Source organism: Lethenteron reissneri, chromosome 26, assembly GCF_015708825.2.
Source record: "Lethenteron reissneri isolate LAM-NWPU_2019-01 chromosome 26, ASM1570882v1, whole genome shotgun sequence".
NCBI lineage: Eukaryota > Metazoa > Chordata > Hyperoartia > Petromyzontiformes > Petromyzontidae > Lethenteron > Lethenteron reissneri.
The window spans coordinates 11959165-12024732 of record NC_083804.1 but is presented as its reverse complement, the minus strand read 5'-3'; the positions used below and the strand labels follow the sequence as shown (position 1 = coordinate 12024732).

General features: G+C 42.9%; 1 protein-coding gene across 3 annotated transcripts; it reads left to right on the top strand.

Moving 5' to 3' along the window:
- Window positions 1–20087: 20087 nt before the first annotated feature.
- On the top strand, window positions 20088–61513 carry LOC133347688 (protein FAM110B-like). Of its 3 annotated transcripts, none has more exons than XM_061560182.1 (3): window positions 20088–20433; window positions 35362–35479; window positions 58274–61513. In XM_061560182.1, exon 3 carries the CDS (start codon window positions 58783–58785, stop codon window positions 60127–60129), a length of 1347 nt encoding a protein of 448 aa, XP_061416166.1. In that variant the 5' UTR covers window positions 20088–20433; window positions 35362–35479; window positions 58274–58782; the 3' UTR covers window positions 60130–61513. The 3 variants fall into 3 exon arrangements, with proteins under 3 accessions (XP_061416166.1, XP_061416168.1, XP_061416167.1); XM_061560183.1 differs by lacking the exon at window positions 20088–20433 and adding an exon at window positions 26610–26628; XM_061560184.1 differs by lacking the exon at window positions 35362–35479.
- The last annotated feature ends 4055 nt before the right edge of the window (window positions 61514–65568 follow it).

The following is a 65568-nucleotide window of genomic DNA, read 5'->3' as shown; positions in this document are numbered from 1 at the left end:
CTGTTTTTGCTCTCTTCGTGGAGCAGATATGATCCAGTGTTAGTGTGTGTGTTCCTGGGTCTGTTTACAACTCCATTGGGATTAGACAGATTGGCTGCTAATCATCTAGTTATGGTCCATTCCTCCCCCCAGCTTGAAAATAGGCTCATAGTGTTGTATACTAACCCTTCTTCCATAATTGAGATTAATAATATTTGATGATTTTTATATATTATCTTTTTACTTGTTTTTTTAATGAGTGAAACACACCAAGCGCAGCAAACTGCAAAACACCAGGTGTTGTTAAGTAATGAACCGGAGGAGGGCTAGGATGGCAGAATTTACAACGTTGCTTCAAGGGAAGATAAGGCCTGATGAACGGGCACATGTCACCCGTGCAGGCGGCAGAGACAGTGGGAGTGTCAGCCAGACATAGTTAAGGCAAAAGCCAATCATCCTGCATGGTTTTAAAGTAACGTCAAAATTCGAAATTCAACAACAGAGTAGGCTAAATTATCGATCCTCGCGCTCGCTCAAACTGGAGACCAGGCTGCGAGCTACATCAATGAACCATTGCCCATTTGCTAATCCAATACTGAATGTTAATATTACTGAAGTCAAAACGAATTCTATGACCTCAGCACATGGGCAAATAATAGGGCAGTGTCGACTCAAAGGCAATGGAAGAAAACAGAGGCGCCTTTGTCTAAATCACAACCACAGAAAGCCAGGAATCATCACTGATTGTGTGTTCAGGAATTCCGAGCTAGTTAGAACACGTGCACAGGGGGGGAGCTGATGTAAACAACCCTGCGCGTCTGGATGTGAGGGGGCCTTTGACCTGAAAGTAAGAATAACACTCCCAGAGCAGAAGGTTGGATGACCACAGTGAGACGAGAATAAGAGTGGTGTATATCTCTCAAGGAGGCAGACCCAGCTGAACAACAAGGCTGCGGGGTCACCAGAAGTTCGCATTCGCCTAGTTAAGACAAAAAGCTCAATTATTCTGTATTGCTATTAAAGTAACGTTAAAGTCGGAATTTAACAACAGGGTAGGCTAAAGTTATCGATATTCACACCCACTTCAATTAAACCAGGCCACAAGTTACGCCTACTGAACCATCACCATTATTAAGTCAATATGAAATGTTATTTCCATACTTCAATACTTTCTATACAATTCGACCCGAAGCATATGACAATCAGAACCTTCCTAAGTCAAAATTGAATCGCACCCAGACAGGAGCGAATAGTCAATATAAGGTTGAAGAGGGAAGGAAATCAAGAGCACGGCGAACTGCAAACGTAAGCAAAAAGCCGGGAACAACACCAGCCCAGCAACAGCGAGTGGGGCTTCGACAGGCCATAAAGTAGAATAATAACTCCCGGGGTCAGGGGACACAAGAAGAAGCAGGCAGACAAAAACCAGAACTGACTCCAAGGTTCAACCGCCCTCACCTACTCAGGGGTGACGGAAATTAATGAGGCCTTGAATTAACGGCAGGCAACAACAACGGCGAGCAGAGATAGGGTGGGGCAAAGACTGCGGGCTATGGAATGCAACTTCGTGTCAGTAAAGCCCTGACAAACAAGTTAAGTTAAAGACATCACAATACATAATATCGCACATAACATCAATGTTAACGCTATTCACCGTAAACTATATTCCGCTTATATAACCATCCAGGCACCGAGGAATACGAATTCCTAGGATCAAGAAACTTACCCCTTAACCTAAGATATCGGGAATAAATTAATAGTAATAAGTATATGCATGAAAAGACAAAAGTAAAACTTATGGAAAAGCCAGGATAACGGGATGAATCACCACCAGGTCGAATATAAATACATAATAAAAAAAAACAATGTTAAACCCAGGGTCGGAGAGAAAGGGAGATCCCGGCCGTCTTTGTATCCCCGCAGCGCGGGATAGGAGTGTGTGTACGCTCGGGGAAACACCTACACTTGGGTCGGGAACCACGATGGGAAACGACAGACCTTAGGTTACATACAGAATCATAACTGTGAAATAGTAAGGGACAAATGTTAACTTAAAACTTTTAACCATTTCTTTGTGCGCCGGGTCGGAGAGAGTGTTGCCCCCCCTCCAGGTTGTGCAACACGAACAAAGACGCCTATGAGACGATTTGTAACGTCTGTGTTTTGGGTTCATGAAGAAGGCCAGACAAGAGATAAATTGCACCCAGACAGAGAGACGACTTCGAGACAATTTGTAACATCTGGTTGTTTGCTCGTGGGTTTTATGGAGGGAGTTGACAACGGAATATACCGTCAGTGATGCACACAAGGACATACGGACACACACATGGACACACCTGCCTACGGACAGATCCTGACACAGCAAAAATCGGAAGCCCCGCCTTGTGGGCGGGATCCAGGGGGATTTTTCAGCATAAAGGAACGGATCCTGAACATTGGAAACCAGTGCGACGGGAGGGTCCACTCAGAAGCTCGACCGGGAGGGTCGACTCAGCAGGAGTGCGACGGGAGGGTCCACTCAGAAGCTCGACCGGGAGGGTCGACTCAGGAACGAGTGCGACCAGAGCGGGTCCACTCAGGAGTGCGACCAGAGAGTCGACTCAGGAGCGAGGGCGACCAGCGGGCCGACCCAGGAGCGAGCTCGACCGGGAGGGTCGACTCAGGAGCGAGCTGCGACCAGCGGGTCGGCTCGACTCATCTTCAGCTCGTCAATCTCTGCTGCCGCCGGAGATCTCCGCTGCCGCCGGTGGTGAGCGTCGCGACTTGGCGACGATCCAGCGCTGCACGCTACGAGCGAGTTGTGGGCGCCACCTACCGACCGGGTTCCGAACTGCGACAGCGTATCAACAGCCATCCGAGCCAATTCACCACGGTGACAGGGGAGCGCCTGATACGTATGACGCGCACCGCCCCCTCACCACACGACCACCAGGCGTCTGTTTGACATAAAGAATCGACTCCGAACACTGACTATTCAAGACAACTCTTACCACTCAAACACCCTCGAACCCATAAGTCATCCGTGGCTGGGAAGGCATCACAACGAGACCGAGTGGTGGCCTCCGTCGTATAAGAGTATTCTTAATTTTTATCTTTAATATTTAGTGGGCTGTACTCTTAATCGCATAAATTCCCAACAGATCCATCAATACGAACTGATTCTTGGCACCTCCTTCCGCCGAGCCACGCTCACGTGGGGAGTGGTGGCCCACCGGATCCTTATCAGGTGATCTGGTCCCCAATTAGTAAACTTGGTATAAGATAACGATCTTCGGAAAAGGAGCACCGTCGCAGGCCCTTACTCCGAGCCGTTCTGCTGTCAGATAACCTGCCGATGTATCTGTTGAGATTGGTGCCTTTAAGAATAGTAACTGTTTTGATTGTGTTTTTTTTTTATCGCCGTATAATCTTTCAAGTATCCTTCAGTCATAATCGCCGCACGTACTCGCATCCTCTACAGAATATTCAACTGTCCCGTGACCCAAGGTGTTAACAACGTGATAAGGGTTGCGTATGATCAATAAGGAGTGCGGTACTGCGTGAACAATATTGAGTATAATCATTCATTAACGTTAAGGTTTTCTTAGCATAGTATTTGCATGTTTTAACGACTCTCTCTCTCACTAACAACCATCGCGTTATGCGGGATCCATGTGCAGTTGTCAAAGTGAAATCAGACAATCGTTGATGATACTGTATTGATGCCGTATTGACGTTCCGGGATTGAGAGTTCGCATACTATATCATAGTTAAGGTTGAATTAGTAATAAATTGATCAATACAGAAGTGGTTGTGTGATTCTTTCCTGAAATCTATGCATAAGATCTGCTTCTGCGTTGAGATTTGAACTTGGTGACCTTAATAAACACACTAATACATACTCAGTAAACGTTAAAGCGATAACGGGGTGAACCGGGGTCTGGTTATCATAACGACTTGCATTATCATAATTACACCCACTCGCATAATTAATACGATTACCTCTCGAATTGGCATAATTAAAATGTGCATAATTACATAAATCAACATATCTCCGGGTAATTACACATTTGGCCAAATTTCATTTAATTATTATTATTTCCACTGAATATTCATAACCCACATATACAACATAATAATTTCACCCACGCACGCAGACAACATAACAAATTTTCATACCCAACATATACAACAATAGAAGTACGTGTAAGGCAACGTGATTACGCTTGGCACAATTTGAACTTTGGGATGTCCATGTAAACATGTAATTCCAGTATTTCACACTTTCGGTTACATAATTCTACGATTGAAAGCCTTGTTTATACGATTATCCAGTAAATTGCAATGTAGTTATGGACATTGTGTATAAGTGCAACTTTATTGTGGGTTTGACCATGGTAGCTGTTCGCATGTGGGTAATTCGGGCTTTCTGGGCCATGTATTACTAGCCAGTTTCAATGTGGATTTATTAAGCTCAAACGTTTGCAAATCTGGCCTCTCAATTCTCTGAAATAGCCAAATTACCACAGACTGAAGTATAATTTTCACCTACAGCAATAATCAAAAGTAAGTTTTATATATTTTAAAATATCTAATTCCTACTATATTTGAAATGTACTGCTGCCTTATGATCTATATACTTAATAATGGAATGGCAGTACATAATCTATAGGAATGTGATACATTAAATACATCTAAAATACAAATTCTGATTGGGTTTTAACATTTGCAAATTTGATTATCTGTAATGCCCTGCTACTTCAGTGTAGATAAGTGGATGAGTAATTTCTACTCCTAAATTTGTGTATTGTAATGTATATGGTAAATTACAAACGTGTGCATTGTTCTATTGTGCTACATTTAATATCATTTGCCTGAAGACCCTTACAGCTTTTTTGAAAGCTCCACGCAGGGTATATGGGTGATCTCAGCCTTAATATTAACAGATGGATCAATTCAAAATCCTCAGCAACGGTTATCTGAAGATGCAAGATGACGATTGATGTCCAAGCACTGGCCAGTGACTGCCAAATGAAAGCACTGTCAGTGATTCCTAAATAACCTGTCTGATATATCCAAGATTCGAATTCATTGTTTGGTGATTGGCTAATGAAACAAGGGCAATGTACTACTGACCTTGCTTTACAAAGTTAAATGTTCATGGCTGCTGATAAATGTAACAGCCACCAATTTATTACCCATCAACTTTTGAGATATCCCCCACAGGATATAAATGTTCTCAATCTTGCGATCTAGGCCATAATGCCAATGATAATGCAATTCCAATGCAACTTGGTTTAAACACCAAAATATATAAATGTGTAGTGATGGAAACAAGCCAGCTAAATAGTGTTTTGTGTATCGTGCTGCATAGTGAGGCCGGTTTTTTTCAGACAGCAGTGGCTGGTGCTCACGAAGAGTAATGAAGTGTTACTGTTTACATGCACTGTGTGAATACTGTCTGTATCAATGGTGTTTCCAGAAAGTAGTGTAACTACCAATTTGTAGCACATCACTGGCAGTAAATCTATACTTTTTGTAGCCCCGCGGCTACAGTTGTAATAGCATGCTGAGAACAGGTCAGACTGATATTCAGTGCCTTATAATTACAGTCGTTTCCCGAGGTAGGCAGAGCAAGCACATTCTTTTATTGTATTTTATTGGGTCTGCAGCACTTGCAATTTTAAATTACTCTCAATTGTAAACTGGCAAGCGGGATTCAAGATGTATTATAGCTGGCACAATACGAATATAATTGTATTCTAAACCACACTCTAGCTTTTCATTTTCCATTCCCATAGCAACTAACCCGGACATTATGTGCAACCATTTAATTGAGAGCCACATGAAGAAAAGCTTGCACATGCATTATGGCCAGTCTGCATGCATTGCCATTCTATATGGCATGCGTGCTTTTCGGTTTGGAATACACACAAACAAATCCTTCAAAAAGTATGGCAGTGTCAAATCGTACAGCGCTTACATGTGCTTTGCCGTAGAGTTCTGTTTTCTATGAGCAATAGAATTGCAAATTGTGACAAGTGTAGCAATGCACGAACCCAGATTTTGGTGACTAATCTCTCTTTTATCTATGACACAAGCAAGGTGTCAAATGCAATGGACACTAACGGTGAAGGAAATATTTGATGATTTTTGTTTTTTATCTGAAATGAATAAAACATGCAGCAGACTGTAGCGTGTCCAAAAAACTGGACTAAAGCCTCACCCTGTAGCTTAAATTAAATGCCGTGTTGTGCAAGCCTCATGACACTCCATTCTGCTACGAGGTGGAGAGAATACGAGGTGGTTGGGGTGAGGGGTGTTTTGCTATTTGGTGCCAACGTGGCTAAATTGGTTGGTCACAAAATGGTAATGTATCCTCCATCATGATAGGGAGGGGGCAATTAAATGAGACCACTATTGTGCTGCTAGGCATTCATGTCAGGTTTAGGAAAGAAAGTTTAACCCAAAAAAACCTGATTGTAAAAAAATTGTTTTGATGCTTCTGAATTGTATGGGTCACGAAGAAATCTGGTGATGGACATAACGGAAGAGCTCTTTTTTTCGTCATCTAACGAGCAGGAGATAAAAAAAGGACAAAGTCCCAGAGGTTAGGAAAGGTCAGTGGATATTTTAGTTGTCACAAGAGGGTGGACATGCAAAATTACCTACGTTCATGATGATGCCTTTCCCTTGTTCAGTGATGCCACTGTAATAAAAGCTGTCACTTCAGAGGACATGGGTGTAATTACTGTGGGAAACAGGACAGTAGCATTAAAGCCCTGACTTCAAAGTTAGCAATTCCATTTTGGACAGACACTTCTCAGAAGATATTTTGCACTTACAAGACTTCTCCTTTCACCTGCAGAATGGAATGTCTTCCATTACAACCAGATATATCTCATCCTATCCATTCAACCTGCCATTCCTATCCCCCACTTCCACTGCTTCCACCATCTTAGTGAACAAGTCCTCTAATAGCTTTCAATTATGTTAACTGTTTTGAGCAAAAGCATATTTGCATGTTTTTTTTACTTTTTTGTAACTCAACCATTGCAGCTGGAATTAGAGCAGCTGTATTTATTGTAGTATGGAAAAAAAGACTAAATATTTGCTACAAACACATTAGCTTGCATTTCTCCGCAGCTCTAACTAAAAAGCCTTTACATTTTCCTCCCTTTATTGTCTGTATTTTCTAAAATTCTAATAATATTTGCAGCACACTCTTAAAAAATATACCCAACAAAAGCTACTATATTTTATACTCTTCAGTACCAGTTACTTCAGAGATATTGTTTGCAAATTGGTCCATTGCAAATGTCTTCCCAACATCAGGACTTCTTGAATGGACTCGACAATTTCCAGGCAACATTTTCAGCTCTACGGGCTCCAAAGTGGTTCACAGTAGGAGGAAAACACAGCACACTGTTTATGGAAGATTATTATACTTGCCATGAATTAATTATCACAGGACAAATTTTCGTTAAAATGTAGACGTATGGCCCTTTGTCAATTCACTGCGGAATGAAGGCCTCCCCACAATAGTTTGGTTGTGGGGGGTTTGACCTTCACCGTACTGGTCAGCGTGGGTTGGTGAAGGTGGTGGACCAGGATCGTTCAGATATCACTCGCTACTAATGTTCGCCATAGCCAGAAATGTCACTCAAGTAGTCGGATTCATCGTGCGGTGCGCTCACCACTTGGACTTAAAAATGCCCAATGCGATATTTGTCAATTTAAGCACCTTCTGAAATACCAAAAGCGAATACTATGTCGTTTATGTAATACACATGAGATGGTGCCATGGTGTAACTGTAATGGTTAGCACATTGGACTTGCAATCCAGATGTCTTTTATTTTATCTCCTAATGCGGCAGTTGAACAATGACGAACTTTATAAACCTCTCTGCCTCCATCAATCCAGCAGTATAAATGGTACCCCATAGTTGATTGGCGGGTCGTGTGACATGGATAAAATGTGGATACTCCAATCTCTTCCAAGATGTCTGTCCAGTGTGGAAGAGTAGGCCAAATATTCTATAGAGGAGCTCTAAAGCTCCCTCTAGTGGAGATCCCAGCAGTGGCATGAGCAAGCACCTTTGAAGGAATTTGATTCCCCCCCCCCCAAGCAACAAAACAATCACCATAAATCCATGATAGAGGCATTGACAATGGGGTTAAAGCTCTTGACAATGCTCACAACATACTCAGCATACTCACGTTCTCAGTGTAACAGTTAGCGAATCAAGGTTTAGGAGACTTGTCCCAGAGGGTATTGGTTAAGTGCTGCAAGTGTCCATAGTCATACATCAAACTCTGAAGTTGGTGACTTTCAAAGTAGACGTGGATAAAGTTCCATAATGATCTATGAAGGATGACTGGAGTGCTAGCACTCTTTGTTGGCAGCTCTAAAATTATTGTAAAAGGTACTGAGATTTAAGGAGTGAGTTGCTGTGACAGTCGGAGCCCAGAGACTGCATGTGTAAATATATACACTGCTGGTCTAGTTTATTGATCCATGGTTGTCGAATGGCCATGATTAACTTAACGAAGGAGCTCTTTAAAATATATATTTGTCAATATCCATACCAACAAAATGTAAAGGTGCCGCCCTGCATTTGCTTGCTCACGCCACTTCTGGTAAAGTCACGTAGGTAATAAAAAGAAAGAAGAAAATAATATTATTTTATTATTTATTTTTATTACCTACGTGACTTTACCGAAAAAACCTAAGAGTATAGTATGTGGTCACAGCCTGCAGCGTCCCCGAACAACCACAGCGTGCGGCGGCCCCCAACAGACTGGTCAAGTAAATGCTTACGATCCACTCTCACAGTGTGCGGTGGGCCTTCATCCAGCAGCGGATTTAAGCACCAAAAAACTCGAGTACTAATGTAATGGACAGAGCACGGCTCTCCCTCAGGGCAGCAGTGGACAGAGCACGGCTCTCACTCAAGCCAGCAGTGGAGAGCACGGGGATCCCTCAGGGCAGCAGTGGACGGAGCACGGCTCTGCCTCAGGGCAGCAGCGGAGAGAGCACGGCTTTCCCCCAGGCAAGCGGTGGAGAGAGCGCGGCTCTCAGGGCAGCAGTGGATGGAGCACGGCTCTCCCTCAGGGCAGCAGCGGAGAGAGCGCGGCTCTCCCTCAGGGCAGCAGTGGAGACAGCGCGGCTCTCCCTCAGGCCAGCAGTGGGGAGCACGGGGGTCCCTCAGGGCAGCAGTGGATGGAGCACGGCTCTTCCTCACTCTGACTCACCCGTCTCCTCTCGTGGTCACGTGACGCACTTCAACCAATCCGTGCCGCGTTAATCACAGTCACAGAAGGACAAATCTGGGCTATTATATATGTGTATGGCCAAGATGTCTTTGAAGAGGGAGTACTCACCCTTTATCCCACCGCACATGGCCTGCTGATTGACATAACTATGGTATACCCATGCATACTGATGTATCGATAGGGGGATAATTTAAGAAACTTGCCCATCGTTTCAACTGACACCCCGAAAATTTGAATCAGTGGCAAGTCCAGTGTGGTAACCATTACAACACCGCAGCATCCTACCATTGTAAGTAAATATGTCTGAGCATTTCTTATCGAGCACTATTATGACTCCAGTCCATCACGAATGCGCACAAGAGAGAACAATACATGTGTAGTGACGTGGAATGAGTCATTGGAGCACGTGCCGCTGGAAGATTGGTAGACAATAGAATTAGGGGTAACAGCCCGTTCTACCAGTTGCACCTGTGGGCAAAGCACGGAACCATCTGGGGGATCCAGAGGGGTGCGGGGCCGAGGGCGGAGCCTGGCCTCGCTGGGCAGGATAAAAGGCGAGCTCCGACTCACAGTCGGGGTGGATGTGATCTGGAGTGGAACTCGTTGTGCCGCCGTCGTTGTGATTGTCACCCTCTTCAAGCTGTGGGTCTGGCAGCATTTTGGCTGTCCCGACCCGGTGTGTGGTTATCCCCTAAGGCTGTGAAGGCCGGAATCAAAGAGAGAGTACCTCCTACTAGTGTCTGTGAATTGGCACACTACACATGGATAAGGGATGATCCTGTGTATTGACTCCAAAGTTTCATTATTTAGTATATCCCACTTACATTAACAGAGCTTGTTAATGTATCCAACACTCCACAAGATGTGTTTCGCGATAAATAATTGTCTTTGTTCGAATAGCAATAAAAACGTGTGGTTTCATTGTGTTACAGATAGTCTTGCACAAAAGTGGATGATCATTTCTGGTGTTGTATCAGATTTTTTTTCGTGTTCTTATTGGAGTAAGTTTAATGTAGTCGGTAAGTTGAGATTCATGCGGTAATTATAAGTCCTATTAAAGGAAGGACATGCATTTAATTGAAATCAACAAACCTACTAAGTTTAGTTAGTGTTGTGTATTACAAGAGAATGCATTGATTTATTTTCTACGTCAGTATGATCAATACGGTTTTCTTGAACGATTGCTATTAATGTCCTTGTAGAATAATGCTTTCATCTCAAACGGATTCGATTGTCCGATATAGATCCTTGTGTGCGCGCACACAAACCTGTGCACATGCTGGTTACCTCGAAGCCAGTACTGTCACGTCGTTGGCTGGCGATGGCTCCTCCATGCCTGAGTGTCCAGGCCTAAACACTGTGGAGGTCTGTTCCTCGTGTGGAGTGACTGGCTTAATCCCAGGCACTAATAGTTAATTAGGGCTGTGGGGCAGCCGTCTCTAACCCCATCACCACCTGTGCCTCGGCACCCCTGGGAGTTACATTGTCTTAGGATCTTCTATAGCAACCTGACGAGGCCAACACAGCTCTGGATGCGATGGAGCACCTTCCGTATCGCACAAAGATACCAAACCCAAACATAGGCTAGATACACTGTTGGGGCACTTGCTGTTAGAAAGCACTTTTTTAGTCCGAAAAGACGCACAAGGTTGCTGAGCGGTGGAGCGAACAGCTCGCATTAGGACGATTGCAAGTTCAAATCCTGGGATTTACTCAGTTCCGTCATCCTTTGGGGATCGATAAAATAGGTACCAAGGGGAATTATATATCCTGTGTATTAACATGTCCTGGTTATTGGAATGTGGAGTTTCACCACTTGCTCAGGGCTGCAAGCAGGAGCTAAACATCGCTTCAACGATCATTATAGCAGGAAATCACCTTAGCTATTTATTTTACGCACAAGGAGGTGGTGTAGCGCCATGACTGTCCACCTTTGTCTTCCCGATGCTGATGTTTACACACTGCATCAAGGTGCTCATTTAGCCTACGTAGATTTTTCGATAAATATCCTGTTGTTGAACACCCATTAAATCTGGCACAGCACACACGTTGATGGTGGGGTCGGCACGGCACATGGTCACATTGTGGACATCTACACACTGCTGTGCATCGGCTTAGGCCACCAGTTACGGAAGCTCAGGTCACCAGTTGCCATTGATGTACATGGCCAAAATTTGAACCCAGGTTGCTGGGATTGTAGAACACACATACTCAAGTACACATGATGTAACACACACAGTGCACATCCACAGTTTGTTTACCTAATGCAGTATTTATATTTGCTTTGGTCCAAAGTCTATGCTCCCTTCCTTGACTTAATAACTTGCTTTACAGTTGAATGAATTGCATAAACGGAGGACTTTGCCTGTGCGCATTACTTATTCTGTCTGAAACGTGTTTTTTTTGTCCCCCACATCTGCTGCCCTTGAATAGATTCATCGCGCACAGAGTATGCAATTGGAAAAACGTATTGTATTGTTCCATTGCTTGGTATCTGCTCAAAATATAGGGCTGCCATCTTCAAGCAATTCAACAACCTTGGCCTTTGTTTGGCCACAGACGCATTGTGAGCCACTGCCTCTGTCTCACAAATACGTACTGGTGTTTCACAGCGTGAAGGTGCTGATGTCAACTTGCTGCATGAAGTCAATTTAGCAAAGCTCAACTTCCGCAAACCACATGTTTGTTGTAAACAAAAAAATACCCCACATTAATACGTTTGGCTGACACTTTAAGTCTCGTGCATTTGGTCGGGAAATTAACCGCGCAGACAATTTTAGGTGTGAAAATGTCTTCCGCATGTAAAATTCAAGATATTTTGAACACAATAACTAATAATTGCTCGTCCACTTTGTCAATCCACTTCTGGTTGAAGACCTTCCCACGCTGTGCAAGTCGTTTGGGGTTATTTAACTATTTAACTATACTTCATCATGCTTGTCAGCGCAGGTTGTTGAAGGCGGGCATCAGAAAATGGAGCATAGCATAGGGCAACAATAGCATTTGCTGCACTTTCTGACAAGGTAGCCACACCGGTTGAATGTGTAGTGACATCGGGGATGTCACTGTATGGTGCCGGCCCGGGAGGATATAAGGTGGGTCCTTGAGAGGGATCGGGGTTCTTCACCCGACAGCTGGAAGCTCTACATCTACAAGCTGGAAGCTCGACATCTACAAGCTGGAAGCTTTACGTCCTGCGAGGCATCAACACGTGGTCGGGGACCCGAGTGAGAGTCTGACCATTCGTAGCGATAACTCCTACGTATAGTGTAGTTAGCTGGGTGGTCACCACCCTAGGCTGTATCTGGTGAAGGGGCATTTACCCCTTTGTGTTAACGTGTTGATGTTACAATAAATGTGTTGCCTCTAAAGAGAAACGTCTGCGACTCAGTTTGACTCATGACAAATGCATAGTGGTGATGACCCATCCAAGCAATAACCAAGCTCAACTCTGCTTCACTTCTGACAAGTGATGAGGCCGGCCACATTGCGGATGATTTTGCCCATAGGAAATGTAACACAGAAGCAGTGTATATGTCACAGTCATTTACTGTGATGCATTATGCTACACAGATACTCCTCAAATACTTACGTGATGACTGTGTGGTACTGTAATTGGAGCATGCCGATGTTAAATGGGTTAAAATAGTGACAGGATATCGGCATGAAGTAAAAATTGTGAGGCAGGGGCCATAAAGAACAGGGCATGTCAAAAACGCAACACATTTTTGTACAAATTTTCTAATATACTGTATTTCGTAATATCAGCAATATCCTTGTGATTCTCAGCTTCTCCCCTTCAAATGCAAACAGAGATCACTTGAAATTTGCCTACGCTTACAGAAACGCAAAAAAGGTAAAACATGAAATCAATATTCCCTTGCTGTTCGCGTATGATTGGATATTTTTAATTCAACGTGTCATGTACCAAGTTTAGCTGTACAGCGACGCTCAGTGTGTAGCAATGAGCACGTGGAATTGGCAAGACGCAGCTGCCTCCTCTTGCCGAGTTTACCGTGTCAGATTAAACTTGCTGATGCCAAAACTTTATCTCGTTGGCCCAGCCTAATGAAAGGCAGCCAGTGACATTATGCTGTACGCATGTGCTTGTGCACAGTAGCCCAAACGTGAAAGCAAACGCTGCATACAGACCTACGTATGAAATGTGTGTTGAGTCGAAAATAAAAAAGTGCCACTCACTAGAATTGCTTGGTTGTTCGTGGTGCATATTGTTTTAGTATTTTCATGTGCGAATCAGTCAAACGTTTGGTACAAAACTATAAGATGATCAAGTCTGTTTTGCCCACAGTTGCACAGAAGCAGGGATTAATGTTGTAAGTTGCCGACCCGCCCATACTGGACATCTGTGTGAAAAATATATTCATAGCTCATCGGTTTTCTCCAGTCTAAATTCAGATTATTCGTATGATTCTGAATGTCAGCCTGGCTCTGTGCGAGTAGGTGACTATTTCCACACCTGGCATGATGAGGCCTTCATCCAGCAGCTGATTGACAAAAGCGCTGTATATTTTCAGTACTTGATTCAGATGGAGTCTATAAACTGTGCATGCTGTCAGTAAGTTTCCTAAATCTACCCCCCCGCCTCTGTCCACCAAGCAGCATAAATGTATGTATGTTGACCGTCTTTCCCACCGTAAGTAGTAAACCGTGCTAATCAGAGGTGCTGGGGAAGGACATAAAACTAAAAACAAGAAGCAGTTATCAAGAAATTAAAGAAATGGGAACACCACAGTCACTGGCAGGTCACGTGTGTGGTGAGGTAAAGTGTGGGTACTCCAACCTCTTCCAAGACAACTGGCCAGCGTGGAAGAGTAGGCCAAATGCCCATTAAGAGGGGCATAATTTCGTGGAGGATCTTATGCCAGTAGTGGTATAAGCAAGCAATTATATATTAAACTAAACTATGTTTTTTTATTTTACTAGGTAAGGCCCACTGAGCTATATAGCTCTTTTTCAGCAGCGACCTGGCCACAAACGATAGCTCAACGAAGTGGCTTATTGTGTGAAATTGTATCGCAGCCAAATATCTGAACCTTTACCCTTTGATGCTGATAATATTCACCGACGAAAATGGGCAACGACCATGCTATTGTACTATGGGCCAGTGCTAAATTAGTTGCCCGTTTTAGCAGACAGGATTCCTACCCTCACAGCGTTGAACAGGGGGGTTGTGTTGTCACTCTGGCAGGGTGAGGCGATATGGTCTGGCCCGCTTGCTCGGCAAACACGCGAACGTAAAGCGCATTCCGTCAGTGGCGACCTTGCGGAGTGACGCGCGCGCACACACACACACTGAGGAAACGCGTGTACGCTCAGATTTTGTTTCCTATATAACCACTGCACAAACTCGTACCACTCCAAATCAAAGAATGTGGATGCACACCTATATATAGATGTTGTGGCTGAACAGGTGTTTGGCGTTTAGTTGGCTATCTGGGTGGTCTGCGCGGTCTGCTGGAAATTGCACGCACCTGGTAGGAAAGATTACCCATTAATCCGACACACAGCACTCAGCTTTTCCAGGAGTTCGCATCACCCCATGACATTTCTCTGTAGTCAGAGAAAATTAGCACAACTTGAATTGTGCCACGTGGTGGAAGGCATGAGTGGTCGATTCATCCAGGTGGGGGGGGGGGGGCTGGGATTCATGGTCTTGATTCAATTCAATCAACGATTCTATTGTAAGGACTTCCAGTGGCTGGAAGGGTGACACGGAACCCGTGAGATCCAACATGTGCGAATGAAATTAAACATGATTATTTCACAAAATTGAAATATCATCAGCTTTAAAAATGAGTAATAATCGATAAATAGATGCATTGCTAATTTCTGATATACTGGCAGCTGTATTTGGATAGTCGTGCACAGTACTTCATTAATTGCATATTTGCCAGTACATAATATAACATGCAATTAAATATCATCAACGAAGATTTAACAATGATAATACATTCTATATATTCAATAAAGCAGTCTGTTCAGTGCACCCCAAAACAAGTCCTTAGAAAAGTAAAAAATACGTATACAATTCGATAAGTTGCCAGTTTGCCAAGCAACACACAGAAATGTTTAAATAGATGATGGCCTTTGTGCATTATGCAAAAACCATCAGTATCTCCTGAAGAAGTGAATTGTTTTCCTCTTGCCTTAGTCATCTAGCCTTAGACTGAATGTGACCAAATAACATGATGGGTTTTTCTCAGCTTTCACGGAATTGATTATTAGCACTATATAGCAACATTGCTGGACTAACCTCGCGCAGCAAAGCTTTTCTGTTCTATTAAATATTAATGGATAATGGCTTCTAATTTTCATTTGCGAACTTAAACTGTCCAGCTCACTCTGTGCTATAACTGTGCAGTTTGTGGGAATAATCACACATTTCAGGTTCAATTAGCTGACCTCCAACTTAGCTGATATGCTGTACACACTGCTTGCTATCAGTAATAATACACACGATATTACCTATCAATCGACAAAGAAAACAGCATAATACTGCAATTTAGTCTGATGAAATTTGGTTTCTATTACGTTTACAATTTAAAGTTTGAGCCGTTCTGATTCCCTGACTAGATGCAAGCCGAGGATCAGTACAAATGTCACTTTCTACTGAGTTTATCCATGAATGAGAATCAAACTGACAATGCCAAGGTTCACTGCTCCACAACACCCGCGCACCTCCCGTTCTCATTAACTGATGCTTATATACATACACAATGTAATAGTGTCTCTGAAACAAGATTGTATCTGTTTTGTTTTAGAATGAGCCACCAATTAAACTGTTTACATAAACATGTTTGTGACATAAGGTCTTACGTTATGAATACTAGAGAAAGAATAATAGGCACTATCAATGTCTCACATGTGTTATTGTTATATTGCACATAACACTAACACAGCCTAGACTCTAGAAGCATACTACCGTTGATTAGCACCAACATATATTTTTTTCTGAAGGCAGCACGACTTAGATTACAGTACAGCAGCATGCTTGTTTAAAATTCTTCAAGACCATGTCAAGCAATGGGTAGTTTTTGCAGCTTTGGTGAAACCCTACGTTGTGAAAACACATATCCTTTAAAAGAGCGTCAATTGTAACTGGCCCAGACACACAGATGTGACATCAACATTCCATCCACAATGTCTGCTCAAGACCGAGTCTGACCATTGTTGCGTAGAAGCAGGGGTTACTTTCTGCCGGGTCTGTCCAGGTTGGCAACCCAAAATATATTCCGCACTTGGCACACCACGTCTAGTATACCTATGGCTGTGGCTATAACTAGCCACGTGCCACCTCCTGGTCTACCAGTAACCCAGGACATGTTTTGGTGACAAATTAATCCTTGGCTAGAATGAAGTGAGAGATGAGGGACAAAATGAACTACATGGTGGACACCGATGGGAGGTAAAACGAAGCAAAGGAAGACAGCGGAAGAGATGGCAGTGAGATTAAATCAAAGAGTTCGGACATCATCATTCACAAAAACAATAAGGAAAGGGGGAAATGAAAGAAAAATGAGGGAGGCTTTTACCGCAAGCAGTGTGAACGGGCAGGCTGACCATAAAACACAGAAGGAACTGGAAGCCATGAAGGAGGCACGCGATGGCATTCCCGTGGTGTTGACACACGTAGACCGGTGTCCATCATTTGTAAGCCATTAATGCAAAAGACGGTGAGTAAGCCATGTGCTGAGCAGCCGCCCGCATACATATGTAGTGAGTCCAACTGAGTCGCAGACGTTGTTCTTTAGAGGCAACACATTTATTCATAACATCAACACATAACACAAAGCTATAACTGCCCCTTCACCAGATACAGCCTAGGGTGGCTGCCACCCAGCTAACTACCCTATACGGAGAAGTTACAGCGACGAAGGGTCTGGACCGTCGCTCGGGTCCCGACCACGTGTTGATGCCTGTAGTTCTTCCAGCTTGTAGGATGTAGAGCTTCAGCTTGTAAATGTAGAGCTTCAGCTTGTAGAATGCAGCGACCCCGGTCCCTCTCAGGGACCCACTTTTTAAAAAATATTATTTATTACTGACTTTGTTCACTACGGAGGGATGGTGGACTGTCAATCACAGTGCAGGATTTGTATTGCTCTGCCACAGTATCTCGTTACAATATAATAATTTCCATCTTTTGTCATTCCACTGCTGGATGAAGGCCTCTCCATGCTGCGTCAGTCATGGGGGTTATTTTTTTCACCATACATGACCTACACTAGGTAATTTGAGAGTCGTTGACAGTGAAGGTGCCCAGGACCAGTGTAGACATCACTCAGCCACTCAACTGTGTCTAGTGGCTCCAGCCCCATAGCGTCAGAGGTGGCTGAAGAGGGCTAAACCGCTCTAAACAAAAACTACTGTACATTGTTGAAACTTTAAAGCAGCGGTTCTTAACCCCGTGCGGTGTGACCCCATTGGGGCTTCGTGGCACGAAAGCTTTTGAGGGGTGGGGGCGGGGGGCGGGGGGCGCAGGCTGTGGCATGGGTATCGTGCAGGAGATATTTTGAGGAACGTCGTCACCACACCGTGGTGACAAAGCGCACTTATAAGCAACACGAGACGCGATGTATGCATTGCAAGTACCTCGTTCACTGGAGACATGTACAGGTTCTTCTTCTGTATTTGTATAGTTGTGTTTTTGGGATTGAAGAGCTGGGTGAGAGGGGGGGGCAGTGATTTGACTGGAGAGTCACCGTACCAGAGAGTTTGAGAGCCACTGGATTTATGTTTGTTTTACATTGCCTGCTCCCCCCCTCGCCAATCCTGAGTTTTTGTTCGACCCCCCTTTAAACAAGGTCACGCTCGAGGGTTGTGTGACACCCACACTACCGTGAGAGTCTGGTGTCGAGTAAAATGGTTGCTGTGCAAATGGCACACAACAAACCCCGCAATACTGTACCACCGTTTCAGCACATTGGCGACATTCAAGGCGGCGTTCAAGGTTTAATGGCAAACGGAACATTCTTGTGTGCAGAGTCAAGGAACGGCAGTATAGTTGGTCAACACGGGTGTTGAAAAAAAGGACACACACCTTAGCACGCAAGCTTGTCACCACCAAGTCTTGCCAAACCACCTTCATATTCATGGCAACTAACGTGTAAAGAACATAGCATAACACCCCTAAACTTCAACACACACAAGCATTGCTAAGGGAGGTGATACACTTGCAAGTTTTGATTGGCTTTTTTATTACCATTTTTTACATGATGTTAATATCATGAACATGGTCATAAAGAGCATTTGTTATCATGTACAAAGTCACAATGCTGGTCACCAAACCGCACTGACCAGCATTATGAAGTAGGGTAACATTATTCACGTGACTTGTGTGGTGTGGGGAAGGCTTCATCCAGCAGTGGAATGAAAAAAAGGTCTGTATTAACACAAGATCAATCGAACCAGTTGTGTATTGGGAGCCATGGTTTCATACATTTATTGGCTTGGGGGGGGGGGGGGCAAAATACAGCCCCATAATTATTGTCCCCATACTTAATTATAGCATCATAATACATTTTTTAAAATTCCGAACACATTTTGTACGCATAAAAATAAATGCGATTTTCGTTGCTCGTGTATTTAAGGCACTGAATAATTAATTTCACTGCGCATTAAATTGAACCCAATTAGACAAACGGGCCACTTTGATTTTTTTTGCACGCATGTGAGATTTGGTCAATAGTATTGATTGGATAAAATATGTTCTCATTAGGAGGCCTACACATTAATTAACTAAACTGTACAGTAAATATTAAATACTTGGACATTAAATACTCACATCATTTATATGGATACACAATAATGCTTTATTTGAGCAAATTATAAAATTATCTTTATATTTCTGTGCATTTCAGATTTTAGGTAAAGTATGCTGGAACTGTACTGTATGTAAGCACTATTCCGAATCCACTGCGAGATAAAAAAAAAACTTGCCAATAAAATCCCGATTTCATAATGACAGTACTCTACTATCTGATCACTCTTTGTATGACGCTTTCAAAGTTACGAAGCATTTATACACTTCACAACATTCTCAAAGGCGAGTTAGTATCACATGAAATGAATGTATGTTTCCGGCCAGGAGACTCAACAGCAGTGCCTTGGAAGTTTACAAGTCCTGGTTGGGAGTTGACTCAGCTCAACATTCATTTCGAGGGTTGATAAAAATGAGTAATACTTTATGAAGTTAACATTGGTTGTCCTGTGGATAAACTCACTCCTGCCATATTAACGTGGAATTTCCACCACTGACGCAGGGCTGTAAACTGAATGAGTACCGTTTTAATGTTAATTTGAGCAAGAAATCACTATGACGAATGTGTGTTTATACACCGCCTGAACTTGAAGCTTTAGAAATTGTGGAAATGTAAAATGGTCTTTTAAATATTTTTTATCGCAAGCTATTTGAGTTACAAGTTAGGTGTGTGCGCTTTCATCTGTTTGACACTATGCTTTTCACTCCCTCACAATGAGGTATCTCCCGTTTCATCCCGACGTTTTGACAGACAGGATATGCATTGAAAAAGAAGTAAGGGGTGGGGGAAGGGAATCGTTGATGCTTGAATGAATTTGAAACAAACGCCTTTTAAAAATATATTTTTTTATTTTTTTCTGAAAGCCACGGTCAGGTTAGGTTACTACACCAAAGCACATCTCTCTCTTGCGCGGCCGCATGGTACATTTGAACAAACACCAAGCTGCTCTGGTATAGAGCCATGGTCACTTGCCAGGTAAGTTTAAATATTTGTTTTCCTCGCGGCTAATATAACCGTGTGCTCGCGTGTTCGAGGGCGTTCCCGTCAGTTACCCTAACGGAAACTGACACGACTGCGTCAGTGCCATCATCATTGGCGGCCCCACAGGTGTGCCCGGCTCCTGGCTGCCGTGAGTTTTAAATTAAAAAAAACACCCATGTCCCGGGGTTGGACCTGATGACTCACCAGCCACAATCTACCTCACACACACCACCAGCGAAGCTCATCTGACCAAAAAGCAAGCCTCCGTCTTCGCCAGTTTCTACACAAGTCCAGGAATAACAGCACCCCCCCCCTCCTTCACCACGCCAATACCTCTCACTCCGGCTCACTTTTGTGTTATTGAAAAAAAACAGGTCCATGCTGAGTTTTTTTTATTTTTAAAAACGCTTGTGTTGGGGGGTACACATCCACACCAGAGGTAAGCTTTCATCGGTTTGTTTTACCTGCTCAGTTGATTACAGTGTTAGACATTGACAACGCTGGATTCTAGCTAGACTCTGAAGTTATAATGGTGTGCAATTGTGCCGTTGTGATTGTGAGTACGACAGTTGAATTACTCGAACGGTTTATGTGATCATTGGCAATTGATTTAATATCAACGTGTGCCGAGTTCACTGCTTTCAAATAGATCGTGTGATTAAAAGCAATGCAGGTACATCTGTGTAACAAATATGTAATTAGATGTGTTTTGTTTTAACTTTTATTCAGAACAAATTCATTTTGTATGTTTCGTATAAGTTATTTCGGTAAAAGAACATAGCTAATGTAAGTATAATGAACCACATTTACAAGGTAACAGCTTGTACCGCTTTAATTAAAATTGTATTTTTTAGATAATTGTCAACAAGTCTTGTCATTTCTAACACTTAACCCATCTCTTCAACCGTAGTGTGAACTACAGTATGAACACAGTATGCTAAATGTGGAAAATGTGCATGGCTCTTGATATCTTATTCCACCTGCTGACAGCGTGACGTACAAAACAAACGTGCAAACCTATGTTGGTTAGACCACACTTATAAAAATAACCCCCTTAAGATACAATACTGCCAGGATATTGAGCTTCATTTCTTTTTACCTTCACCATATCTTGATCAATGTTGCGGCATCTGTTTGAACACCATTATTACTGGCTCCGGGACCATGTTTTGTGAATATGCTGCTCTATCTTATCGCACCATCCATCAGTTTTAACCTTCAATGTGACCCAACAGCACCGCATGGACACGCACACACATTGATAGGATGGCAGATATCTCGTATAACCGTGTGGGCTGCTGGAGCAGTGCTGTTAGCGAGCACCTAGCCAAGGCAGACACGCGAGAGGGTCGTGTGACGATGCATGCTCGTGCCCTGCCACCTTTGTCTGCCGAGTGCTGCTGATCTTTACACACCGCACCAGGTACTCATTTCTCAGGGCCGTTTCTGATACCACTCGTCAGATGATGTTAGCCATGGCCAGGAATCAAATCGGGTTGCCGCGTTGGCCGTGCAGTTCGCTAACCATTGCGCCACAGCCCACAACAACAACAACAACAGTAGCTGTAATTCGCCACTAAGTGGCGGTGATGTTACCATAGCGCTTGTGCCAGGCTAGGTGCACTTGGAGGCCATATGAAGTGTGGAAGGTTCGCTGGCAAGTCACGGGACCGACCCAATTGTTTTGGGTTAATTGAGATGACTCCACACTGACATGCACAAATGGGAATCGCATACATACAAAGTGTGCTCAACAAATACACACGTTAAAAGCTAATTTTAAATGATGCCATGCTTTGCTAAAATATATATATCTAGATACTGCATTATATACAAATGCCTGTAAGGCACTGCCCACAGCTCAAATAGTTAGCCGAATCAGGAAAGTGAATGTGCCACTCAGATTGCATTGTAAGTTGCATACCATTGTCAAAGCATCGCCATCATTCGCCGCAGCTGACTGCACACAGATATCTCGTGTCACTGGACAGAGGAACCTCACGTTTAAACGGTGGCCAGGATTGTTTGGAACTCAAAAGAGGAGGCGTTGGATGCTCTTGCGTAACCCCACCATTACAAGCCAACAGACCTATCATCATCTCACGGCCATGCACACATTTTCACTTTGTGCGAGCAAAAGGTAATGGTTTGTCAAGACATTCGCGAAAGGTTGCGGCTGTGTAGCCTGAGAACGAAATATGTCAATTCTGGGTTATCTTAATGCATTGTACTGAACAATAGATCCTCTTAAAACTGCTATGGGTGGTGGACATAGCCAAAATGACAGTCAATAGCCACAATTTCCCTGCTGTTGTAGCCGTTGCTCTTACATGGTCACATGCTGACGACATTGCAGTAAGGCTTATGGCACTTAAACCACTGCATGGTTTGGAGTGCACTCTACTTATTGCACCTGCTTATGTTAATTTGCCGTGTATACTAATAATTCCACTGCATTGTAAAAAAAAAAACTTTTTAAAATTACATTTGAATGAGAAATTTGGAATGTCGTTCGCTTTTTCAACAAATACAGTAAGTGCACTCATCTGTAATGATCCACTTCCGATTGCATCCTGAAGCTTAATGGATATTGTAATTACGGGGGTCAGCTCCCAAACTGCATCTTCCCCCCGTTGCCTGGTGGCGAAATGGCTTCTGCGTTCACTCGTTAGAAAGGGTCTCTGCATGTGTCACTATCAATGACATCCCTCGACCTCCAGCCCATTTTAGACATCGTAATTGCCATCTCTGACATTACACGGGGATGGGTTTCTGCACACAGTGGCATTCAATTGTGCTCGCTCTCTGAAGTCTAAATGAATGCGATGGCATGGAAGCACTCAACTGCACAATTTAAACCAAATCTCGGCAAGGGGGGAAATGTATGCGCAATGCACTGTGCCCACTAACCTATTGCACAAACATCCATTTATTTAACGTGTCAAATGATTTTAGCCCCAGGTAAGAACTGCTGTGATGCAATGGTAATATATTTGTAACCATTAGAGGAACATAGCTGGTATAAATTTGACAACATTTCATATGCATAATTTTACAAGGATTTGGGCTGTAATATTGATATAAGATGTACTTAAAAGTTGAAGCTATGTTTTGAAAATATCCTGCAGAATGACTGCACGGCCAGCAATGATATTCAATGAATTATTGAACGGATTCGTTTCAAGAATAAATGTTCCTTTCATCATGGAGGTGAATGGCAGCATTTCTCGTGGCTACAGGGTTAATGTAAACTCAGTACATACAACATGCATACGAACTTAAATACATCCATCTGTGCATACACGATTCGGTGCACGTACCGTGAGTTTAAGAATCAACATTAATCGATATGAATGAGTGCATAATCTCACACCCTTATGTGACAGCAAGCAAGATGAGTGCTTGACTACCCATTCACTCATTTATATATTTAATTGGGGTTGCCATTTTCCCTGTGACTCGGTATAAGCGAGACAAAGATGCCACATATAGCCTTAACAGACATTTGGAGAAAGCGCTGTTAGCGAGTAGCACCTATGAAGGTCGACACGGCACACGAGGGGGTGGGTGGCCGGCATCACGCCTGGCCACCTTTGCCTCCCAAGTGGTGATCTTGAAACGCGACACTGGGTACTCATTCGAGGCCGAGTCGACCCTAGAGGTGGCCAGGACCGCTTCTGCTCTCATCACCGGTGTTAGTCGTGAGCAGGGATCGAACTCGGGTGACCGGGTATCGAGCGCAGTGCGCTCATCTCTGTGCCACCTCTCCATCTGCAATTCACGTCCTTTGCATGACTTATCTATATTGTATTCAATATTTTTGGTCATGTGTTTTAATTATTTTAGTGCATATGTAATTACTTTACAGTAAATTACTGAAAGAACATTTTATTCTGGATGTGTGTTGGTGTCCCATTTTTTTAATCAGTGTGTTACTGCAGGCAGTGCGCATTATTTACACAAGCTATTACTGTGTAAATACATATAATTGCAGACATTATGATTGCATCTTGACTTAAAGCTTTCGTGACTGCAGGAATTCATATTCTTTTGGGTCTTTCGGTAAAGTGACGTAGATAGGTTCAAAGAAAAGAACAAAAAACTACGACGTTTCGATCGCAACACAAGCGGTCGTCATCCTGATGACTTTTCTTTGAACCTATCTACGTGACTTTACCGAAAGACAGAAAAGCATATTATGATTGTGCTCGTTTGACATAACAATCAACGTAAATATAGGTCCCTCTCTGGGTGCCCATGGGTGCAGGGTTTTTTTGCATGAAAGACAACATCAGCACAAACTCCCAAGCAATTTTACGTGGGCACATACTGATGACATCGCAGTTATAGGCTGTCACATCATAGATTGTCCGACATAGATGCACTCTGTCCCACAATAAAAACCCATTACATATATGCTAATAAATGAGTGGGAGCCTTTTTTGACCTCGTATATTCGATGGCCTCCGGAATTGCTTCTCGGGTGAGATTATCGATTCAGGCAAAGATAGTAACATGGAATGTAGCCTACATTTCTGTTCATTTTTGGGGTAAAAAATATATATATTTATAACAAAGACATACAAAACCATGTACCGATGCAGCATTATTAGGAAAAAAATAGATGCACGATCTGCAAAACACATTAAGTTCTGAAAACAAAAATATATCTAACAAAAAAATACATGATGATAACAAAATACTGTTGAGTAAGTGTAATTGCTTATTGATTTTTTTTTTACAGACAACTTACAATATCCCCGTAAATTCAGCTGCACCTCATGCTCGGTCTGTATTTGCCAATCCCTATTGGTATACATAGACTGTGAAAAAGTTAATTTGCCGAGCACACCTGTACAGGCCAATTGTCCCTCCAATGCATCACAGTGTGCTATGGTGTGAACTAACACACAGTGTGACTGCAGCCACCCGAACCAGACAATGGGCCATATCGCGAAAAACTGCATCCTACGCCCGCTCAACGACTGAGCAGTATTAGTCACGCTACTCCCGAAAGTATCGCATGGCTCACATACTTAAACTTGGACGTGTGATTTGCACCTACTTACCATATGCTAGAATAAGATGATGTGAACTAATACGGCTCGGAATGGAACGGCGCACAAAGCCACCTCTGCCACAATGAGCAATGCAAGAATGTACATGTGGAATTACATTCAGCGGCATGACATAGTATTTTCCAGAACTTACGATGTGCTAAAAAAGACCATTGCCCAAAATGTCACCGATTATGGTTTTTTCCTCTTTTAGGTCACAGTGTCATGGGCAAATGTGAGTGTTTTTGTTACTACAGCAAGGTTGGGCACAGTGCCCAAGTGGTTAGATCAGTCAAGTGTTTCGTACTCCCAGACTTTTTGTTTGTAAACCACTGTATGGTGCTGTTAATGTTTCAAACTTTTCTTAGTGATTTTGCATATACCAAAAGGTCAATTCGTTTGGCATTTTTATCATGATTTATTATTTAGATAAAAAGGCACCTCAGGAAATGGATCTCAGTGCACCGTGCATGTAAAGGAGAAATATGCGGAAGAAGTAACTGGCTAGAAACAGACTGAAGAGACAAGATAGAGAAGTAGAGAGATAGAAGGTGTGTTTTTTGAGGTGGGGGTCTTCAGTCGGGACTTTAAAGTCTCCCATCAGCTGTGAATTTCCTGACCACCAAGGACAGGGAATTCCAGAGCCTGGATACCATACAGAGAAGCAATGTGTCAATTAGTGTGATCAGTTGATGCCCAATATGTCAATTTATAACTACAATATAAGTTAAAGCTGACTTTGAGAAATGTACCGCAATGATAACGCCATGATAATGATCCTGGTGTTAAGGTATGTACAGTATCACGTTATTACCAAGGGCAGGTAGAGCAACTGGACTTATCAGTTGTGTGCGGTGTTTCGTGTATCGGAAATGAGGTACTGTATGTTTACAACATCAGTATATGATGCATGACATCATATGCAAAACGTGTACTTTAGACACAAAGTGTAATGCTTTCAAGTTTGTACTTTCTGGATAGACATTCATTCTTGTTTTCTTGAACTTTTTAAAAATTCTGCAGTTGATCCTAAAGTGCAGTTGATCCTAAAGTATAATAGTCCCCTATTTTATGGATATTTTTCCTGTTGCACTTTTAAATCATCTGCAGAGTATTCATAAATGCATCAAACGTTAATAAACAATAACATTTACCGTACTCTTTGGTTCTTTCGGTAAAGTCACGTAGGTATAAAATAAATCCCGACGTTTCGGGCGCAACACAAGCGTCCGTCATCAGATGGCGAAACGTCGTGATTTATTTTATTTTATACCTACGTGACTTTACCGAAAAAACCAAAGAGTATGGATTCCTGCAGTCACGAAAGCTTCAAATCAAGATTGAACATTTACAGTATTGAGATTGTTATTACTGTGTGATTGAAATGTCGGTAACATATTCCTTCTACACTGCAGGTTTTAAACCTCTAAACTCTTCAGTGATCTTCAAAAAACATTATAGAAGCATTAAAAAAGAATCACACTCAAGATGTTGGTCGCCAAGTCCCTGTCGGATGTGTGGATATTTGGATCCTGGAGGGATGAATGTCGAACGATGAAATCTTCACACGAACTCATGTGTGTGCAGTTTTACTTTTTTCGACGTTTTTAATAACCGATGATATTTTGTCTTGTTGGATAATCACAACTGCATTTAAAACAAAACAAAATAATTTCATAGTGGCGAGGATATTTAAATATTCATGACAATATTAAACACGATCAAAATGAGATTAATTGATGTATAATGATCGTCAATGCTTTGTAAATATACTGCTGGATTAGTTTAGTTTTGTGAATGTTTTGTCAGTTATTTATTGTTTGGAAAATTACTCTAATTGTTGGCAGTTTTCAAGCCATGACAGGTTGTTTTGTACAGAACGTACCTTGATAACATATTTATACATTGGCATTATTGCGTGCAGATTACCACATTCTTCGTCTTTGAGAAATGTAAGAGAACTCACCTGAAAATCGAAATACCTTGGACTTTGTGTTGCCACTATGCCAAAGAATACAATGTTCAAAGCATGCATTTAAGCAAAACATCTGAACAATCTCTCCACTGCGATTCCAACCTGAGCTACCATATTCTCATGTTTCCGTTCCGTAGGCTTTAGTAGACGAATGTGACAAAGACGTATTAAGTAATTAAAGCAATGTGACTGTATCCCAACCAACTAGTGGGGGTGGGGGGAAACTGTTCATTATGTACACACACTTTCTCAAATATGCAATCGTCCATGTTTCAGAATCAACTGGCCTCCCAAGAGGACTTTGCGAAACCAGTTCTGTGAGATTCTACTGCAGCCCAAAGGGCCATGGGGCGAACAGGGCATGAAAAATTGTTTCTGAGAAAATTGTCAGTTTTAAATCGGACACCGATTGGGACAAGTCTTGAATGGAGCAACAGTCTTGCAATTAAAGTTTTATTTTAGCCACGCTTCATTTGATTAAAATGCAAATGTATAAAAGTTTCTACAACTGGCAGCTCACGAATTAACCAAAACACCTCGCGACTTCGCCACCGCGTTTTGATCTAATAGCTTTTTTTAAATGTGGCAAAGGTGCAGCCCTGTAATTACGTGCTCACACCACTGTTGGCAGAAGGGTCTCCACTCGGAGAGCCTTCCATTCAGACCAGACGTCCTTGTACAGGTGGGAGAACCCATAGTTTACCCCGCCACATTCGACATTTTTATCGACTATTATACTCAGTTATACTGCTGGATGGACAGGCGGAGTTGTTTCCGCATTGAAGATCCAGTCTGCTAACCCTTACACCCGTGGCTGGCATCGTCCTTGTCTATTTATGTAAGAATGTGAGAAAGACACATACACCGTCACGCAAACTCCGATCATCCTTGCACTGGATATTGACGAGCCATCGAACAAAGACGGTTACTGCATCGTGCGCATTCAGATGCGCTTCTGCGGCCGTCTGGAACTATCTTCAGATATTAGGAAGCCACAGTTTTCTTGACTAGAGTGTAACTGACACTTTGAATCCATGTGGAAATGTCCACCATTGAGGCAGGTGTGTTTGTCAAGGGCTCAACCGATGCAAGCATTAAAAAATGCATCGGCGTCTTGGCCATGGTCCTCAGAAGCATACGCACATTCACATGCATGCGTGCTACAGTGTTAAAATGTTCTAAACATAGTAATGGGAGGTGAAAAATATTTGCATTTTAACTCCGCCACTCTGTGCTGCTGATGATATCTCTGCATACTGAGTGGAGTCATTTTGATACCGAAAAAAATTAATGCATATATTTATGTTTTACTGCACACTTTCTCTGGAATGGAAATAATACACAGCCTATATACTGTGATGCATTGATAAAACGCTACGCATATGAATATTGCATGAACACAGCTTTCTCCGGAAGTATAATTTACACTCATCCATAACCCACCGAAGGAAACAATAAATCTCAAAAATTCCACACCAACATTTCAGAGCATGCGTCATATGTAGTACCTCTTAATGTCACCATTGCGTAGGTACTATCTTTGTTGACATACTGTTAAGCGTGACGTTATAGAATACGCGATTCGTTTGTTTCCTGTCTGAGATGATATGTCTTGTGACACATCTGCCGTTAACCGGACAGGGCAGGATAATGCCTCCAGTCTTTGCAATTGTATCCCTAGCTGCCTTGTAGCTATGGTGACCACAGAGAATCACGAAAAAAAATATTCAGTTTTTTCTATTTATTGGCATTGTAAGGCTGTTTCTGTGGTGCATGTGATTAACATTGACTTAAGTTCGTGCTAAGATATTAGTTTTTGTTTTGCTTTTGTATTTCTAATAATGTTTTGATTACAAATTTCTGTACAAATGTAAATAATGCCACTGGCGATATAGGATATTGCAATGTTCTTTAGGAATGTGGCAAAGTTAGATTTTTTTTCTCCTCTTCAATTAGGTAAATAGTTGAGTTTGCACACTTGATCATTGGTGGCAGGGAAACTGGTGATGAAGTGCTTAGCGCACCACGCTATGAACCCAGAAACCTGTGACATCAATGGCTAGTAACATCTTAGCTGGTCATGGGTTCACGTTCCCCTTCACTCAGCCATTCTGATCAGTGCAGTGAAGTATGGTCAAGCAACGCCCATGACCAACATGGCATAGGGAGGTTTTCACTCAGTCGTGAAATGACAACGGTATACAAAATATTATTATAAGCTGTCTTTTGTTATCCATAACAATATAGATAACTAAGTACAGACTGTACACATTCATATATATATACAGAGCTCCCCCGTATAGCTGTATAACTACTGCACATATTATGGCCAACACAGCACACACAAAGGGGTCAGTCACTTAGTCAGTATCATACCCTAGCGGCCTTTATATCACCACTGCAAGTGTTCACACATCATGCTTTCCATACTCATTTTAAGCCGAGTTGATTTACAGGTGAGGTTCATATATCAATTTCCGATTGTTTGCATGGGCAGGAATCCAACTGAGGTTTTTGGAAATGCAGAGCAATGCGCTATGAGTTTACACCACTGCTGGACATTGATTGCATCCCGTAGCAAATACTGTCATCCTGGGATATGGTTGGGAATATTCAGAAAAAAAGGTTTGCAACCTTGTCGAGACAGCCAGTTACGGAGCGTGTAAAAAATGCTATTTTTACCGCTAATCTGTTTTGGTAAAAACTGTTATTTCAGACTTTAAATGTGCAATAGCGCTGTCTGTCAGTAGCACCCTCTGTCAACAAACCCCAGCGAGCATTGAGGGGATGTTCTGGCTGCGCTGTCACTCTCCACAATGCCCCTCAACAAATTCCGTCGCCTGTCAAGGCATCAACCAAACTGCCACTCTTCGGAGTTGTCGAGTGCACAGCGATGGTACCGCCGCAATACACAGAGTTCAGGTGTTTTTAGAGTAAATCCCACAAACGAATACCTTGGCCTGTTTATGGATTATCAATGATTGCTTAGACTTGTTTTTATTGCACTCTCCTGAAAATGGGACTCCCATGTCTTCCAGTTTTGCAAACACACAAATCCTTTAATTCATCTTTAAAAAAAAAAATCAACGGTGAGCTGAACGCCGTTCTCTCGACCGTGCTTGCGGAACATTATTGAAGCCTGGAGCAAAAAAAAACGGGCTCGGGTAAGAAGACTTGAATCGAGCGGTTTATGAGCCATGCTTGGCCATTAAAGGGAAGCGGGGTGAATGGGTGGGAAAGTTTTTTTTTATGGAGTGGAACTAATCCGACACACAGCGGTCATTTGACACGAGCCGGAGGGATGTGTGGTGACCATATCGCCTACCGTATCGGCTGACCGGGGCGTGGGGGGGGCCTGGTCAAAAAATCGGTCCCATTGTCCCGCCAATTACGCTTTGCCCTCATTTGAGACCAAGCGGGACGTTCCGCTTAGCTTGATGTGACTTTAAATCGCTCAGGGGTGTCTTGGCTGGAGGCTCGCTGGCCATTCCACATACTGATCGTAGCAGCCACTGGAACTAAAATAAATGTTCTGATACAAGCTCTTCTATTTTTCTATTTATCTCGAGCCAACAAAATAATTCTGTGCTTTCTCTGTTAATAAAAAGAAAAAGCAAGATAACATACAATGTCAATTCGACTAATGCATATACATTTTACATGTAATACAATTCTCTACTGCTGCAACAAATGCAATTGTCTAATTTGTATAAAATGCACGTTTCGAACTTTCAATCATGAAGGGTGATTTTAAAGTCATTATTCAGAAATTTTATTGGAAATGCAACTAAAATCTAAATTTTATATGATGACTGCATATCCAGAGCACACATGCAAATACACACAAGTGCACACACCCATTGTATTATAAGACCTAGATGCTGTTGTACAAGAAGTAATTTCCACCAATGGCAACAAACCTTCACACGATCTCGTGAGGGATTTTATACAATGTGGCAATTTTCATTTTTTTGGTAAAGCACAATTTTTTATCTGGCCTCATTTCATTATACTGATCCCGTCCACTTTTAATAACCATATTTGACTAATGGTGATCATGATGATGATTGCTATCCTGATCGATAAGTGCGGTGGATAGTTTGCTCCTCCCTGTTAGAAGGCTGCAAGTTCACATACCAGTCAGGGTCAACTCAGCCCTTTCATCCCTCTGGCTCAAGAAATATCAGCTGCTCTGTGGGATGTCAACAGAAGTTGCTCTATAGGTTAACATGCCCCTACCATAGGGATATGCAATTTCCGTTACTGTCTCAACCTCGGCGAAGGAGATAAGTGCATCCCCATGCTCATTTGCACAGGAAAGCACTTAGACTCTTAATGTTACACGTGTTATTTGACGTTTGTGCTGTCAAGTGTTTCAAGACTATACATACCTTGAGAAATGAAATACCGTATACAGTTTCATACCGATAGATATGGTGGCTCAATGTGCTTTTCGATTTAAAGCTTTCGTGACTGCAGGGATTCATCTTCTTGGTTCTTTCGGTAAAGTCACGTAGAAGGGAAGTAATAAAATAATAAAAATAAAACATAATACAACAATTCTCCCGACGTTTCGGCCACAACGCAAGCAGCCGTCCTCAGGTGAAGAATGATACAATGCCAAGCTAGGAGCTTATATATAAGCTGCGTTGGAGGTGGAAGAAAGAGCGCCTTAACAAAAGAATGTGCATATGAAGAGGAATTTAGCATATACATGGAAAATGCGTAGGAGGTGGGCGGGGGGGTTTCAAAGTCATATTATGCCCATGCATTATGCAGGATCAACAGCACCAAGGGGGGGTGCAGGGATTAGCAGTAACAAAGGAAAGGAATGTTAATGATATGTAGCTGCAGTTACTCAACAACCACGTAGAAAACTAAAGTATAAACTACATAAAAAACTAAAGTATAAATTGCATAGCACCATCAGTATACTTACTATACTCTACACTAAGCTGAGTTACTAACAGCAAGTAATACATTACAATTCTACGTCGTAAAAATTATATAATATGCTTCCATCTAAACTTTATTCTATTGTATCACACGAGCATATACCGTGCTATATACTGCCAACATTAAATTATATACTGTATTGCTGTAAACCAACCTATACCTTATACATTTAATATAACACTATGTATTATTCTACCCACCCTAATGTGTGTCGAAATGGTTTATTACGTCCTTCCAATGATTGCTAAGCCAGAATCCATCTTCTCGGTTAAAATTGTCTCTGTGTTTGTATATGTGGATCGCCTCATGAACGAATCTCTCATGATAGCCAGATGGCTTGCAGAGAACCTCTGTCTTAGAGAAGTCAATATCATGTGAGCCCACTGAGTTGTAACAGTGATCTGCCTCGGCTGAGGTGTTTGTCCTACCGTGTTTCAGGTCAGCTTTATGTTCACGGATCTGGTACCGTCTGTAAAAGATGTGGTTCCAGACATACAGTACCCTGGCGTCTACAAACTAAGTTTCCCTCTGTGGTAGCAGTTACATTGGGGAAACCAAACGACATGTCTCGGACCGCATCCGTGAACATAAAGCTGACCTGAAACACGGTAGGACAAACACCTCAGCCGTGGCAGATCACTGTTACAACTCAGTGGGCTCACATGATATTGACTTCTCTAAGACAGAGGTTCTCTGCAAGCCATCTGGCTATCATGAGAGATTCGTTCATGAGGCGATCCACATATACAAACACAGAGACAATTTTAACCGAGAAGATGGATTCTGGCTTAGCAATCATTGGAAGGACGTAATAAACCATTTCGACACACATTAGGGTGGGTAGAATAATACATAGTGTTATATTAAATGTATAAGGTATAGGTTGGTTTACAGCAATACAGTATATAATTTAATGTTGGCAGTATATAGCACGGTATATGCTCGTGTGATACAATAGAATAAAGTTTAGATGGAAGCATATTATATAATTTTTACGACGTAGAATTGTAATGTATTACTTGCTGTTAGTAACTCAGCTTAGTGTAGAGTATAGTAAGTATACTGATGGTGCTATGCAATTTATACTTTAGTTTTTTATGTAGTTTATACTTTAGTTTTCTACGTGGTTGTTGAGTAACTGCAGCTACATATCATTAACATTCCTTTCCTTTGTTACTGCTAATCCCTGCACCCCCCCTTGGTGCTGTTGATCCTGCATAATGCATGGGCATAATATGACTTTGAAACCCCCCCGCCCACCTCCTACGCATTTTCCATGTATATGCTAAATTCCTCTTCATATGCACATTCTCCAACGCAGCTTATATATAAGCTCCTAGCTTGGCATTGTCTCATTCTTCACCTGAGGACGGCTGCTTGCGTTGTGGCCGAAACGTCGTGAGAATTGTTTTATTATGTTTTATTTTTATTATTTTATTACTTCCCTTCTACGTGACTTTACCGAAAGAACCAAGAAGATCAATGTGCTTTGTTCTCTCTTTGCCTTTTTCTTTCATCATTTTTATCCCAGTCTGCATTCATAATCGCCGTAAGTATATGCACTCAGTTATATTTACCAAGTGTGCCCTTGCAATCACTCTTTCATTTCATTCCCTGCTCTTATCACTCTGAAACATATTATTACGTTTTTCAGTGAATTAGCTCATTTTTATCGGTTGTCCTATTGTCTGTTAGCAGCAAATCAAAGACGTTAGTATCTCCTCCAATTATGGTTATTCCCTTATTTCTCAAATCCAATTTTGAAAAAAATATACTTTTACATCACGTTGAATAGCCTGACGCCTGCTGATTTGTATTGTGTTACTTTCTACGTTCAATATCAGTGAAGCTGTTCCATATTTATAAATGGTTTTGATACATTTTATTTGCATTTTTTATAAAGACCTTGGTTTGTGAATGCCTGAGTATCTGAATCAGTTTCCTTTTCATCATCTATAACAGCCAGGCATAATGGTATACGGTATAATTTTGTCTTTTACCGTCTGATTAATCGCATGCACGTGTTGCGGTGAATGGTAGATTTCTTTCTCCTATGTTCTTATGTGATTGGTTGGCCTCTGTTGTCCATTATTCAGATTTATATAATCCTTCTGGAAAAAATTTTATTTGATCATGAAAGTCAATATGACCAATGTTCCATAAGAGAAAAGTTCTCAATCAACGTATATTGCCAGTTATGATGACGTGGATTATTCTATTCAAAGAAAAGTCAGTGGTTTGGGCAGGACACATGTCACGGGGTAGATCGCTGATTGATAAGCCTGGTCGCAGAATGGCACCTAAAAGAGCAGACGTTACTGAGAGGGCAACCGACACGGAGATGGAGTGATGGAATTAGCTCATGTGTAGGAGCGCAACTACTTATGATATCGCAAGACATTGTGGGATGGCGACGTGGGGTGGCCTTCATCGAGCAGTGGATTTACATATTCTTAGGTTTTTCGGTAAAGTCACGTAGGTAAAAAACATTAAAAAGTAAAATAACATAAAAATCACGACGTTTCGGAGGCAACACAAGCTTCCGTCTTCAGGTGGTACCGTCACAGCCACGACAGCTGTATCAAGTAAATGAGAGTGGTAGCTTCTGCAATCTCTCATTTACTTGATACAGCTGTCGTGGCGGTACCACCTGAAGACGGAAGCTTGTGTTGCCTCCGAAACGTCGTGATTTTTATTTTTATTTTATTTTACTTTTTAATGTTTTTTACCTACGTGACTTTACCGAAAAAGCAGTGGATTTACCATTTACTGGTTATGATGATCACACTGTCATGAAAAGTGGCCTCGTATTGTATTTATGAACAGTCTAGGCAAAACGTTAAATACCTGCACGAGTGTGTACGTGCACAGGTACAAAAGGTCACTGTGTCGGTGAGCACTGTAAGAAATAGCCTGCTGACTGCGTAACGTCCGTTACTGAAACACGGCACGCACATAACATTGAGATAAACCAACGGTGACAGAAACAAGTTAAAGGTAAACATGTCTTTAGATATGGCCAGAATGGCTGCCTCGTGTAGATACAATTTTTTTTACTACTACTACTTGAAAAAATTACGTCAACATGCAACAAAATACAAAAGCCAATGTTGTGAGAAATTAGGTCTTAATTTGAATGTTGAGTCGTGCAGTCTTCGTTGCTCACCTACTGGTTTAATGCTTTTTAAAAGGTTTTTATTTTATTTAAGAGAGGCTAGTGGGCTTCCTTCATAAATTACGTACCGGTGTGCTGTCGGTGTGATGTTCGGTGTGCTGTCGATGTGATGTTCTGTGTCCTGTTGGTGTGATGACCTGTGTCCCGTTGGTCTGATGGCCTGTGAAATGTCTGACAACCTATTCTTGTTTTTAATCTCCCCAGGTTTCCTGGTTGCTGCATGGGAAATCCATTGGTTCCTTGCACTCTCTCATAAACACTGGGAAAAGTCTCCCCCCCCCCCCCCGCTCAGCAACTTCTATTCCCCTTGGAGACTCTGCAGGTAAACATTGTTACATCTAAGGAGTCATTGTTGCTTTTATAATAGGCCTTGCTTGATTAAAGAAAGTAATAACAGATGTCTATCAAAACAAAGCTTTGCTATTTTTTCTACTCATTGATTAATACGTTATATATATTTATATTTTAAAAAAATCAAAACAACGCTCTCATTTGATGGAAAAAAACATTCTCAATTCCCTCTGCAGGGACCTGAAAAAAAGTGAGCATTTCATAAGGTGCAGAAGTTGACAAAAAAATGTGTTAACCAGATATTTAAGTGTTTATGGTGCTTGACTGTGATGTTTTGTTTATCCTGACATAAACAAAGAAAAATAACGAGATGTAATCCCAGCCTGAACACCTGCTAGGAACACACGATCAGATGTTGGTGCTACACGAGTGAATACAAGCCACTTTTTGTGATATGAACTGAGTGCAGAAAAAAGAGAAAACATGTCAGGTTTGGCCTATTTTTCCCCCCCCAGAAAAAAAACTGATGTTGCAGATAATCCTTAAAAAAGGGGCATGTGTCTGGAAATGGAACACGTCAAAACAGTGACCTACTGAGCCTCCAGAAGCTCATTATGGTGTTTACATCCTCAGTAAGTGCGCTCCTTTTGTAAACACGGGTGATGCCGACAGCCTTCTCATTTCAACATTGGCGGGGCTGCAAAGCTGGCGTTGGATAGTTGACCGCTGGGACAAATATGTTACATTAGCAGGCGTACTTAGCCACATGGCTTCACGGTTAAGTTGTATGGCTTGCAATCGGAAGGTTGAGAGTTCAAATCTGGGTCAGATTCTATTACTAGGGTTGATAGAATTAGTATCTACTTGTAAGAAAGTTAACCTCAGTTGTCATGTGGATAGCCTTGCCCCCGCCATATGAATGTGGAATTTTCACTTCTGGCTCAGGTTAGTAAACGGGAAAGGAGAAAAACCCTCCTGACACTTGAGGATCTGTGAGCCCACTTTTCTTTTTTTTACGACTCTTGAAGTCCTCAAAGACAGTCATATGTATATAAATAATATACATTCCTGTATCAATCTATTTAGAGATCTGTCTATGTATGCATACATATGCACCTCCGATTATCTCGGTTGGCTACATACAGTGCGAAAGAAGTTCAACATACGTACAGCCGGAAAAACATTGTTGTTCATAGCAGAACGTGGACTTTGACCCTAAGTACAGTATTGTACCTCATGCCTTAACCTGTGAACCTGATAGTGTTAAATGTGAGACCAGTTGTGGGTTCGTCTTGCCCAACAGAAAAAAACAATAGCCAATAATGATCAAGCAAGTGTTACTAATTAAATAAGGATCAAGAATGATTTTCTATAATCGGATGTAAAATATTTTAAAGTATCAGATAGTTTTTTTAAAATTGTGTTAATAAATCTTGACTTAAAGCTTTCGTGACTGCAGGAATTCATATTCTTTGGGTCTTTCGGTAAAGTGACGTAGAAAAAGTAGAAATATTTTTTTGTATGGCTATTAATGAAAAAAAGTATCAACAACTGAAAGTACACTCGCAATTATATTGACAGAAAGAGGAGCACGTGGATTAGAGAGCACGTTTGAGAACCTACTGTATGTCGAACATACGCAAGTTAAAGACACAATAATAACTGTGAAGAAAGGTTTTTGGGCTTGGGCAGGATATGTCACAAGACGGGATGATGGCCGATGGTCAAGACCAATGACTGAGTGGCAGCAAAGGCATGGAATGCGTACACCGAGGAGATGGAATAATGCCATCAGCTCGTGTGCAGATGCTAGGTGGATTACTATATTGCAGGTTCGCGGCGGCTTGGGGAGGCATTCATCCAGCAGTAGATTGGCAATGGCTGCTACTGATGATGATAATTATGCTTGGCCGAATTAACATCTCGCCATAGTGGCGAGATGTTAACGACCTCACCTGGTATACAGGAGGTCGTGGGTTTCATCCCGACCCTGATTCCTGTATATTTGGAGTTTGCATGTGCTCCCCGTAGTCGCGTGGATTTTTCTCCGGGTCCCCCGGGGTTTTCCCTCATTTAGAATCAACATGCGTTTAGAGTATTTGCCTGGCTGTACATTTCCACGTGATAAGCCACTTCTTTGAGCTATCATTTATGGCCAGGTCGCTTCTGAAATAAAATCTATATAGCTCAGTGGGCCTTACCTGGTATTATAAAAACAAATTGATTAACTTTTAAAAAAAGCAATAGTTTACTTTAAAGAAGCCAATTGTGCCAGCCTGCTACCCTTGGCAATCCGACACGCATTGCCACCACTGAACTGTTGTGCAATCTAAATTACATCGGCACCAGCACACCTTCCTACCGGTCCTAACTCGTTTTGACCACCAGACAGGCCAAGATGAAAAATAGAAACTTTTTACGTTCACTTTCAGTAAACACTGCAGTGATGAAATCCAACGGTAAGTGTCCCAAATCTGATTTTAAATGGTGTAGGCAACTCGAGCAGATGGGAAAAGTTTTGCTCTATTTTTTCTGTGAACAAGTCACAGTTTGCCACGCGACCGACTACTTTTGGTATCGCCGTACGCTACAAACTGGTGGAGGTTGGGTATGGCGTTAAACTGTGTCCAATAACGGTGTCACTGAAATCAAACAACCACTGTTGAAGAAACACGTGTGGGAGATGGTGATGGCTCGGGGAGGCCTTCATTCAGCAGTGATGGTGATAATGAAGAAACCATATTACCTGATAATATCAAGGTACTTTATTCTATGATGAGATCATAAATAAGGGGTTTAAATTTGGCACTGTATTGCATTGTTACATGTGGTTTTTTTTTCACATTACAGTACCTTTGTTTCAAAAACACATTGAGGGGTATCTGAACCAGTGCTGGGCACCCAACCAAGTACTTCTCCAACCCACACTGATATGCCATGGGGAGGCCTTTATCCAGCAGTGGAATAACAAAGGGCTGTTAATTATGATTACACTGTGTAACAAAATTTGTTTCCCTTTCCTGGGTAGTAAGTGTTATTTCGTAATTGCTTATGCCTCAAAAGTACAGAAAATGGCTATTATTCCCCACAAACTTTTTCTGACTTCATGTGAACGAAAATACACATATTCGCCCGTTTTCTCGTTGAAAATAGATACATTTCAAAATATCACTGTCTTGGTCAAAAAAGCTAAGTTTGTGGGGGATACTTGCCATTTTCTATACTTTTTAGGCATAAGCAATTACGAAATAACACTTACTACCTAGGAACAACAAATTGTGTTGCATAGTGAATTATGATTTCAGCCTAAGTAAAAAAAAGCCAACGACTTCATGTTCAACTGAACTTTGAGGCAGTGCTCAAATCCTGTTTAACGCCCTGAGCCAGTCATGGAAATTCCACATTCCTATGGCTGGGGCGAGTTTAAGCATAGGACAACTGTTGGCTTCCCCCAAAAGTGGTACTATTTTATCACCCCCGGAGAGATGTTGGGCTGAGTCGACCCCCAACCAGAAATTGAACTCGCAGCCTTTAGATTATGAGCCATTTGCTCTAACTGCAAGCTACTTGGCCAGATACGTTCCTCGTAATTCATAGCCCCCTGTGTTGGTGAACACTTGGTATTTGCACATACACATGAACTTTATATTCAGGGTGATCCATTTTAGATACCCCATTGATTTCGAATGACCCCTCTTACACTCTACTCAACAGCTGATTAAATGTCGTGGAAGCAATGGCTCCATGTCTTAAAATACAAACAGAGTGCATTGAGATTGATGGATGATGAATAGAGGCTTTAAAATAAAATGTAGCTTATCTGTAATTTCTTCCTATGAATTTAGTGGGATATCAACAAATGGATCACCTGCTATAACCAGGTGTTGTGCACGTTCTCGCATACATACATAAATCTCGATTTCAAGGATGGTCCGGGTATAGTATAATCTAAAACACTTTATTTTTAATGTCATCAACTCATGCTAGAACTAAATAATTTCAGCTTACTGCTACCATTGTCACAAAACAATTCATTATAGGTTTCATTAGAGTAGAAATATTTCTGCTTCCACATTCAGAATTATATAATTTAATACCGCTAACATAGCAACATACCACACGGCCACTCCTTTGGCAGAAAGTTATCTTCTGAGAGGGAGTCGTGCTTGGCATGGGCGATCCGGCATGTCTGAGCAGCCTCCTCCTTTATTCTCCTCAAGCCCACACTGCCAGAGGGTTCTACTGTGTTTGCAGAAGCATTTTTACGGGATTTGCAACCATACATAAATGCCATCTCTTGCCACAGATTGTTGAATGGCAATACATTTTTTGCACTTTAGCAAGGATTAAACTTTTTAGTCCAGTGAAAGGGAGAGTAAAACATGTTTTTGTTATTTCTATTTTATTAACATATACTGACCAACCCTAAACCTCATTCCTGTGCTCCACCCTGCACTCACCATACATCAATGGCCGTGAACGCTAACAGCAATGCACTTTACTCAGCACAGAAGCTGGCTGCAGTTGGTTTAAAAAAAATGTGTGATGGCTAAATAAGGAACTGTGCTGAAATACGTGTACATACAATGATAATAATTCCAATCATTTAATCATGAATGCTTGACTGAGTCTCAAGACTTTTTTGTTCAGGAAGATCCTCCATTGAGCTCTCATACTCTGATGGTGCGCTGTCTTTGAGTTGTGCGCCTTTTGGCGTCATCTGGTCCAATACCATGTGAGACTAGGCTCTAAGAAAAGCTGTCTCGGGTGTGGAAAAATGAATTTCAAGGACAGTGCATACATTATCAGAGTTGTGTTTTTTGTTTGCATTCCGACCGCAGGTATTGTGGTCAATGCAAACATGACTCCTTGTAAAAAAGGTGTCGGTTTTGTTGCCAGATAAAAGGGTAAAAAAACAATTATCATATTAACGAGTTGTTGGGAGGAAACCGGAGAACCTGGAGAAAACCCTCCACGTGGCATACGAGGAGGGTGACAAGCACTGTCATTTCCTGGCACCCCCTGAAATACCTATGCATAGAGCACCTGGCGAGCTCAGGTGGTCACCCATCCAAGTACTAAACAGGCTCAGCCCTGCTTAGCTTCTGAGATCCGATGAGATTTCAGGTGATTTGGGTTGCAGAATGACCACTGACCAAAGATTTGGTCATTTGTCACGTGCATCCATGGGTATTTACAAACTTACATAAAAGTGGATCAGTGGGGTTTATCCTCCATGCAAATAACTGAAAAATGAGAATGGTTACAACTTTTTTCGATTTAAAGCTTTCGTGAATGCAGGGATTCATCTTCTTGGTTCTTTCGGTAAAGTCACGTGGAAGGGAAGTAATAAAATAATAAAAATAAAACATAATAAAATAATTCTCACGACGTTTCGGCCACAACGCAAGCAGCCGTCCTCAGGTGAAGACCAGGTCTGTCTCCCCTGTGGCCGAAACGTCGTGAGAATTATTTTATTATGTTTTATTTTTATTATTTTATTACTTCCCTTCTACGTGACTTTACCGAAAGAACCAAGAAGATGGTTACAACTATTTCACTATGCACACACTCACACCAACCACAACATGGCTGGTAAATTGTTCGCACTTTGTTTCAAACCAGGCTTGTTTTTATAACGATTCCTACGTGGCTTTCGCGGGGGAGAGGACCGTTTTTGGCGCATTTCACTTTTTAACCAAAATTAACGGTTTCTAGACATGACCCGTTGACGAATGTGCCAGCGTGATAACATGCCTGCGTTGGTTTCACGCCTCTCATGTGTTTTTTTACTGCTGTTAATGAGAAAAAATAACTGTGGCCCAGCTACAGGCTGTGAATGATGTCTCCACGCAATTTGTACGTGTTCTATTGTATTATATGAAATACTGTAGAGAGGGTCCATACAGATATCCATTATTAAATCATTATAATTGGACACAAGTGTGAGATGGGTTAGTAAAAACTGCGGTACTGTTAAACACAATAATTGTGTCGTAGCTAGAAGACAAGACTGGTGGAATGATGTTTCCAGAAATTCGCAGTATGTTTTCTTTAATAGGAAATACATAACCTCTGTAAAGGTATCGTACATTGTAAAATGGTTACGATCAAAAAGCAGTTTGCGCGATGTCCATGCAAGTACGGACACTCGCTTATAAATACTTCAACGTGTGAGTCTCATCCCTCTACACCTTGGCTTGTCTGTCGTGGTATTGATGACACGGGTCACATTGTGATTATTTGAGAGCCCCCCCCCCCACCCCGGTTTCTCGGTTGTGATCGTTTGGACGCTTCTCTTTATGTGCTGATGAAGATCACTCGAGTTGTTTTGGGTGAAAGTTAAAATATAAGCGGTATTGTTATTAACGTTTACACTCCATAGTTTGAACTGCTGTCGAATTGTAAGTCATTAATAATGGACACACTGTGTATCGAGTGCAATTATTCGAATGTGCAATGTTTTACTTAACATTGCATTTGCAAAAATATCAAGAATTTGATTTGTGATCCTCGAAATGTAGTGATAATGTGTTCATAGCAAGTGTAATAATCTTCCATTTATGATTTAGAAACATGCGTTTCGAGTATTTGGCTGCTGTAGATGTCCACATGATAAGCCACCTCCTTGAGCTATAATTTGTGGCCAGGTCACTTCTGAAAAAGAGCTATGGAGCTCAGTGGGCCTTGCCTGGTAAAATAAATAAATAAAATAATTTTATAAAAGAACATAGTAATGCAGAAATAATCCAAGTTCAGTAGTTGAAAGCAAATATTGCAACAATGATATGACTCGTACTGTAATACTGGTCAAAAAAAAAATAATTCTGGCCTGGACTTTTGCAGCTGTTTTAGACTAATTTCAGGGTGCTGATTCCAAATCTGATCTCAGATTTGCTCTATCATATCTCATTTTAATGCTATTTTCATTGACTTCACCTGAAATTAACTCTGTCACTTATGATTGCAAGTTGTCACGAGTCAGTGACTGCTTTAGTGTTAAAATATTGTGCTGTATTTTTAGGATAGTGTGTTTATAATATCATTTAATGTAGATATCCACATTTATTTAATATTTTCTTCTGCAGTTTTTATTGAAAATGCAATATTTGATATCTCAAGAACCTGATGTGATAGACAAAAACTGATGCCAGATTTGGAATCAGCACCCCAAAATTACCTTAAAGCCGTTGGAATACCTTATGCCAGGAAAAGTATGTTGACCAGTGTAATTCACGCTCGGGAGTCTGTTCACCATGCCGATGGAGTGATGAGTGGCTTGTGTGCAGGAGCGAGTTGGGCCTTCGCCATCATTCATGAGACCGTGAATCATCGGTAAAGAAACTTGCGCAGCCCTTCACCTAGCAGTTGATGGATCATGGCTACTGATGATGAATATCCAATAATGTGTGCTCTTGCTATCATGTTCTGTGCATGCACTTTGCTTAAATAATTAACGAGGTCTATTTAATTGTTCTATCTTTTTTTGACAATGCACGAATACCAACTTGTTACCGCAACAACTGCTGTAATATTCACGAAGGTCTGACTCAACAAAGGTCAATGTGCATTGCATAACACTGCTTTGTGTGTGAAGCACATGTAAGCACAAGGAGAGCTTGCCTAATGGAAACTTCCCTGATTCTTGACATCATCACCTGCTTTGAACAAATACCTGCTGCATTAAACACACTAGGGAATGAATGCGTTACTGATTTCGCATTGAGACGCAGACACGAAAATCGTGAGGTTTTTATGAACATGCATATCGTGCTCCATCTTTTTCTTTCTTACGGGTGATGTAGATGCAGAGCAAAAAAACTACAATTTCACGTTAAGGTGGTCAAGCCAGATAACCGCGTCAGGAGCAGCCGAGTGTATCGTTGTGATGTCTCCTTCATATGTGTGGATCGGGCATTGCGTCTTTATATGTTGTATGGTCTGTTCTGGATGACCACAGATCCGTTGTAAATGCCACCTGCAGTGATATTTCTGTACGAATTTAACTCGAATACAAATTTAGCATTTTTGCATATATATGCAAAGACATTTCTGACAGCCAGTAATTGACTGTGCGGCTGGATGGAGCTGTGGTTAGAGTGCTCAATTCAAAATCTTATGGACCTGAGCTCAAATCCCAGCCTAACATTAACTTAGCCCATTTGTTCCTGGGTCCATAAAATTCATACCCCTTTGTGGATCGTGAACAGTGATTGTACTGTTGATAGAGTGGGAATGTGTAGTTTCCACCACTGGTTCTGTTGCCATTGGAGAACTGCGTCCGTGTCATTGACATTTTTTTAGGTTTTGTAAGTGAAAATAGGTGGGGTCGTTGAATGGTGTCTCAAACTTTTTTTGCACTTGTTCGATTAAGCTGAGAGGGGGGGGGGGCTGAGTTCGATACCCGGCTGATGGGTTCAGTGATGTCATCTTGCTCTATTTAAGACCGGAAGCAAGTGAATTGCTTCACTATTTTGGCAAATCGCCGATGATGCTGGATGTAATTACCAGCGAAACGTCGTACTCAAATTGTAAATGTTGTGGATTTACTCTCCAACACACCGGTGGGCTGAAGTAGTAACTAATTGGCGCGTTGTTTACATGGCAAACCTTAATAGTTGTGTCGGGTGGTGGAGGGTCACGACACATTTATACTTACGCGATCTAACCCAAAAACCTTGATTATGAGCTATCATTAGTGGCGAGTGATATCTGACCTCTCTCCTCCCACCCCTCCACTGGATCCTCCTTTGCCAACCTCGCACTCATGAGCAAGGTTTTAAAAGTACCGTGTGGTCAATCAACTTCCGCGACTGATGCGATGTGAGGAGGCCATCATCCAGGGGTGGATTGACAAAGGGCTTAACATTTTTTTTCTAAAATGAGAAAGGTTATAGAAAATGGGCACACTACGGATTGTTACAGAAGCATAAAGAGTCGGCTGGAGTTGCTCAGCCGAAGTACATTGCTTGACAATGCGACGCTTATTATTTTATTCAATAACCCAGACATGCATGCACAGTGTGTGGTGCTATGGTACTGTATTATTATTGGTTTTAGAGCATGAATGGTGTTGCATTCAAAAGCTGCGACCTTTAAACACTTTCACAATCAACAAAAGAATGTACCGCAAAGGAATCAAAAGAGAGACGTGGGGTTTACCTTCTCATTGCTGAGCCCTTGGCACTGAACCTGTGCACATGCTCGTACAACAGCCCTGCCTGAACTGAAGACAATGTATTTTTCAAACAGAGTACAGCATTAACGATTATAACAGTGGTTCTCAACCTTTTAGGTACGACAGCTCCCGGTCAAGACCAATGGTCCCTGTGCCCCTCACCTCCAACCCCCAAAACACTAAGGTCATCGTGGAGACAATATAGAGGTCGCAACGTCCACGGCTCTAGTCGACGAGGTATTTAATGTTGTGTATTTTTTTTCTTTCTAGATTTGAAGCTTTCGTGACTGCAAGGATTCATACTCTTAGGTTTTTTCGGTAAAGTCACGTAGGTAAAAATAAATAATAAAAAGATAGAAATAATAATAGAAATAAAATAAAATAACAAATCACGACGTTTCGGGCGCAACACAAGCGTCCGTCACACAAGTGTCCGCCCACTTCAGCAGTTTGTTTCTTGCTGTGGTTGTCCCACCTGATGCTTGTGTTGCGCCCGAAACGTCGTGATTTATTATTTTATTTTATTTATATTATTATTTCTATAAGTTTATTATTTATTTGTATTCTTTATTTTTACCTACGTGACTTTACCGAAAAAACCTAATTGTAAGTTGTGTATTTTGTTACCAAAACGTGGTGCTGACGTTCCCCTTGTGCAAATTCAAAAATGTATCCTGCACGGTATCCATGGCAAAGACTGCTAATCCCCCTGACAGGTTTTTACAATCCCTGGGGGTCTGCAACCAATGAGTTTGGAAATGCTGAATTAGGGGCAATGTTGCAAAAAATTGTACTGCAAGGTACATAATGCTGGTGATTTAATATGTGTGCCAGTTGGTGTTATTAAATTAAACAAATTATATCCAAGAAAATCCTTACTGAGTCTCATGACTAATTTCCAGCAGACTCCTGCATTGGCATGTTTGGCCAATGCCATCAATGAGTGATTGGCATTTGAAAACCCACTGGGGTATCCGGAGGAAAACAATCACGACTTTGAACAGATGGATTCAATCCACTTGCCATAATGCCATCTACTGGCCACCTTGCAGCCCAGCGGGTTTGTGAATTTTACAATTGTGTGTACGATCCACAAACCCTTGCCTTTCAGAGGGCTGGATAACAGGCGTGTGCCACCATGCTCTGCACAAAAACACGTGCCTCTGAACACTGGCACATAATGCCAGGCGCAGGTCCCTTGCTAATCTCAAGTTAGTATGGTGTGTGTGTTTACCATAAAACTATAGCGTTGCTATAGTTCACATAACTTTAAAACAGAAGAGTTGTTGTTTCGGGCATTTGTGTTTTGGCAACCATTAACATTTGCCTATGGTTGTTTCGTGACAATAATGAAAAACTCCACATTTGCATCAACTTATATTACACAAAAACAATTACTGTATACTTCAAGATTACCGGTATTTAATTTGTCAATCCACTGCTGGATGATGGCCTCCCCATGTCATGTTGTTTGCGAGGGTCGATTGACCATACTTCACCATTTTGATCAGTGCGGGAAGGTGAAGGCTGGCACAGGGGGATACCCAGGAACGGTTCCTAAATCACTTGCAACTGATGTGACACGTGACGGGGAATCGAATCCAAGTCCCTTGGTTCATAATGCATTACGCGAATTGCTACCCACAGTAACACCCCCCTCCCCCATGCCCTCCGATGAGCACGGTTGGCTATGTACGGTGCGAAAGAATGGCTCTGTACACCAGAGAACACTCCATTGTAAGCCGAAATGGAACCCAATTCACATCCCCATGCTGTGTTTTGGTGTAAACTTCGGCGCGAATCGGGCCACTGCCCCCACTTTGCGAGCAGGGCAAGTAAGGGGTTTGGACATGAAGTCTTCTATGCGTGATCCTTGCCATGAGAGCAATCCCTGTGCAGGCTGGGGCTTCAAAACGATTGTTAAGTTCACGCGTTTTGAGTCTTGCGCAATGGTGATGAGCCTTATAAAACCTGTGTGGCTTTGTGAGCCAGGTCTCCATTGAAAAAGGGACTTTTGGTCCGAGCAGCCTCTTACCTATGTTTAAATAAAGCATATCTTTGATCTTTAGCAAGTTCCCTGCTTATGGACAGGTCCACTGCTCAAGCCCTCCCCCCACTCCCCTTATATTATCCGATACACTCCCCACTCTTCACCTTCCTTCAATAATACCACGTGTTATAGTTGTTGAGCAATAGTTGAGGTGGTATACATTGGCCTGTTAAAATTGTTTTTGTTAAATAAAACCATCGGATGAGGCCTAACGTCATACCCAACCCTTGTTAATTTGTGCGCTGTGGCAATACAAAAGTAGTCGTTGCATTGCAAATTGTCACTTGCTCACTTGAAATAAAACAGAAGCTTTCCCCACCTGTTTAGAGTTGACGACATCGCTTCGCAGTAGATGTGGGAGACCTACATTGAGATTTTAATCACCGGAGCGTTTACCGAAAGTTAATGTATACCAATTTCTGTTTTTCACCTTGGCATTGTCTGGTGGTCAAAGAGAGTTTGGACAGCCGGGGAAGTGTTCAGGTGCCGTGTAATTTAGACGGCACAAGAACAGCTCAGTGGTGGCATCATTGCAGTTGGTCATGTGACGGACACAAAGCTGGCGCGATTGGCTAGTTTAGCCAGGTAGCCCAGGGTGAAGTGTAATTATCACAGGGCGAAGTGTAACATGCGTCAGCTTTACACAAACGAGCCACAGTATAAATAATCGAAGGCCTCAAAGGTGCATACTGCTGCTGTACTCTGCCCCAGGGTTAATGTGTATTCCTTGTTCAGCTGTCATTTTCTGGTTGTGCCATGATCGGGCATACAGCAAAGCTTCATTACACTCGGCAAATATGATTTGCTGTTATATTCATGTCGAAATTAATGAAAGGTAAGCCGTTGTTGTTGTTGTTGTCATCGGCCTGTAATTTCCCAATGCTGGGCAAAGGTTTTTACCGTTTTCATTCCCGGCCATTCCTTCGTTGCCCTTGCCCAGCCGTGGTCTCCAAATTATTTTTGGATTTCATCGCGCCGCGCGTCTCCCCCTCCTCTTCCTCCTGCCGCTATCTTGCCGTGGGTCACCAGAACCATGGAAAGACAAAAAGCAGCTTTCACTTCCTCACAAATACAACTCCTCGATTTTTCCTTCCCCCCCCCCATCCACCTCTCACTAAAGTAAAACATTTTTAGTGAAGTCGTAACGTTGATGTATGTTGATTGTGTTGTTTGTGGGAAGCCTTAATGGGTTATGTCTAAACACTCTTTTACACTCAAATAGCGAGTCAATGTGAAGTAAACAAGCGGGAATGCATCTCATTCGACTGCGTTCCCTTATGCGCACGTGCATTTCAAATGCCCTATAGCTTTCGGACTTGCATCAATGTTGTTTGCTGAAAGTACAGTTTCGTCTCGGGCCAAAGTGCTATAGAGAGTGTGTGTGTGCGCCCTATCCTGTTGCAGTTTGGCTTGTAGTTTCTGATCTGTGTTTGGCTTGTGAAAAACCCCAACTCTGTCAGCAGGACTTGGGGGACAATTGATCTGTTTCTCTTTCTGAGAAGACCTGAAGCCGTTTACCGGTGTTACACGTTGAGCATAAGTAGAGGTTCACGCCCCCATAATTGAATGTAATTTCCCAAGAACAGATGGGCCCAAACCGCCCCCAAAGAAATGGACCGACAGTGACTGATGTGCCATTTTGTTATTGATGGGGGAGAAATAAACCACTGCACAACTCTCCCACCGTTATTTATTAGCTGTAAGCTAATTCTGTCAACTAAATATGAATTATGTTGAGTGACTCATTCTGTAACAGATACCGCTTTCCACTACACAAGCATGAGGCTAGGTTATGATAAGAATTAATGGTTTATAAATAACAATTTTATAAAAGGTACTGCATGTCGCTATAAGGGAGAGTAGTGATTGGCGCACTGCGCTCGGAACTCCATCCACCTGAGTTCGATTCTGGGCCACAGCCAACATCAAAATCGGGTGGTATCTGAACCAGTGCTCAGCCCTTTCACCGACCCACACTGCTCAGCATGGTGAAGTATGGTTAACAACAAAAACAGCCACCATTCGCCACTAAGTGACGGTGACGTCACTATGGGGCCTGTGCCAGGCCAGGTGCACTTTGAGGCCTCGTGAAGTGTCGAAGGCTTGCTGACAGGAGGTCACAGGGCGGTATGGTTAAACAACCCCCATGAGCAAAACGGTGTGGTGAAATTTTCATTCGGCAGTAGACTGACACAGAACTGTACATGCTTATTTACCGAGTACTGTATATAAATCATGTATTTCTATTAAGCCAATTGGTCAATATTTTTTATGAATAAATATTGTGCTAGCCATCACGATATGGAGGTTGAGGATTAATGGAGCAAGGGCCACACGCGCTATTCCAATCAAACCCACAGCAGGTTAAGAATTCCTCCTTTGTGAGGTCAACTTCTATTTACTGCACCCCAGTGCCCTTCAGATGTGACACGCATGGAATACAAAGAAGGGACACGTGCAGCTTTCATCGCTTTGCTGATAAGCATTATTCAACGCATCAGCACTCTTTGACTGGACTTTTGTTCGCATGGTTCACTTGTTTTTCGTGTGGAGGGATAAAATGACGAGGAAATGTGAAACGTCAAGCAATGGCTGGCTGTTGGAGGCAAAGATGCTTGTTTTTTTTTTAAAGCGGGGCTTGATATCTCTTGGTTGAATAAGAGGCAGGAGGCACGGCTATCTGCAGCTGCAAGAATGCAAAAGGCTTCCTCTTTCTAAAAATTAACCTAAAAATACCACATGGAGAGGTGGTTTTTCTCCATGGCCCAAATACATTGAGACTTGCAATTTCACACTCGGTGCTGCGAGCTTTGAGATAAACGTCGACGCGTGAAACCCTGTGATGAGTCCGCTGCTGGATGAGAGCCTACCACCCACACAGTGTGAGTCATGGCGCTTTATCCATTCATGCCTCTCCATGCTGGTCAACGCGAGTCGTGGTAGGCAAGGAGCATAGTACAGTACAACTATGATTTTCTTCGGCACTGCCCCTCAACCAGTGCAGGACTAAGTTAGTGCGGGGCCTGTAGCATATGTTATTAAGGGGCCCTAAATAATAAAACACAAATATTCAAACACGAACTTTTTAAATTTCGATTTAAAGCTTTCGTGACTGCAGGGATTCATCTTCTTGGTTCTTTCGGTACAGTCACGTAGAAGGGAAATAATAAAATAATAACATTTAAACATAAAAAAATTATTATAAAAAAGTATTATTTCTCTTCTACGTGACTTTACCGAAAGAACCAAGAAGACGTACTTTTTACTTGCCTAGTAAAGTAATTGCATTTTTTCATTTGCCATACAGCCGGATAATACGACAAATCGCTAACCTTAAACACCCAGTCGTTCATAAAAGTTGAAGGCGGTATAGTACTATAGTAATAGAGCAAGTGCAGAATCACTGAACCGGAATTGATAGCTTGAAAGAATTTTGTGCGGGGCCCTTGAAAGTGCGGGCCCGTAGCATATGTCGCTACTTCTGCTACTAGGATCATCCGGCACTGCCCGCAACGTAGTCCCGCACCCGTTTTGCACATCTGTGGTTGTCCGTCCAAGTGCTGTCAAAACTCAACCCTGACGAGATCGGGTGTAGTCTGGGTGATCTGGTCGCAGCCTGAGATAAACACTGGTTGTTAAATGAACGACTGTTGCATGGCGCCACGTGGAGCAGTGCCCCTTAAATGATGCGGGAGATTTGAACAATTAGTCTCATCAAGGAAGTTGAGAACAGTTTTATCGAGCATAAAAACCGACTGACCATGACCCAGTACTCCACACCTTCTCTTTCCCACACAGTGCCACTGAGAATGAGCATTGGGAGTGGAGGCCATTATTTTGTTTATTAGGGGTCAGTAGCTCAGGTAATAGAAGACTGGCTTCCCTCTTTTGTGCAATCAAAGGTGGACATAGGTAATGGCTGTGAATGTACCACTTGGGCTTACCCAGTTGTCGAGGGATTACGTTCCTCACAGCTATGGGATGAGGAGCATGAGGAATTATTTCTCACTATACTACTTTTATTTTACCAGGTAAGTCACACTGAGCTATGTAGCTCGCTTTCAGAAAGCGATCTGGCCACAAATTATAGCCCAATGAAGTGGCTTATCGCGTGGCAATTTATAGCAGCCAAATTCTCTAAAGGGATGTTTCTAAATGTGGAGGGGGAAAAAAACGGAGGACCCGGAGAAAAATCCACGCGACCACGGGGTGAACATGCAAACTTCAAATATACAAGCATCATGGTCGGGATCAAACCCACGACCTCCTGTATACCAGGTGAGGTAGTTAACATCTCGCCACCGTAGCACCCACCACTCACTGTTGGGTATTGAGGATGACTACTGATACATTTAAATAGATAGAGAAATATAAACCAATACTCATTTAGAGTCCTTGGTCAATCCAGTGTTGTGCGAAGGCCTCCCAATATTACGTCGGTCATGGGAGTTGTTTGACCTGCTTTTCCATGCTGGTCAAAGGAAACCCAGGACCGGTTGTGATACCGCTCGTCACTCGTGATAGCCGTGGCCAGGAATTGAACTCGGATTTCTGGGTTCATAATGCAGTTCGTTAGCAAACACACCACTGCTCTATCCCCTATATAAATAAAAAATACTGTACTGTAGTAAATAACCGACAGTATCAATATTAATAGATCTACTGTATATATTTCTGTTCACGTTGACAAAGAAGGTTGACTCACAGTTTTAAGGTCGCTAGTTTAGGTTCTAGTTGGGGATCATTCCTCCTCAGTTGATGAAATTACTGTACCGCTTTGGGGCAGACTCAACGGTGGTAGTCCGACATAAATACTTTGCTCCTGCGATGGTAATGTGGAGTTTCATCCACTGGCTCAGGCTGACAGTGCAAATATAGCAACACCCCAATGTCAGTTTGGGCATGGACACTTTTTGCAGTTGGGTTTTAATGCACACGTTTTTACTAAGTGAATCGTCCGGCGACGGTGTGCTGAAAAGAAGATGAAAAACATGAATGTAGAGAGTTGTGCATTTAAAATTGCGTGCTATAAATTAGCCTTTTTTTGTAAGTATCTTTTAACTTGTGTAATGATCTCTACTATCCACCCCAGGTGTGTCGAATGTATCCCTTTAGAGCAGTGGCCAATTAGTTTCCTGAATAAATCAAAGATCCAACCACTGGCTCTAACCTATTGCACGTAATATGCATGCAAAATACTACAAATATAATTTGTACAGTAATGTTAACATTTTTTCTCCGTGCAACGTGCAAGCGTGTTTTTTGTAGGGAGTGATGGTAAGTGTGACTCTGAGGTGGTATGCAGGAAATTGTGGCGAGTGTGATGGTGAGATGCACAAGAAATGGTGATTAGTTCGATGGTGAGCTGGTGCATAGCATATGGTGGTGAGTGCGATGGTGAGCTGGTGCATAGCATATGGTGGTGAGTACGATGGTGAGGTGGTGGAAAGGAGTGGTAGTGCAGTGGTCGGCGCACTGCGCCACGAATCCGGTGACCAGAGTTTGATTCCCACCGTACGGTCAACACCAGTGACGATTATCTGAACTGGTACTGGGCCTCCCCTCGGTCGACTCAGCCTCAATTGGCATGGTTGGCTTCGTACGGTGTGAAAAATAAATTCAACATACGTACAAATGAGTGCCTGGTGCGGTGTGTGTGCCGGGCTTCATAGGTGCTCGCTAACAGCACTTTCCCAAACAGTCTGTTAAGGCAATATGGGGGACCTTTGTCTTTGTCAGGTAGTGAGTGCGATGGTGAATTCGTTTGTCGGGAATAGTGGTAAGTGTGATTTGGTGTGTAGGGAATGGTGTTGAGTGCAATGGTTAGGTGTTGTGTAAGATTTTTAATGTTCATGTAAATTAGTATGTTCAAAAATCATGTAAAAATATTGAAATACATAACACCTTTATGAATATATTCCTTAAGTTGGAGTGTTAATATATTTTGGTAGCTTTGGATGTCTTAATCTTTTAAATCGGGATTATTCATGAAAAGAAACGATCGCTAATCTAATTTGTATGATGTAATGTCCTGTGGTCCTGTAGATTGTGTTGCTTGGCTGTTTTTTGGAACCTGTGAGGTAGATAGGGGGGGGCTCTTTGTTGCTACGGTTACAAGATGGGGGCTTCTTGAAAAATGGGTCTGGTCTTGATTTCAGAGGCAAAATTCGACCTTTGCGAGGTCAAATGTTGTTTGCTCACGTGGACACCAGATTTTGGACCTGGATTTCCTTAATGTCAACCTTCAAGGTCACGTGCTGCAAGGCATCCAGACATGGCATGATCTTGCGCTCATTTCTTATAATATCAGCATCCACAATGAGATGCGGGTTGGAGTTTTGAAGGTCATTTAAAATATATATTACCTTTTTTTAATCCATGTAACATGCTCTATAGATTATGCTGCAGTCATGTGCGTCATCCATTGGGCGACTAGGATCTGTTTATCTCTTCATTCTGGTAAAGCAATTTGTGGGCAGACAGAGGAACAGACAACAAACGGTGTCAGAAGCACCTGTTCCAGTGTCTGTCTGGCTTTGGTGACAGCAGTATCTGACTGCTCACTGCACTCGCCGTCTGCACCCTGTGGTTCTGAATGCGTGAAGATGAGGAATTTAAATGGTTATGTTTCTCTGTTCTGTGGTCATGCAACAGTGGTTGTGGTGCTGACCCATTGGGGGCCCTAAATAGAAATTATGTTAGGCCCCCCTCCTTTGATTTTCTAAACTCCTAGTGAGATGACAGAAGGAGGTTTAGAGAAAATATAGGGATGTAATGAGATGACAGGAGAGATGCAAATAATACAAATGTAATGAAATGAGAGAGATGTAGGCAAGAGATAGAGATGAGGACAGATTAATTCGATTATGTTAATTTCGTTTAGTTAAGTTTGTTAGGATTTGAATTGGAGATTGGGACAAGCCGATTGCTTAATGAATCCAGGGCCTCCTGAGTTATTTGGAGCCCAAAGCTTTGGCTGGTTTTCTTTTTACGAGGGCCACCACTTACGAATCGAGAGCAGAAGCTGACTATTGGCCAACTTACTCCACCCACAAGTGTGCGCTGCTGTGGTGATGAATGTTGTGAAGATACAACATTCTGTATAGGAGAATATACAGATATTTTCTTTGGTACAGCAGCTGTGGCTTTAGCCAATCGAGGATAATAAAGCTCTGTTTATACTTTAACATTCTCATATAAGTCGACGGGTAAGCAAATCCCTGACTCAAGTCTGGCTTGATTTATATACCCGATATGAGGTGGTAAGAGCAGTGTCCTTGTGGGAGAGATTAACGGAAAATAGGAAATAACTCCGTGACATTTAAAAACAACGAGCACGTTACAGAGCACAGTCTTGACTTATTTTGTCCCTCATTATTATTTCTACTACTACGTATTATTAGCTTGTTATTTTTACTACTACTACGTAATATTAGCTGGAGGAATTTTTGTAAACTGCGAGAGCATTTCGAATACAAAGCTGTGTAAGGCAGAATATCTGCCACGAAAACATGTGCCCACATGGGGATCTCTAGACCGCCGCAGGGGAGGGGGAGGGGGCTTGTATTACGCTCTGGGGGTACTTAATCGCAAATTAAAATTGCCAAGAATATATGGGGGAGGAGAACATCGCCGCACTGTTAGGAAACAATACATATATGGATTCCTTGGAGAACACAAAACAAACACGCTTTATGTTGACACACAATTGTAAGTGTACCCGTAACAAATTGCAACAATTATGTAAGTTTAACGATCCACGTACTATTTACTTTGAAGTTGAGTAGAAGTCAGCTTTGGTCAATGGCTGAAGTTGCGCACAATAGTAGACTTTGAAGAGCTCGCAAAGGTCATCGCGACCTAAAGCTTTCAGCACTGGGGGTTAATCCTGGCCACCCTTGTATGACGCTTGTCTCCTGAGTGGCCAGTGACCCCAGACCCGGGGACAAGTCTAAACAAAAACCCAGAGCCAACGAACAAATAAAGTAAATTGCGCTAAGACACCGATGTCAAGCAGATTCCGGTGAAACGATGTAGACGTCGACACGCGTTTTTTTTTTATTTCACGACAGCATATATATATGTACAGAGTGCTATGAAAATGTACGTTTGAAATATATTTGTTTTGAATGAACACGGCGTAATAAGAGAGCGGAGTAGTAGATATATATTTTTCTGGCTTGCTTGTCGCACGTAAAAAAATACCACACAATGTATTTCTTTCATTTGAGTGCATGGACGGACCGCCGTAGGGTTAGATCTCCGATGTGTTATAGAGTTGCACGCGTCTTGTACGGCATGATGTCAGATGTTTTGCTTCACGTGCTGGCAGCTTGTCCATGGGGAAGCTTCTTCAGAAAAATCTCCCGGCAACTGGAGCCGAAACGTCGGACATTGGGCCGAACGAAACGCGGAAAAATCCGAAACCAACGACAGCTTCTCCGGCACAACCGCAAAAACCCGCACAGTGCCATCGGGGTTTTTTTTTGGTCTAAATTTAACCAACAAGTCCACATCACTCCTGAGCCAAGCAAGCATTTCGTAAAGGCTGCACGCACTTTCCTATTCTGGTGCAGACCACGGCCTGCAATCTGTCACTCTGACTGCCGCTGCGAATTCCTCCTAAGTGTGTACTCCACTGTGTGGGCCGACCTTATCAATCTGCAGCTAAGAGAAGTGGGGGGGGGGGGGGGGAGATCTTTGGCTGGAGGCAGCTTCTCTGCCCCCACCACTTCCCCTGCCATCCCTACCCCCAGTACTTATTTTTGTGTAGTAAAAAAAACCGAATGAGATCCAGGCCACCGTAGCCACGTAGCCTTGCACGGTCACACAGTGTGCAGCAAGGGTAGCGTGGTGAGCATGGGCCCTGGTGCAAGGAATAAAATGAGGCAACCTCTCCTTATTCACTTCCCTTCATAGCCATACACCTGGACCGCTGCAGCCTGTGGATGCCAGCTCAGTCGCAACACCTGCGCACTCGATAGCTACCCCACTGCCAGTGAGGATTGCGCACCTACACTGCATCGCGCACTTTTCAGGTGCGCTTCCGCGACCGTCTGGAACGGTCTTCCGATATTAGGAAGCCACCGGGGCCGGGAAGTTTTTAATCTAGATTGAAAACTCATTTCTATAGAGCTGCTTTTTGCGTTAAGTTTGTTGTCCTTCCCCCGCACCTCCGATTAGCGGGGTTGGCTACGTATGGTGTGAACAAATTTCAACGTACATACCAACCTTCGCTCCTGTACACACCTGCAGAAGAATGTGAAGTGACATTGGTAAACTTCAGGAACTGCTGTTAGTATTTACTTAATGCGCAAAGGCAAAAAATGGGTATTGTACATGTTATTGTGCATTATATTCTTGGTTCTTTCGGTAAAGTCACGTAGAAGGGAAATAATAATTGTTTTATTTCTTTATTATTTTATTATTTCCCTTCTACGTGACTTTACCGAAAGAACCACGAATATGAATCCCTGCAGTCACGAAAGCTTTAGATCAAAATCTATTGTGCATTGTTTGAAACTTTAAATTGCAGAGAAGAATCTGGAGAGGTTGATGGGAGGGTACCCGCACTGAGCGAACCGCAATCCTACACTATCCCCATGTGATCCCTATCATGGTGTTCGTTGTCCCGGTGCGGTTAGTTCAGAGGCTTGAGGGACATGTGGTGAGATCCCATCTCGCCGGAAAGAAAAATTTGTTCTGGGCAGAGGGTCTGCCAATTGGTTTTGCTGCCTGTCAGTTTTACGATTCCCTCTCTTGGTACGGCATTCAGAATGAGGCTCCGGCATAACACAGACGGGCTAAGATTAATGTAGACTGTACAAAGCCGTCAAAACAAACAAACGAGCCTAGCAAGTGCTGCGAAATGCACGGTAAAATATTTTATACTTCAATATATAGAAGCTTGGTTTGTCGTAGAATACTCAGCACAAGCACACGCATTATCAACACATTAACGTGGCATGAATAATTAAGAACGCTCTTGGCTTGAAACATTTCCCTACATAAACTAAAACTTTAAGCACAATGTACACTATTTTCGGTAGAATGCTTTGGAGCTAGAATATAGGAAAATGTTTTACCCAATATATAAACAGACTACGTGCATGAGCGTTGGCACAGCTCTCTGACAATTTCAAACGGTCTCGTCCCACTTTACATGACATTGTTAAATTACACGAGGGAATATGGGCATATAGTTGAGTGCCACGATAGAGAAAGCAGCCTGCACGCTTCCCTATTGTCATGTAATGACCGCATTAACTCCTCCAAGGCACACATGGAGGGGGCACGCTTGTTAGTTCCATCCCCCTCCCTGAAAGTTCAAGCATTCAAATCGAATGCCACCGTGAAAAGAATGAGAATGGGGCAAACTGTAATCGATTTGACGTCTTTACATTTTTTGCGTCCCTTCCCACGGGTCATAGAAAAGAAGCACTGTAGTCGATTTGCTGAAACGATATTTTTTATTTACATTTGTTAACATTTCTGTGTCTTTCTCTGCTCCGATGAAAATAGGTCCCAAAAGTGTGCTACTCCTTATTTTCAGTGGACGTATATTCAGTATTATATATTAAGTACTGCTGCAGTCAAGTCGGGGTGGAGAGAGAGGGAGGGGCTTTTGTTTCTCGCAGCACAAGGCATTGATCACTGGGGGCCTTTGTGTTACAACAATGCGAAACAAATGGGACCGCAGCTTATTGCGCTAATTCAGTTTACGTTGGGGAAGATTCAAAACCGACGCCAAGCGGTTGCGCAAGCATTTGCGGTTAACTTTCACAGCAGCGCGAAATCAATGACAGCAGTGTAATGTTGCGAATAGTTATAATAGTGTGGAAATGCAGCATTAGTGTGTTTTGGCCAGTATTTATTTGATTAACTAGCATTCCACGCGATGTTCGTACCATTATCGGAGAGAAGCGCATGGGCGTTTAATCCTCTGCAATAGACGCTTACGAACACTTTGAAAGTGAAACTTTGAGGAATGCGTGAATTAATGAGCTGCTAGGAACATCAAAGGCGGCCGCATCTTCCAACACCCAGAGGTGCGCGTTTGTCGCCTGCAACTTTAAGTGCCGCCTGCAACTTTAAGTGCCGCATACTTTCCCACCGTTCATTCATCGGCGCTTTCATTTCCACTCGTTCTCACGTTGACGCTTAAACGAAATCAAACGCCGCTGACTTATGCCAGCCACGCCACAAGCCCTGCGCGTTAGAACTCACGTGATCGCGCGTTCCTTCTCGTCCCGCAACGTGGATTATTTGTGCGTAATGAGGTGAATAAGTTAAGATAAGACATATTAGCCCCTGCCCCTCTTGGGTTTAATGAGCGCGCAGTCCTTGCCATTGTAAAACAAAAAAAACACCCGTTGATGGGGGTGGATGATTAGGTTGGGCTCCCAGGCAAAGGGGATGGGGGGGGGGGGGTAAGTGCTTATCTGTGCCCCAGGCAAAGCATCTTTTCCAGGTCCCTCCCTGCAGTAGAGGGAGGGGTGGGTGGTGTGTGGTGTGTGGGGGTACTCTGATGTCACAAACCTGCTCGGCTTATTTAGCCTGCGCACTCTCTCTCTCTCTCTGTTTTGTCCTCCCTACAGAGTTTGGAGAGAAGCGGAGTGAGTCCCTCGCCCAGCAAGTGCCGTGCCGTTGCTGACACCAGACACCCGAGTTCGTCGTCGTCGTCGTGTGACAGTAAAGGAGCCAGCGTCTGGTTTCTTCTGAGCGGAGAGAGAAGTTGTTTTTAACTGCCCCAGCTGACAATCTGGAGTTTGGACCTGTCTGCTGCGCTGGAGGAATGCAACATGTGCTAAAAGAAAGTTAGTTTTAAACTTCTTCATATTCGAATGCACACGAAGGTATTTATTATGAAACTACTAACAGATATTGTTTGTAGATTCAAGATCAACAACACATATTTACCTGCTCTGCGTTGAGAAGAAATCAAACTTGGAAAAGTTGTGGACTTTTTGTTGTTGTTTAGAAAGTGCCACAGTTTTTAAAGTTGAACCCCTCCCCCCCACCAAAGATCAAAAAGTGTTCTCGCTGAAGATTCCACACACTGCAACTCTCGAAAAGGATACAATTTGAAAGCGGCAACCGTCTTTCAATGAAAGAAATGCACACAGAAGTGTTTCAGCTGGAACAGCCTGAGAACCAGTTGACGGTGCCGTCACTTCTGCCCGTGCGCATTCTCAACAAGGGACCCGAGTATTTCCGCCAGCAGAATGAGTTCTCCAACTGCGGCGGTCTCAGCGCTCGGGAGCGACTCGCAGCCGACAAGTACAAGTACGTGAAGAGCTGCAACGAAGCGCCACTGAGTCCCACATCCGATGCCAAACCGGTCCTGTCTGCCAACAGCTGCGCGCTGAACTGTGACAACAACAACACCACCACCACCTCGCAAGCAGGATGCAACGGGCTGGTCAGCTTGAACAATGCTCGCAATGACTGGGAGAACTCGCCGCGGTCCACCGCCACGCTCCACCGGAGCGGCTCCAAGCGCCAGCAGCCGAGACCCGACTCGCTGCTCATTTACCGCCGCCGCAACAACGAAGAATTGACCATCGTCAAGGACTCGAGCGAAACGGTTGACGGTGGTGGTGGTGGCAGTGGCGGTGGTGGCAGCGGTGGCCGCGGCAAAAACGGGAACAGAAACGGTGGCGGTGGTGCCGCCACGAGCTTTCTGCGACGCTTGCTGCAGGCTGCGCACATGAAGGAGAGACTCAGCCCAAGCAACAGCAGCGCCGAGATCCAGGCGGGCAACTCCGGCGGCAACAACGACGAGGACCAGCGCAGCAGCTCCTCGCCATCCACTTCGCCTCCGTTGAGCCCGACTTCTGAGGCTCCCAAAAGGACCTTGAGCCCGGTGACGATCCACGCAAGTTCAGAAGATGACGACAACCGACCCAAGAGCCCCAACAGTTCCAGCGGTGGGCATCTCCAAGACGAGCCGTCCCCGTGTTACCCTCGTCCTGATTTGGTGGACGAGCTGGGCAGCGTCATCCGCAAGCTGGAGCGCTCGCCAAGGCGCGTAACATCCCCGGCGGCGCGACTCCCTCCCGGCACGAAGAGCCGAGCGATTTACCGCTCCAAGTCGGACCTCACGGCCCGCTACACCCGCTCGGCCTCCGACAACGAGCGCTTCTTCAACTTCTGCGGGCTTGAGGCTGAGGATATCGAGGCATTCACGGAGGAGCGAATGTCCTGGGCCAGCCCGGACGGGAGCCACCGCGGCTCGTTCCACTTTCGCAGCGTGAGCATGGTGGAGCTGGAGGAGCCCGACGCGGAGGAGATGTCTCGACGGAGCGAGAAAGACCCCAACGAGGACGACGAGGAGGACGACGGCTCCGCCAACTTGCCCACCACCTCCGTGTCGATCATTGAGCGCAACGCCCGTGTCATCAAGTGGATTTACGCCTGCAGACGAGCCCTCGGAGCGTTGAAAAAAGACTGATTTTTTTAGCGACAAAAACTGGTTCGGATTTTCGGAGTTTTCTTTTCTTCTCCTGCCACCTGCATACTTGTCTACCGGAAACGTTTTTTGTTGTTTCAAGAATGTGTAATTTATTTTCCATTTTCTGCTACCTTTGCTGCCAACTGAGACTATAAGGACATTACAAGTGATTATCATTTGGAGCGTGATGCATGTGTGGAATGCCCTGCTTCTGAACTACCTTCCTACGTGCAGGACCACAGTTTTAGGCTTAGACTCTCAATATGCTATTTTGAGTAATTAAGAGCACTTTTGATGAATGGCATTTTCAAGTAGATAGTAATTAATGTCTTCAAGTATTAAATAATGTGTTATGTATGGAAAAAAGTGTCGATTTATGTTCATTTTTTTTATTTGGCCCAGACTGAAGTGTTATTTTTACGTGACCGTTCATAAAAACAAGAGTTGCGTGACATGGTATTAACCTAGCATTCAACAGTGGTCATATAGTAGTTGTGTGTGTGTGTGAAGAAATTCTCCTCTAGATAAAACACACAGATTATAACCTATTCAAATGTAAGCAACAAAAAAACTATCCTGAACATGTTTAAAAATCGTCGAATCCTTGGTTGCCGTTCGTCTCAACGTACTGCATTGCAGTAGGGCTACCACGTGACACTGGAGGTAAAAAAAAGCAAGTCCGGGCAAATTTCAAATGTTGTATCGTGTAATTTATTATGCAACAAATTTTATTTTTTGTGACATACAAAATATATATTTGACCAAGAGTTTATGAAATATTTAACTTTGATTTCTATTGCCTTGATTGTTGGAGCTGAGTTTCAGTATGTGGATAGCCATGCTCAGCGTTTTTCGTCTTGACCCCTCGTATGAAACGGAGGATTGGGCCAGTCACTGGGTCACAAACGCGGTCGCAGCGCGTGCGTGTGTGGCCGTCACTGTAGCTGTGTGCCGCTGAGGAGATGCCGACGTCTGTGTACACACACATTGTGCTGTTAGTAGGCAACCAGACCGTGGCTTCCTCAAGTGTGTGTGTGTGTACATTTACCGACGTCCTTTGACAAATCCGGGTCATTTGAGTTGCATTGCGTGGCCGTGTTTCCGAGAGAGGGAAAGACATGCCAGTGCAACTACAGCCCCCACCAGCCCCCTGCCTTTAAATCGCTGATGTGTGTTAACGGTCAAATGCAGCTATGCCTTATAGCAAGGCATTATACAGGCACAATAGATGCAATGCATTTAAGGCTGATTATTGTCACCACTACCATTCATTCCAGGACAAGTGACTTGAAAATGCTGCTTTTTTTGGTTAACCTAATTACTGTGTGTACAGCTGCGCTTTTTAAATGTATAAAGGATGAAACAATAAAAGTTATGTCTCGTACATGTGTACAATGATGTTCTGTTTATAGAGCTGTGGTGAGTTGGATAAACGAAATGTGGACACGTTTGTTAGGTTGTGTAGATTTCTTTTTACAGACAAATTTTTAGATAGATTATCACGGATAAGGCAGTGCTAATTAAAATATGTTAACTAATATGTTCTAGGGGAATGTGTGGCTTGGGTGTAACTGTATGCAAGTCTGTATCTAGCTCGGGTGAAGGACAGACTTGTTTTGTGGCTATATATGGGCTCCGTGCCACGGACGTTCCTCAATCTGTAACGAAGAAGGGGCATTTCTCAACATATTTTCTGTTTGCAAAATAGACGTTTCGTCAATGGCTGACGGTACTTGAGGAAGGTGCAAACACGGTGATGTATGAATGTCACTCATCCAAATATTCGGTTCACGTTGTCTTCCGTAGTCGTGAGTCCACCATCCGAGGTGAAGCGATGAAATTCCGACATGTGAATGAGCCTTGTCCAGGACGGCGAGAGACAGCCGGCAGTGGGGTGCATCGTGACCTGAGGATTATGATGATGTGGTGACATTACCAAAGAGCTCTAAAGATAGTGGTGGTTACGATTACATTCGTTTTCTAAACGACATCAACGTGCTGTAGTAAAACGTAACAATTATTTTAAATACATTCAAAACATTCGTCAATAACGCCCGTGGCCTCAAAAGGGAAATAAATATGATGGGTATCCTTTTGGGCAATTGTTTTTCTTCCCAGCATATAACATACATGTGATAAGAAGATGGACCACTGCCAGAAATGTATTAACTTCTATTACAGTCGTTTTAAGGCGCTGTTATTGATTTACGTGAGTTTTTTTTCCATTTGCAGCATGATTGAAATATAGGTTCCAATTGGTGATGCATACTTATGTAAGAATAGCATTGATTTGCATGACATTGTTTCGGATAATGGTTGTTACCACAGCATCATGACAGACTTTCACAGAAATTGTGAATGCTTTCATATGTTACCACAATGCTTAATGACATATGCATAAGGGTAATCATTCTGCAGTGTTGAAAGCGCACTTCTGTAAGCCAGTGGCATCATGCCACAAATACGTATGCACATTTACATTACGGGGATGATTACTCAATTATATTATTGTTATTGTATACTTAAAGCACCTGCTTACAGTACATACATTCATTTATATTAAAATTTTATTATCCTTTTAATACTGCTCGGCAGTGTAATATGACACTAATGTGACGTCCTATACTCATAATGTATATGGGAAAACAATACCATGACGTTTTACAATTAACAAAGCGGTCAACTTTTTCTTTTTAAAGACGCTTCTACTCTGCGGGATTTGTATGGATGCCGCTGCTTAGGATTGCCTGTGCTGCAACACACATTGCTGTGGCATTTGGCACGGGCCACCGGTAATCCACAGGCAGTGTTTGTGCATGCGAAGGCAAGTGGAAAGTTCCACTGCTGCAGCCAGGAGACAAGCAGAGACAAAGTCACTTAAGAGGGTCTCGGGAGGGGGGTGCTCTGCAATGGAGCGGCCTTGGCCGCCTTCTTGTATGCGGGCAAGGGCAAGTGCGGCGATGTTGAGAATGACTGTGCAGGCAACCACGTGTGACAAGCAGGTATGGCAGGCCAAGTGTACGTAAGAAACCTCAGGAATTAGAAAAGGAACAACACGTAAAAAAAACCCAAAAATATTCATCTGCACAGCTGGTCACGTTGGTATAACAAAATTGTGGGAGAAATGAAAATATCGATTTGACTGTCACGCGACAACAAACATTGCCCTCTATGGCAGGGCGATTGGGAAAGTGCTGCCCCCCTACTGTGTGGATCAGAGGTCACTTGAAGGAATTTCAGGAGTAGTTCTGGGATAATCACTTCTGCAGGCTGTTCGGGTGCTTGCACTGTTTTGTGAGAAATGTTGTGTGGTGTGATGCCGATGGCACAATGCAGATCAAATTGGGGGGGGGGGTGTGGAGGGAATATGCTATTTTTTTTGGTACAAATCTGTTTGTGTATGGGGACATACACTATTGCAGTAAAGGTTGATTTTTTTGTAAATGTTGGACTTAATATTATTTTATTGCACCAAATAAGTGCAATAAAAACGACTGCGCCAACAAATTAAGTTGCATGAACGCATGCACTTCGTAGAATAGCACTGTGGCTTTTATTACCTTTTATTACGTCCAGTGTGCTCACACCACCGTGGCAGCATTCACGTGTGTGCATCGACCAGATATCATAATTTACGGGATTATGTTTATTCCGTTCAGAACCACCGGCTAAAATTGCATCGCCAATTCTCTACGCAATACATCGTGATGTTTATTACTGGGTCCGTAAGGGTGCATGGCATCACGCTCTTCATTCAGTCGTTCCGATCCAGCGATCACCGTTACCCGCACGTGTTCGAGATGAAGCACACAGGAATCTCTTGGTCATCGTTTTGTTTGTTTGTTGTAACTGCTTGATTATTCTACGCCACCCACTGTGCACCCAGAATCGTCTTCGGTGGTGTAACGATGAGGTTTGTGTGCTTTTAATGTGTTGCATAGGGATGTGCCTTGGTGTGTGATCACCTCGGGAAATTCGTCGTGCCATTTCGCCACCGCAGTTTACATAAATTATTTCCACACTTGCCACCTGTGCTCAATTCCCAGTTAACACAAAACGTTGGACCGCTGTCAGGACAACGTTGGTCCAACAACGGTTCCCGAGCACATCTGCAAGGTTGCACGTTTACTGGGTTATAGCTAACTGTACCATTGATGACGGTCTAGAATGTGCTGCACGGGTGAATGAGAGCTAATGATGACAATCGAGGTGATCGTAAACTTGAACGTAAAATATATTCTGGAAAAAAAAAACCATTTCCTTTGTGAGACAGACACGTTATCAGCTTTCAAGGCGCCATATGGCCAGCAGAGTTGAGTGTGCTTGCACTGCATCTGCCGTTGTATAAAACAGGTCCTGTGGACATTATATGGCACAGGTTAACATATGTTCGTTTTTTTGCTCACTCCGTCTCCTATTCATCGTTGTTATTAGGCTCCCTGCTGCATGTACGTCTGGAGAGGCAGGGGTTCGTGGTGAACGGGCAGAGGGGGGAGGTGGGGGCTGATCATCAGTAACACTACCACATGCTTTGCTGCCCAACTAATGACTTTGCCAGACCCTAACGACAGCCCTGGGTAGGATTAGGCAGGACGGGGAAGCGGGAGGCTGTTTGGGATGATGCAAAGAGTGATCGGATTACTCTACACGGAAAGATAAAGGCTAATGAGTGAAGATGGAGCCTGGAACGGAGCAGGGCTTGACAAAAAGGAAGAAAAAATAACAAAAAGAAAACAAGAAAGACATTAAGGCAGATTGATGTGGAACAGCTGCTGTTAGAACACAGCGCACGCACGATCTTAACAAATCCAAAGCAATACATCGTATTTTGTTCTAATAAGCACACAGAAGTGGTGCTGTACCTAATTCAAACAAAATGAACTACTTTCGATAAACAAATGCAAACATAACATACTCTGTTGAAATAAAATACGGAACTTTTTACAAAGCAGTAGCGTGCAGCTTCTAATTGTATTATTTAATGCAATATAAATGAAAACAATACCGCATTTATAGTTTTTCGAATGGTATATGCACAGTTCAAGCTAATAAATGTGTGTTTCTTGAGTGATGGGACAGAATTCACCTGTCGGTGACACTGAGAAAATCGTGACAATTCTCTGTTCCCATGACGGTAGCCACACTTAGAACAGTTATTTTCCCCACCTCCAACCCAGAACATCTGGCAATGCTTAAAAAGTGGAAATTCTGCAGGAAAGTGTGACATGACCTCTTCCAGGTTCTAGGGTTGTAAGAAGGGCCCATCGCTCTCGATTCACATGTTCTGCAGCCATTGAGGACACACAAAGACCCACACATTGTATACATAGCTTGTTGGGCAAGTGCTGTTAGCGAGCACCCATTAAAGCTGGTGTGGCACATGGGCAAGTGGTGTGTGCCGTGAGCCACACCCCGTCGGCTTTGTCTTCCCAGTTGTCA

Bases quoted from the DNA above. Each gene is read 5' to 3' on its own strand.
- LOC133347688 (XM_061560184.1), top strand. From the start codon at position 58,783: ATGAAAGAAATGCACACAGAAGTGTTTCAGCTGGAACAGCCTGAGAAC.